Genomic DNA, 70,070 nt, shown 5'->3' on the forward strand with positions numbered 1-70,070 from the left:
CCCAAGAGAGGAACATTTATTAATTGTATGATAATAGGAGGCTTCGGTTATACAAAAGAAAGACTGATCAAGAGCCTCCTAAAATAGGTAATATAAAATGCCAAGGAATCGTTTTAACAAGAGCTGTAAAGATTAGGAAGAGAGAACACTAGAAAACTTTTCTGAGGATCATAAACTAGAGACTTGAATAAATGGAGACATACACTTGCAAAAAGTAGTGGCTAAGTGCTCAGACTGCAGTTACAGGGACCTGCTGTGCTTATAAACTTCTCACTTGTAAAAATAAGGATACTCGAGCTGGACGCAGTAGCTCATGGCTTCAATCCTAGCACTTTGGGAGGCTGAGGTGGGTGGATCACTTGAGCTCAGGAGTTTGAGACCTCCTGGGCTCAACAGATCCTCTCACCTCAGCCTCCTCCCGAGTAGCTGGGACTGTAGGCACACACAACCATGCCTGGCTAATTTTTGTACTTTTTATAGAGACAGGGGTCTCACTATGTTGCCCAGGCTGGTCTCAAACTCCTGGACACAAGCAATCCTCCCGTCTTAGCCTCCCAAAGTGCTAGGATTACAGGCATTATCCAACACTGCTAAGTTATAACACCATCAATTTAAGATAATACCAGTTTCAGAAATGTTAAAGATTTTTAAAAATGCATCTTAGAATTGATGAAATACATATGTACATATAAATCATATATGCATAGAAAAAGAGCAGACTATATCATACCAAAATAGCAACATTGGCTATCTCTAGGTAACATAATTATGGATAACTTATCTTCTTTTTTTGTGATTCTCTGTGCATCTGAAATTTTGCACATTGATAATGTGATATTTGGATCATTAGGAAAAATAATATATTCCCCATCCCACCTCTTTCAACCCTTCTCCCTCTCTCTTATTCTCCTCTCTATTCTCTTTATGTTCTTTGTCCACGTCCCAATCCAATGCCATGCTAAGCCAAATTGGAGCTTGAGGCAAAAGGAAAAATACAACCTCCTGGCTTTAAGGCAAGCAAACTCATCAGTCATATTTTCAAAACTAACTGTTTTGCTTATTTCATTTTGAATTGTAAGACTGCCACGTTTGACAATTTCCCTTGACCAAGTGACGATCTTAAATAAATTATAATTAACTAAGGCTGAGGCCGGGCGCGGTGGCTCACGCCTGTAATCCCAGCACTTTGGGAGGCCGAGGTGGGCAGATCACGAGGTCAGGAGTTCAAGACCAGCCTGGCCAATATGGTGAAACCCCGTCTCTACTAAAAATACAAAAATTGGCTGGGTGTGGTGGCACACACCTGCAATCCCAGCTACTCGGGAGGCTGAGGCACGAGAATCGCTTGAACCTGGGAGGTGGAGGTTACAGTGAGCCGAGATCGTGCCACTGCACTCCAGCCTGGGCGACAGAGTGAGACTCCATCTCAAAAAAAAAAAAAAAAATTAACTAAGGCCGAAGTAAAATCATAATAAATTCCATTTTGGAATAAATAAAATATTTAAAGTAATGCTGTGAGTTTTAATACACCTATGTTTCAAGTTTTCAATGTTTTTTCAACTACTTTAATGCTCTAGGAAAAAATAACCATTCAAAAAATACAGAAAAATATGTATGAGGGTACATATTTTTCTTTTTTCCTTAGGCTTCAATATGGCTTAGGAGGAAACTATCCTTTTTTTTTTTTTAAATAAAGATGGGGTCTCACTATGTTGCCCAAGCTGGTCTTAAACTCCTGCGCTCAAGTGATCCTCTTGCCTCAGCCTCCCAAAGTGCTGGGATTACAGACATGAGCCACCACGCCCAGCTGATTCTTTATTTTAAATTGTTGATACTTTGTCCATCACTGATTTTTTGCATTAATTTTGATATTTTTTAAATATTGCATTAAAGTATTATTTATCTTGGTTACTGAGTTTTTGGATGCTCCCTTGAATTTTGCACTCAAGAGAAGTGCCCTCGCTCGCCTTACCCTAGTCCTAGCCCTGCTCCTTCATAGTCGTTTTCACATCAGGCTCCCCTGACAAACTATGGGTGTCTGGATGAGAGAGACGTGACTTATTATCCTTGTATCTCCACACCTGACCTAGCATAGAGGCTAACACATGGAGCACTTTAACAGCATTTTATTGAAGGGAGGAATGGAGGAAGGAAAGAAGGAAAACAGCTAATATGATCGTGACTAACATCCGAATTTCAACTGACTGCTTATTGTGTACCAGATGCTGGGTTAAGCACTTTGCTTATTTAATCTAACAACCCAATCATAAAAATAACATATCCATTTTACAGATGAGGAAACTGAGGCACACAGAAATGGGTGAATTGTAGCACACGAGTGATTATGGCAGAACTAGGAGCAGCTCTGCTTGGGTTCCCTAAAACATTTCTCGCTTTGACTGTTTCTCCCCTGGGCATGGGAACGAGATGAGGAATAAGTGTGAATATGGAGGAAAGAAGTAGAGCAGCAGATGTAATTTAGAAGACCAAACTCTCACACTTTCACGTGTTATCTCACTTGAGCTTCATTAACAACCCTGGGTATCATTAACTGCACTTCACAGATAAGAAACAAAGAGGTAGGGAGGGAGTGGGAGACTCCGTTGTTTCCCTCAGAGTAGAGGAGAGGGGTGAGACGAGAGGTAGTGATAGGACAGAGGGAGGCTGACCAGCTGGTCTCCCTTCTAACCTCCTTGGTAAGTTCTTGGCATCCCTTGCACACTCCCCTAGCTACGTGGAGCCAGCACCTCCCCCTGAAGGGCAGGTCTCCCTCACTCTGCCCCACCAGAGGTGGGTACCCCCTCACCAGGGACCGTGTGGAAGGAAGAGACTAGATAAAGGCCAGGGCTGGTGTCAACGGCCTCACAGAGCTGCCCTTGTCACGCTTCCACTGTTCTGCTCCCCTCCAGGTTTCCTGCCTTACGGCAGAGAACCCCCTTGACGCACGCTCATGTGAAAAGTGAAACTCAGAACACCCAAAACCCGAATCTAAAACAGCCAAGAAATAAAAATAAGATTGTGAGAAAAAAAAAAAAAGAAATTCACAGGACTTCCTGAGAAGGGGTCATCCTGGGTCTTTGCAGCTAACAGAATCTAGACATGTCCTGCAGAAGCGCTTATGGGAACTTTCAGTCATGAATATGCATGGGACCTTGGATCCAAGGTTTCTGGAGATAGAGACGATGTCTACAGAGGTGGGAAATGGAGCTTTCACTGTATACATTTTCATAGTGCCTGACTTCTTACCATGTGCATATATAACTTTCTCATTTTTATTTTCCATTTCATTTATGTATAACTTTTTCATTTACAGAAACCCGTTTTTTTTTTTATTTTTCAGAGACATGGTCTTGCTGTGTTGCCCAGACTGGAATGTAGCATTGCAGTCATAGCTCACTGCAGCCTCTAACTCCTAGGCTCAAGCAATCCTCCCACCTCAGCCTCCGAAGTAACTGGGACCACAGGCACATGCCAACACTCCCAGCTAATTTTATTTTCACTTTTTCACTATCATATATGTTTTTTAAACTTTTAGGTTCAGGAGTACATGTCCAGGTTTGTTACATGGGTAAATTGCATGTTGCAACGGTTTGGTGTACAGATGATTTTGTCATCCAGGTAATAAGCATAATACCCGACAGGTAGTTTTTTGATCCTCTCCCTCTTCCCACCCTCCACCCTCAAGTGGGCCCCCACTTGATACAAATACAACAAAGTGTCTGTTGTATTTTTATTTTTTGTAAAGACAGGGTCTTGCTGTGTCAGGTTGAACTCAAACTCCTGGCTTCAAGCGATCTCCCACCTCAGCCTCCCAAAGTGCTGGGATTACAGGCATGAGCCACCACTCCCAGCCTAAAAAACCATTTTTCAAAAGTTGCCTGTACCAGCGGAGGCAGAAGTTGCAGTCACTATTCTGTGGTGGCTCATCTGCAAACCTTCCTGGCGTGGTGGAGAGGAAGCCTGCACCGTCCTTCCTGTTAGGAGAGAACAGCTCAGTGCATGACACATTAGGGGTGGGTCACACATCCTGCGGACTCATGAACCTCCAAATTAGGCAGCTAATTATTCTGAGGATTCCAAGTCATATTTAAAATCAGCATCAGCTGAAGCAAAATCAGATGAGTAATTTGCTTCCGGAATGCGAAACCCACAACACAGACTGCTGCTACTTCTTGGGAAGCTGGGCCCGGCCCTCTCAGGAGCACCAAGCTGGGGGTAATGGCCATGACCCTGTCCTGGGAAGGAATAGGGGCCATTCACCTCAGGTTAGGTTGGGTCCTGACTAAGGTGCAAGACTCAGGTCAGGATCACACAACCCCTGAGGGTCACAGGGCAGAGGTGGAGGAAGGACAGAGCAAAGACGGTAGGTCCGACCTGTACAGGCAGTGTTCAGCCCCAAGAAGAGAGACGTGAGGGGCAGCATCCCACAGTCTTCCACAGGAAGTGCCCCTCATTCTGAGAAAGACAGCTGTCAAGTAAGGCACATGACAAGAATAGAAGCAGCTGGGGCAGTGAGGTGGAATCAGAGTCCAGAGGGTCTACAGAGGGGCTAAGGGATGCCCAAGGAAGCTCTGTAGAAAGTCTCTCCAGGAGCTTAAAGCCCACGGCCTGGAATGTGAAAGGAAGGGAGTTGGTGGAAGGCTGCTTAGAGTTAGGGGAGTTGGGCACCATGCCAAGAGTGAGCGGATGTCCCCCTTTCTACTCCTGGGAGAATGTCCATCCTTCCCGTCACTCTGATCATGTGAAGCTGGGCAACTCTTCTTCTCCACACTCTGCTGGCCTTCTCCCCTGACTCCATCAAAGAACATCTCCCCTTCTGAATAGATCAACCCTACCTTGGAGTCTCAGGTTAGAAAAAAGATTACTTTCTTCATTCACCTGTTAACACCTGGATGGCTTCCGTGCCTTTCCCAGTGCATGTCAGAACTGTCTTCTTGCTAGGATCTATTCACTCATGCTCCTGCTTCCAGGTCTTAGGGTCTTAGAAATACAAATTCACGGCTGGACTCGGTGGCTCATGCCTCTAATCCCAGCATTTTGCGAGGCTGAGGCAACAGGATGGCTTGAGCCCAGGAGTTTGAAACCAGCCTGGGCAATATGGCGAAACTCCCTCTCTACAAAAAATAAAAAAGTTAGCCGGGCATGGTGGCATGCATCTGAGGAGGCTGAAGCAGAACAGCTTGAGTCTGGGAGGTCAAGGCTGCAGTGAGCCGTGATAGCTCCACTGCACTCCAGCCTGGGCAGCAGAGCAAGAAAAGAAAAGAAAGAGAGAAAGAAAGAAAGAAAAAGAAGGAAAGAAAGAGAAAGAAGGAAAGAGAGAGAAAGAAAGGAGAGACAGAAAGAAAGAAAAAGAAAAGAAAAAAGGAGGGAGGCTGGGGAGCAGAAAGAGACCCTGAGGAAGAAAAGAGAAAGAAAGACAAATTTATTTAAATATCAAAACAAAAGAGAAACTGAACTAGTGGTAGAAGTTTCTACCATAGAAAGTTTTCAAATTATTGGCTATTTGGAGTCATGCGCGCTCCTTCTCTGTTGCTAAGGCCCCAAAAGATTGCAGCACACGAGGCAGCGCCGGGGAGGACCAGTGAGCGGCGCGGGCCCTGGCGGGGTAATTCGGAACAGCCGCTTAGGAGGCGGGTTTACCAGGATTCTCATTCCAGCCCTGCCACTAATTGTTCAGGGTTCTCAAGGTCGAGCATGCACAAGAATCACTCGGAGGGCTTTTAAAACACAAATCGCCGGGCCCAACCCGAGTTTCGGAATATGTAGGGCCCATTTCTTTTCTATTTTTTTTTTTTTGATACGGAATCTCGCTCTGTCGCCAGGCTGGAGTGCAGTGGTGTGATCTCAGCTCACTGCAACCTCCCCCTCCCGAGTTCAAGCAATTCTCCCGCCTCAGCCTCCCCAGTAGCTGGAATTACAGGCGCCCGCCACTACGCCCGCTAATTTCTTCTATTTTTAGTAGAGACGGGGTTTCACCATGTTGGCCAGGCTGGTCTCGAATTCCTAACCTTGTGATCCGCCCGCCTCGGCCTCCCAAAGTGCTGGGATTACAGGCGTGAGCCTCCGCGCCCGGCCAAAATTTCTAAGAAGTTCTCAGGTGATTCTGACTGGCGCTGCTGGTGGGGGATCCCACTTTGAGAAACACCCTCTGCTGTGTGAGCAGCTGCCTCCCCGGTACATTCGGAATAATCATAGTAGGTTTCAAGTTTGCTGGGGCTGGGATTCAGCTGATACCTGGCACCTGGAGCCCTTGACACAGTTCATGGCGCACGGAATACGAGCTCTTGTTGGATGGAGCACAAATGAGAAGCAAACCTGGGGCAGGACCCCGGGGCCCATGGCTGCCCCGCCGCGTTTTCCCCTCCCGGGCAGGCCTCTGGGCTCCGAGCGCTCCAGGCGGGCGCGCAGCACATTCCGGTTCCACGCACCCGCCGCCCGCGGCTCTGCTAATGCCCGTCGTCTTCGGGGTGACTAGGACCCTCCAATCTTTTTCCGCGCTGAAAGCCTGGCCGCAAAGACCGCACCCCCGGGGCGGGCTGAGACGCAGAGAAGCCGGGGCGCCCCTTTGCCGGTCCGCCCGGAGTTCCCGGGCCCGCAGCAGGCTGGGGACACGGCGGGACCCGCTGCACCTGGCCCGGGAGGGGCGGGGCCGGCGCGTTAGTGTAGCTAAGGGAGGTCCCGCCCCGGCCCCACCCTCCTGGCCGTCCGGTGGGGAAACCCGGGAGCGGCCCCGCGGCGCGGCTGCGGCTCTGCCTCGGCGCGACAGGTAAGCGGCAAAAGGAGCCCGCGACCCTCTCCCCGGGAGGGCCCCCCTCAGCTCCCCCACTGCTCGGACTTCCCTCCCGCGGAGCTCGCTTCTGCCGAGTCCTCGCTCTCACCTCCTCCTCCGCCAGCCTTCGCCTCTTCCTCTTCCTCCTCACCACCCCCGACAGTAAAATGAAGGGGCTGGGCCAGGCTGGTCCCTCCTGCCTTCGCTCTCTGCTGGTCGCGGTGGCTTGTAGCTCCTCCCTCGGTAGGACCCCCCTCCACCTTGGCGCTTACGAGATGAATGAGGAGCCCAGACCTCTGGAACTTGGAGGGGTGAGAGGGGGACAAGCCAGAGCCAGGGCTCCACACCCTCTTCCCCTCACCCACCCATGCCCTGCATTCCTTCTGTGCCCCGTCTCCCCAGATCGGGCCACCCCGTGTGCTCTGGTACGGCAACTCTTCCAGAGAGGTTTCCTCCTGCCCTGCCACGTTGCGCCTGAGCAGAAGGGGACAGGGAGGAGAAGCCTCGCTGGTGGAGGTCGGTCTGAGCCCTGCTTGAATTCCCTCCCGAGCCTGGGGGCTTTTGGGGGTAGGGAGGGATCTGCCTCCTGCTGTGGGGAAATGGAATCTGTTGGGTGTTCATGACTGTGACTGTCACCGACTTCCCTATTTCCTCAGTTGTTCAGATTCCCAGGCTGACAAAAAGGAGAAACAGCTTTTACTTGCACCCAGGGCCAATCATCGCAGACCCAGACCTCTGCAGAGGGTAGGATGGGGCTCTTCTGTGTATGGGGGTGGAGGGTGGTCAGTTTGCCAGCAAAGCTTACAACAGACCCCTTCTAGCAGCGGACAATCCATTGTAGCATTCTCAGAAAGGGTGTTAACTCTGCTCTGAGCTTGCCCCCAGGCCCACACACACACAATTTACAGGCACTGGGTGAGGTTCATAGTTCTGGACACACCAAAGAGCCTCGAGGACTTTTGCGCCTTCTACCAGAGATGTATGTGCACCACACAGGCCCTATTCTCCGCTCCAGACAGATGAGCTGTCTCCCTTCCCATCAAAGGAAAGGTTAAGAAGGATGAGACAGGGAAATTCATGTGATGATGAAAACCAGGTCAGGTGAGGGGTTTGAAATATGCTTTGGTTCCGGCCACATGTGGTGGCTCATGCCTGTAATCCCAGCACTTTGGGAGGCTGAGGCTGGTGGATCATCTGAGGTCAGGAGTCCGAGACCAGCCTGGCCAACATGGAAAAACCCCATCTCCACAAAAAATACAAAAAAATTAGCCGGGCATGGTGGCAGGCACCTGTAATTCCAGCTACTTGAGAGGCTGAGGCAGGAGAATTGCTTGAACCTGGGAGGCAGAGGTTGCACTGAGCCGAGATCGCACCATTGCATTCCAGCCTGGGCAATAAGAGCAAAACTCTGTCAAAAAAAAAAAAAAAAAAAGAAAGAAAAGAAAAGAAAGGAAAAGAAAATAAAAGAAAAAAAGAAAGAAAGGAAAGAAAGATGTTTTGATTCCAATTGCCTAGCAGGAGCCAGTAGCATTGCAGGCATTTCCCTAGCTCCAGTTCCTTGATGGTGCCATGCACTTTAGGAACCCAGAGGTAATCAGAGAAAGCTGCTTCCGGGGGCACCAGGGCAGAGAGCAGGACAGGACCCTCAAAAGAAAGGGAAGTGTGCAGGAGACTGGGCTGCTCAAGATGACCTCACCTCAGTAATGCTGCCCACAGTCCTACAGTGGGCGGAACAGCTGACTCCTACCCGTAGCAGCGTGGAAGAGCTCAGGGCAGAGAAGGGGAGACCCTGATGTGTGTCAGGTGCCCTGTGAGGTCAGAAACATATTTGCCCAAGTTCAGCTGGAAGAAGTGGGGACAGGAAATATGAGCATGAACTTAGTCCATGCAACCAGTGCCTCAAACAGACCTCAGGACCAGGGGGGCCCTCTAACCCTAGGGCTGAGGGCCTCTCAGTGCAGGGAGGCAGTGAGTATCATGGAGGCAGGCAGCTGACTCAGCCCTGTCACTAACTTCGATATATAATCTTAGCCAAAACACATAAACACTCCCTGGGTGGGGAGCAAATGAGAAGGTGTATATGAAGTGTTTTGGCAAAGCTCCAAGCACCAGTCAAATGCAAGACAATGTGATGTCACAGTTAAGAGAGTGGGCTTTGGAGATACATAGGCCTGAATGCAAATTCTGCCTCTGCCACATTTCTAGCTGTGTGACCTTGGTCAAGTTACTTGACCTTCCTGTGCTTCAGTTTCCTTCTGTGTAAAACAGAGAAGATTTGATTTGGTAAGCAGTAATATTTAAAATGGTGATGGTATTCTTCTTAACATTTTCTGGCTCCCACGGATGTGTTCCGACATCTCCAGCCCTGGAAGTGATGCTGAAGACCAGGCTGGGTGTGTCCATGCCGTAGCTTGGGTAAACTCAGTTCTTTACACAGCCCTCTGCCCCTTTCTGGGAAAGCCCAAATGTTCATTCTCATTTGATAGGGACGAGAGTGAGGATTTGAATAAGCAGGAGGTTAAGTGCAGGGCAGTGCCTGTCTCTGTGTCGAGCTCAATGCTGTAATTGTGCTGTGTAAAAGGCCTATGTGGTGAACAAGGGTGAGCTCACTCCAGGGAGGAGAAGGACTGTTAGAAGTCTTTTGTGGCACCTGACAGCCCTGTGGGGTCAGCTTATTCTCTTGTACCCTGAACAACCTGGTCCTAAGGCCTAGGTAGAGATTTGAAGGAAGAAAGCAACCCAGTCCTCAGCTCTGCACATAATAGAGAATGAAGAACAGACTAGCAAAATAGCATTGCCATACATCTCAAGGCAGAGGGGTGCAACAGGGATTGGAAGGCCAGGATTGGCCAGGAAGAACATTCTGGAGACAGAAGTTTGGGGACCAAGACTCAAGGATTGGGAAGGAGAAGGAAACAGGATCTAGGTGGTCTAGCGTCTGGGCCTGCTGGTTCTCCCTTCTCCATGATATTTAGTGGGGAAGTCCCACATAAGGAAAGCACGGGTATTAGAGAAACTTGGGAACAAATAACACCTAGAAACTGAGGCAGCAAGATGCACCTTAGTCTAGGAAGCCTTCTTGAAAGAGGGGAGTCTCTGGTAAGAATTTGAAAGAGAAGAAATATGGCTTGCTTGGCAAGAATATAAGGGAAAGGCTTTGAGGAAGAAAAGATAGCCAGTGAGTGCCAAGCATCTGGTTGGGCTTGAGGGTGAGCAGCAAACAGGAAGCAACCCGGCCAGCCCCTCTGTGTTTCTGCCACAGTCAAACAGTGCTCAAGGAATATGAATATGGCTGTCCTGATTGTGAAGGAGAGAGAGGGGCCCGAGGCAAAGGAGGCTGGCAGGCAGCTCCTGCTGATCCTCCAGATGCTGGTTGATAAAGGCGCAATTTCAAATGAAGGTTTTGAAAGCAGAAAGGACGGTGAGGAACCAGGAGGCAGGGAATGAATCAGCAGGACTTGGGAGCAGGTGTGGGGTGAACCTGAAATTGAGACAGGATTAAAAAGGACCTGTCTGAGAGTGGGACAGGGGCTGGCTTGTTTCACAGACTTCAGTGCTTCTGGCAGCAATGGGGAAATTGGGAAGGCTGACTAGCGGAGGAGGCTGGGCACAGACCCTGAGCCCAGGGGATGGTACACTGAGTAGCCAGTGGCCCCGGGTGAAAGTTCTGCAGCCAAGAGCAGACTGGGGGATGAGGAGAGAAGAAAAATTCAGTTCTAGTCTCTCCCATTAACCCCCCTTCCCAATTTGAAGACTGGCCCAAGAGGCCTTCGGGAATACCCCTCCTGTCTTCCACCCTTCTCATCACTTCCCTGTCCCTTCTCTGTCCTTTCCCCCAACTGCCCCCCTTAAGCCCAGTCTGGTTGTCACCAAGGCTTCTAGGTGATGAGAGAATCCCACCTCATCTCCACCTGGAACCCTCCCTCCACTTCTGCACTCCTAGGGATGAACCGTTGCACACTCCTGCCCCACCTGGCAGGGCCTACAGGGTCTCCAGTGAAAAACCTGTGAACTGTTGAACCTCCTGTTTGGTGGCATATTATTTTGATTTTTGGTGACTTTTTCTTGGAATAAGTCAACAAATATTAACCAAGTGCCTACCACATGCCAAGCGCTGCTCCAGGTATACAGTGGTGAGCAAAGTTGTGTTGAGTTTTTCAATAGAAAATCCATGTTTGGGTAATTTAAGCTTAAAATATCATGCAAACAGGCTGGGCGCATTGGCTCACACCTGTAATCCTAGTACTTTGGGAGGCCGAGGCTGACAGATACTTGAGGTCAGGAGTTCAAGACTAGCCTGGCCAACATGGCGAAACACTGTCTCTACTAAAACAATACAAAAATTAGCCGGACGTGGTGGCCGACGCCTGTAATCTCAGCTACTTGGGAGGCTGAGGGATAAGAATCGCTTGAACCCAGGAGTCAGAGGTTGCAGTGAGCCGAGATCCCGCCACTGCACTCCAGTATGGGCAACAGAGTGAGACTCCATCTCAAAAAAAAAATTATGCAAACATAAAATGAACCTTGATATGTTGGGGGAACTTGATAGACTAGCTACAGAAATAATTTTCAGTGTATCTTCCTGGGAAAATAAGCCACAGTATTGCAGCTTGAGTCTTGGGGAAAAGCTGAAGTGTCTTGAAGGTGTAATTATGGGGAAAAATAAAAACCTCCCACATTCTGTGATCAAAAGGGTCAGGGGTGGGAGGAGGGCTTTGGAGGAGATAATTTGCTCTTCTGTTCACAGTATGAGTACAGAGGACTTGAGATGAGTGCTGTGTTTAATGGAGAGAAAGTGCTTATGAGGAAGAAAGAACGGTCATTTGGGCCAAACAGCCTCTCAGCCCCATTTCCCCCAGCAGTAGTGTGAAATTAACCTGCCCCCTCCCCAATATGTCTAGCTCCACACACCTGTGCCCCTGGTAAGAGTGGTGACAGTTATCACTTTCCAAAGAAACTTGTAATTGAGCCCTCCTCTGAGTAACTTGAGCAAATATCCCTGTGGTAAGGACTGCTTGCTTCCTGCTGCCACGTCTAAGGAGGTGACCAGCTCAGCTGATAAACAGAAAGAAACATTGTTACAAAGAGGCCACCTGGCCAGCTAGGGTGTGTTCTGGATGGCTGACTCTGACATTCACAAAAGCTAAGGCTGCGTGGGACTTCCAGTTTCCAGTTTCTGCATCTTTAAAGCATTTGTATCCTTGAGTGGGAGGAGGGCAAATGCCAGGAAGGGGATCAAAGGGTGGAGTGGGGGAGGCTCGGGGAGGACAGGCCTGGTCCCCAAATTCCCTACTCAACCTCCAAGGGTACGAGTGTGGTAAACAGAGTAGTAGTCTAGGAGTTGGGAGATCGGGTTCTGCTCCTGAGAGCCACTAGCTGTGTGTTGCTAGAGAAGTCACCTAACCACTCTGGCCTCGCTGTTGATAAAATGAGGGTGTTAGACTCACAGACAGACCTAGTGAAAACAGCAAGCTAATGTGTAATGGCAGAATATCCTGTAAGTCAAGTATTTCTTGCAGTAAGTGCATTCAGAACATCATTTAGTGAAGCCAGTGCTCCACATTTAACCCCTCCAGCATCATCTCATTTAACAAGAGTTTGTTGGACTAGCCAGGCCTGATGGCACGCACCTCTGTAGTTCCAGCTACTCAGGAGGCTGAGATAGGAGGATTGCTTGAGCCTGGGAGGTCGAGGCTGCAGAAAGCTGTGTTCCTGCTACTACACTTCAGCCTGGGTGACAGAGTGAGACCCTGTCTCCAAGAGAAAAAAAAAAAAAAAAGTTTATGGAACACCCGCTACGTGTAAAACTTGTGCTAGACTTTGTAGGTGATAAAAAGCTGAAAACAGCATGGCCTCTCTGGTCCAGGAGTCCATAAACGCATGGCGGGCTGTGATGAGACTGGAGTACAAATAAAAATCGGGTGCTAAGGGGGCAAAGCAGGGAAGAGATGAATTCTGCTGGGAGATCTGAGAAGGCTTTTTGGAGGGAGGCTAGAATATAAACTGCAGGGTTTAGACTGTGTCACTGGCTTTCAAACTTCTATGACTTGACCAAAGTGAGAAATATACTTTATAGCAAGACCTGGTACCTGTGTATATGTGACAGAGCATCCCAAAAATCTTAGGGCAGTTTTATAATTTAATCATATTACAAGCATAAATTCTACAAACCATAAAAACTATCATTTGAAAATTGAATCATTTAAACTTCTTTTGTCTTTAGTTGTACAAATTTTGAATAACAAATTTATCATTTTAATTTTGTATCAGGCAGTGTGTATCTTTAACAGACTGAAACAAACATTAAAATAAAAGTTTACTTTTCAGGCTGGACATGATGGCTCACACCTGCAATCCCAGCACTTTGGGAGGTCAAGGCAGGAGGATTGCTTCAGCCTAGGAGTTGAAGACCAGCCTGGGCAGCATAGTGAGACCCCCACCTCTACCAAAAAATAAAAATTAGCCAGTCATGGTGACACACACCTATGGTCCCATCTACTCCAGAGGCTGAGGTAGGAGGATCCTTTGAGCCCAGGAGGTCAAGGCTGCAGTGAGCTGAGATTGCGCCACTGCACTCCAGCTTAAGGAACAGAATGAGACCCTGTCTCCAAAAAAAAAGAAAGAAAAAACAAATACTTGCCTGTGTTACATGTGATATGTGATGCACTTTGATATTTTCTTTTTCATTCTATTCTGGGTTTTTTAAATTTATTTATTTTTATTTTTTGAGACAGGGTCTCGCTCTATTGCCTAGGTTGTAGTGCAGCAGCATGATCATAACTAACTATAGCCTCAACCTCCTGGGCTCAAACAATCCTCCGGCATCAGCCTCCCAAGTAGCTGAGATTACAGGCGTATGCCACCACACCCAGCTAACTGGTCTCTTTTTGCTAATTGGTCTTTTTTTTGAGACAGAGTCTTGCTCTGTCACCCAGGCTGGAGGACGGTGGTCCTATTTCTGCTCACTGCACCCTCCAGCTCCCTCCTAGGTTCAATCAATTCTCCTGCCTCAGTTTCCTGAGTAGTTGGGATTACAGGCACCTGCCACCATGCCTGGCTAATTTTTGTATTTTTAGTAGAGATGAGGTTTCACCATGTTGGCCAGGTTGGTCTTGAACTCCTGGCCTAATGTGATCTGCCCACCTTGGCCTCCCAAAGTGCTGGGATTTCAGGTGTGAGCCACTATGCCTGGTCCTAACTGGTCTTTTAAAGAAATTTTTGAATGCTGATTTGCAACACTCTGAATTTATTTTATAATATCACGGTGGATTGTAATCAGCAGTTTGATACAAGCTGGGCTGGGTAAAGCCTCAGTTCCTTACACCAATGAGAGAAGGTAAGTTTGTGTTCTGGCTGGTGGGGCCAGGGAAGCAAATCCCATTTGTTCAATCTAGGCAGGCTTTTCAGAGAGGATTTCTGGCATCATCTCTGGATCAAAGCCAAGGATGGTCTGAGGAGTTGCAGGCCCAAGGGAACCTGGAGGAAAAAGACTTGGGAAAACATGCTGAGCCACAGCGAGAGGGAAATGAGTGGATGGGGGCTGCGGGCACACTTGCCAGGAAAGCAGGAGGCCAGGTGTGGGAGCCCAGAGGTGAGGGAGATACACAAGACTCCAGGGGCAGATCTCGTGAAGCTCTCTGTACTTGAAAGAATAGCAAAGAATAGCAGCTATTCTTTCTCCAAGGCTGGCGGAGGGGCGACCTCCAGGACCTTGCTAACCACACTTCTGGGAATCATCTCCTACACCGGGAGCAAAAATCCTTAACCCCAAAGTCCTGTGGCTTGCACTAGATTGTGTGTCTCTTCTAAGGGACTCTTTCCTGTTGCCCTCATGCTAAGCAAACAAACTAGAGAACGAGTGCCTCACCACCAAGGCTAATCCCAGGTGTCTCATTTCGGTTCAGGATGTGGTTAGTCCCTTGAGGAACTGCAGGTTTGAGAGAGAAAGCTTCAGGCAGCCAGATGGGATTGAGAGATTAGATGACTAGGAAGAGCTCAATTTAACCCTAGATTTCTTTCTCCAGGGAAAATAAAAGAAGCAAAAACAGACCCTGCTGTGAGGGACCACCAGGCAGTGCCAGGATGAAAGAGTTGGAGTAACCTAGGTGACTCTGAGTGAATCGGGCAGGAAGCCTTCCTGGAGGGGGTGAGTCTTGAGCACTGGCAACGGCTAGTAACTACAATCTTACCACGCCTTTGTTTCTAACTGTGCTCCCTGTTTCTTGCTGGAGTGGGAAGGTAGATGGAAAGTAGCGGGGAGGCCGGGCGCGGTGGCTCACGCCTGTAATCCCAGCACTTTGGGAGGCCGAGGCGGGTGGATCACGAGGTCAGGAGATCGAGACCATCCTGGCTAAATATGGTGAAACCCCATCTCTACTAAAAATACAAAAAATCAGTCGGGCATGGTGGCAGGCGCCTGTAGTCCCAGCTACTCGGGAGGCTGAGGCAGGGGAATGGCGTGAACCCAGGGGGCCGTGCTTGCAGTGAGCCGAGATTGCGCCACTGCACTCCAGCCTGGGAGACAGAGCAAGACTCCGTCTCAAAAAAAAAAAAAAAAGAAAGTAGCGGGGAAGATGCAGCCTGCAGGACGGTTCAAAGCTGTCATGGCAAATACTCCCCCATTCTGCAGGCCTCTGTGTGGGCTTAGCCGGGACAGTTCCAGAACTGATGAGGTGTCTAGCTCAAGCGAATCCCCTTGTGCTAGCCCCAGCATAGCTCAACCTCTGTGACAAGAAACTCCTGCTACACCGAATCCCCATTTCTTCCCCGAAGCCTTCCTCAAGCCCACAGGGAACTCTACCTCTCTCAGCTTAGCACTTACTGTCTATACTATTCTGCTTTAATTTTATTCATTTTTGAATAACTAATATAGTCAGGGTTCAAAGTACAAAAGAGTATTCAGTGAAAGGTCCTTTTCCTGCTCCTGAATCTCCCCTGCTCAGGTGCTTCCTTCACCTGGTCAGTGCTATCAGTTCTCGTTCTCCAATAAGATTTTCAAATCCCTTGGGGAAAGGAATTGAGCCTTTGTGTCCCTCTGTGTACCAGACAAGGTAAACTGTCCCACCCCATCACCCAAGGGGGTCTTCCTAGCACCACACCCTCCCTCTTCCATCCACACTGCTATTAACTCTCCTTGGTCAGACTCCAAATGGGTCATCCAGCTGCCAAGCAGGTCCCTTTCCAAGATACCCTCCACCACTGTCAGATTGTTCTTCCTGTAATGCTGGGCTCCCAGCTTAACGCTTTATGACTCCCCATGCCTTGGGTCAAGGGCAAATGCTCCTCAGCATGATGAACAAGGCCCTCAGGACTTGGTTCAGCCACCTCTGTAGGCCCAATTTCTGCTACTCCTGCCATACCAGACTGCTTACAGTTCTGTGACTGGCTCTTCCGTCTCCCACCTCTAGACCATTGCAGGTACTGTGCCTTCTGCCTGAACTGTGCTCACCTCGCCTCGCTGACTCCTACTCGCCGGTTAGTGCTCGGCCCAACTTTCTGCCCCCGTGAGATTTCTTCACAGATGTTGCCCTCCCCCATTTGCTGAGTTTCCTGCATGCCATCTCCTTCAGCACTCAAGGGTACCTCTTTGATTCTGCTTCTCACAGGGTAATCGCTGTTTAAAATCTGATGCCTCCAATTGACTGTAGGATCCTTGAGGGCTGGCCTTGCACTTCTCTGTGTCCCCCGCCTCTTGCAGAGTACTACTGGTAGAGGCAGTTATTCAGTAAATACTGGTGGAATAAACAAATCTCTCCTATCTCCTAGACAATAGTTAATACAAAATAGATGCTCAAAGAGATTTCTTTTGTTTGATTTTTGACAGTGCTGCTGAATCTGATGTTATAAAAGAAGCCACATTTCTACCCCAGTCCAGAGTGAATCCAGCTCCCCACTTGCAATCACGATGGCCACATACCCCCAAGGTCTCAGACACCAGGCCTCTCCACAGGCAGGAGCTTGTGTGTTTAAACAATAGCATTAAATAGTACAACCAGAGTTATTTTTAAGCAAAACATGCAGGGAGTAATGAACGTGGCTTCGGCCAAGGGCCAGGTGCTTGAGGATAACTGCTGGGAAGTGAAGCAGGGATTTATTATAATAATAGAAATAGTTGATACCATTTATTGAGGGCTTAGTATGACAGGTGCTCTGCCAAACATTTTACCTACATTATCTGATTTAATCCTCCCCACAACCCTGTGAGTTAGGTATTAGTTGCCCCCACTTTATGGATGAGGAAATTGAGGCTTAGAGGGATTAAGCAAATCACCCAAGGGTCACACAGCTGCTAATGATCAAAACTAACACTTTGTGGGAACTTACCATGTGCAGAGACTGCTAAGCTTTGTCCATGAATTTTGCAGGGAAGGAACATAATCCTTATAACAACCCTAGGAGGTAGGTGCTACTACTAGAAGAGGAAGAACTGGAATTTGTGCCCAGGTCCCTTGCCACTGATGTCTAGTGCTTAACCAGTGAGCTTATGTGTCCAGAACTCTGCACAGAAAGTTCTGCAAGCATTCATCCTCTAGGGCATGGATCCACATGCCTGGGGGTAGAGCCTGGTGAATGCCCATGCCCAGCCCTGCCAGGAATGTCTTGTCATGAAATCTTAGGTTTCTGTTAAATTCTTTTTTATTAAATATGAGTAGATTACAGATAACTTTTATTTATTTATTTTTAGAGACAGAATCTCTCTCTCGCCCATGCTGAAGAGCAGTGATGCGATTATAGCTCACTGCAGCCTTAACCTGCTGGGCTCCAGCAGTCCTCCTGCTTCAGCCTCCCAAACAGCTAGGACTACAGGTGTGCACCACTATGCCTCGCTAATGTTTAAAATTTTTTATTGGGATGGGCTCTCAATACATTGAGCAGACTGGTCTTGAACTCCTGGGCCCAAGCGATCCTCCCACCTCAGCCTCCCAAAGTGCTGGAATTACACCATGCTCGGCCAAGAAATATTTATAAAATACATATAGGGTATAAAGAATTACAGTCCACCAGCAGCCACCATCCACTTCCAGAAAAAAACACTTTGAAGTCCCCCGTTACCCATCTCTAATCCTGTACCATTTTCTTCATCTTCAGAAACTGGTTATATCATTTCTTTAGCTTTCTTTTTATCATGGGGGGACGGAGTCTTGCTCTGTTGCCCAGGCTGGAGTGCAGTGGCATGATCCCAGCCTACTGCAACCTCTGCCTCCCGGGTTCAAGTGATTCTCCTGCCTCGGCCTCCCAAGTAGCTGGGATTACAGGCATGCGCTACCACGCCCAGCTAATTTTTGTATTTTTAGTAGAGACAGGGTTTCACCATGTTGGCCAGGCTAGTCTTTAGCTTTCTTTATAGCTTTATCACATATTTGTATTCATGAACAAGACATTGTTTAATTTAGCATGTTTTTACATTTTCTATAAGTGGAATCATACTGTACATATCCTTTCGTCACTTGCTTTTTTCACCCAACAACACATCCACATTGTTGCGTGGAGAAGTGGTTCATTCTTGGTCATCACTGTGGAGCACTGCATGGTATGGGTATTTTGCACTGTATTTATTCATTCTGCTGGCGGACTTCAAGGTTTTACCAGTGAAATGCAATTATGAAAGTGAGATGTTGCCGTTTAAGTCAGTGCTGGCTTAAATGTTCTTGCACATGCCTCTTGGTTTGCATGTACCAGAGTTTGTCTGGGGTATAAAATGAGGAGTGGAATTGCTGGCTCAGGCTGTGTTCATTTTAAGTTTTTCTTGATAATACCAAGTTGTTTCCCAAAGCTACAATGATTAAATCTCATGAGTTTAACGATTAAATCTCATGTAGTGTTTCAGTGTTCCAGTGACTCTGGATCCATGCATATTAGGATCTTAGGGCAGGAAAGAAACACTGCCTCCAGTCTCCTCATTTTATGGATGCAGGAAATGTAGATACAGAAAAGTTGTGGCCAATAATGTGATGCCACCACTCAGCAACAGAGCCTGGCCTCGAACCCGAAGCACCCGACTCCCTCCTTGCCCTGTGTTGGCTCACTTCTCTCTCTCGTCCCCTCCTTTCTCAGGCTGAGGCCCCAGCTTGTGGCCACCACAACGTATCAAGCTATTTCCAGGGTTGGGTTCAGGACTCAGAGCTGACGCAGCTGGGGTCCCCCTTGGTTCTGGAGGATGAGGCTCCTCCGCAGACGCCACATGCCCCTGCGCCTGGCCATGGTGGGCTGCGCCTTTGTGCTCTTCCTCTTCCTCCTGCATAGGGACGTGAGCAGCAGGGAGGAGGCCACAGAGAAGCCGTGGCTGAAGTCCCTGGTGAGCCGGAAGGATCACGTCCTGGACCTCATGCTGGAGGCCATGAACAACCTTAGAGATTCAATGCCCAAGCTCCAAATCAGGGCTCCAGAAGCCCAGCAGACTCTGTTCTCCATAAACCAGTCCTGCCTCCCTGGGTTCTATACCCCAGCTGAACTGAAGCCCTTCTGGGAACGGCCACCACAGGACCCCAATGCCCCTGGGGCAGATGGAAAAGCATTTCAGAAGAGCAAGTGGACCCCCCTGGAGACCCGGGAAAAGGAAGAAGGCTATAAGAAGCACTGCTTCAATGCCTTTGCCAGCGACCGGATCTCCCTGCAGAGGTCCCTGGGGCCAGACACCCGACCACCTGAGTAAGTAGCACCCAGAGTCCTTGTAGGGAGACCAGGGCTTTGCTAAAGGCATGGCTAGTATGGCCAGGGCCGTAGATCAAGGGCCAGAGAAAGAGTTGAAGGGAATTTTATAATATGGGCAAGGATCTCCTCTGTACCTCACTTCTTTCCCAGAACAACTGTGCTGATCCCAGGGGTTGTGATTCAAGGGTATTATGGTCAGGCCAGAGGCCCAGGGAGACCTGTGAGAGTGAAATGCAATTATGAAAGTGAGATGATGTGGAAGAAGGAACTCAGCCTGGCACCAGGACCTGGCACAGGGTGACTGGGGCGACCTGATACCAAGCTGTGGTTTCAGTAGCTTTCTCCTCTACTGAGGCCTGCCCCAGAGACTGTGGGACTCTAATGCTGAGCTGTTTGGGGAGGGGGCATTTCTTAACAGCAGCCCTGGTGGTTAGGAATATCCTCACACCTGGTTTCCTCCAGTGAAGGCCCACAAGGCCACGAATTGATTCCAACCTTTATTTGAAGTTGTTTATAGCCTCAATCTTGCACAATGAGATATCACTTAGATCTTTGAGTGGCAGAGCCCTCCCTCTAATGCCCCCATGGCTGCATTCCCATGATCCTCAAGTTAAAGACAGTGTGTCTTCCCCACTTAGCCTTTGTCTTTTCCAGCTCAAGTGTTATACCCTATTTGGCCTTTTCTCAAATGGCAGCCCTCATCCCCAGATTTCATGAGTCTTTAGGGCTGTGAACCTGAGGTTCTTGAGACTTGAGCCAAGTATGATAGCCCTAGAACAAGGGGCCACTTGAAGCTATCAGGAATTCCTCAGCAGAGAAGGGCACGGGGGCCCGGTGCAGTGGCTCATGCCTATAATCCCAGCACTATGGGAGGCTGAGGTGGACGGATCACTTGAGGCCAGGAGTTTGAGACGAGCCTGGCCAACATGGTGAAAGCCTGTCTCTACTAAAAATACAAAAAAATTAGCCCAGCATGGTAGTGGGTGCCTGTAATCCCATCTACTCAGGAGGCTGAAGGACAAGAATCGCTTGAACCTGGGAGGTGGAAGGTTGCAGGGAGCTAAGATCACACCACTGCACTCCAGCCTGAGTGACAGAGCAAGACTCTGTCTCAAAAAAAAGAGAGAGAGAAGAGCACTGGGTGTGACAGCAGCCAGTGGAGGAAGCCAGGGAATCTCTCTGGAGGGTCCCCAAGAAATCCTCTGACCAGCAGAGGAGGTCAAGGAAAGGGTGTGAGGTCACATGATTCCTTAAGATCCAAGATTCACACATTCCCACCCCCACCCTGAGATGGAGTGTCAGGAAGGTAGCAGCGTGGCCAAGTGCCACAGAGTGGCTGGAGTGGATGAAGATGGAAGAAAGGTCACAGGAAATTGCCTGTTTGTGATAGTGGTGTCAGATCACAGGGAGTTAATGAGAAAATGGATTAGAGAGGAACTGTACGCTGCAAAGGGAAGAGACTTTTCTTCTCATTGAGTATGGAAATCATAGTCACTTTTCTCAGATGTCAAATTTGGCCTTTATTACCTACCCCTCTGGGACCTCTGGATTGGATTACATTTTATGCAGTTCACATATTACGGAGGAAGAGAGCCAGCCCTGGGAACTCCTAGCCTGAGAGCAGACAGCAGATGAAAGAAGGGGGTGGAGGAGCCTCAGCATCACAGCTGGGGCACTGAGCCAGCTCTGTGGGGATGGATTTTGGAGTGGTTTGGCTAGAACCTGTGCAGAGGCTCAGGGTGGGTGGCAGATACCGGGGGAGACAGGAACAGGGAACAGCTGTTCCCACCTGCTACAGAGAATGTAGGCTGTGGTTCAGAGGAGTGGAGGATGGTCTGGGGGAGTCTCTGGACGGGGTCCTCCCCACACCTGGCACTCCCAGGGACCAGGAGAACTTTGTCCGTACTTTCATACTTCCAGGTGTGTGGACCAGAAGTTCCGGCGCTGCCCCGCACTGGCCACCACCAGCGTCATCATTGTGTTCCACAACGAGGCCTGGTCCACACTGCTGCGAACAGTGTACAGCGTCCTACACACCACCCCTGCCATCTTGCTCAAGGAGATCATACTGGTGGATGATGCCAGCACGGAGGGTGAGGCTGGAGGGGCCCAGAGGAGGGGGCCGGGGTCTCCCCTGGGCACTCAAAGGAGGAGGGCATGTCCTTTCAAGGGAGCAGGCACCACCTCAGAGCCTGTTGCCTGGCATCACAGCTCATCTTAAAGGCCAGGAGCAGGAAGAAGTCAGGTAGGGGCAGGTAGACCATGCTTCCTTCATGCCTCAGCCAAAGAGCTCCAAGAGCTTTTCAGCTCTGGCTTCAAGACTCCCTGAATGCTGCCAAGGCCAACCCTAACTCAGAAATGCTGGAAGAGCCAGGGCAGAGGGTAGGGACAGGCCATCGCCTCTGTTTCCTACCCACTGGGCCACTCTTCTGCTCTTGAAGACTCCCCAACCAGCCCTTTTTGTCATAGCTGTTGATAGATAAGTGGGGTTGCTCATCAGACTTCCAGCCTTCAATTCCACAAACATCTACTCAGTACTGTGTGCCTGGCTCTGACCCAGGCAGAGGGGATGCCATGACAAAGGAGACAGACCCTGCCCTGAAAATACTAAAAACTCCCATAGGTCAGAAGCCTCTTTTTTTTTTTCCTTTTTTTTTGGAGATGGAGTTTCGCTCTTATTGCCCAGGCTGGAGTACAATGGTGCGATCTCAGCTCACCACAACCTCCACCTCCCGGGTTCAAGTGAATCTCCTGCCTCAGCCTCCCGAGTAGCTGGGATTACAGGCATGCGCCACCACACCCAACTAATTTTGTATTTTTAATAGAGATGGGGTTTCTCCATGTTGGTCAGGTTGGTCTCGAACTCCTGAACTCAAGTAATCTGCCTGCCTCAGCCTCCCAAAGTGCTGGGATTACAGGCATGAGCCACCGTGCCCGGCCAGAAGCCTCTTACAACACTAGCCACAGTGCTGTGGCAGTGATGCACCTGTAACAGGTGTGAAAGGGCATGGACTGCAGAGTCCAACACCCAGGAATTCAAATCCCAGCTCTGATCTTTCCTAGCTCTGTGATCTTGGACAAGCATTTGGCCTCCCTGAACCTGTTTCCTCTTCAAAAAATGGGGGCAGACCGGGCACAGTGGCTCAAGCCTGTAATTTCAGCACTTTGGGAGGCTGAAGCGGACAGATCACTTGAGGTCAGGAGTTTGAGACCAGCCTGGCCAACATGGTGAAACCCCATCTCTACACAAAATAAAAAAATAATTAGCTGGGTGTGGTAGTGTGCGCTTGTAGTCCCAGCTACTCGGGAGGCTGAGGCACAAGAATCACCTGAACCCAGGAGGCGTAGGCTGCAGTGAGCCAAGATGGCACCACTGCTTTTCCGCCTGAGAGACGGAGTGAGACTCCATCTCAAAAAACAAAACAAAACAAAAGGACTGGGCGTGGTGGCTCACGCCTGTAATCCTAGCACTCTGGGAGGCCGAGGCGGGCAGATTGCATAAGGTCAGGAGTTCGAGACAGCCTGGCCAATATGGTGAAACCCCGTGTCTACTAAAAATACAAAAATCAGCCAGGCATGGCAGCACATGCCTGTAGTCCCAACCACTCGGGAGGCTGAGGCAGGAGAATCGCTTGAACCCAGGAGCTGGAGGTCGCAGTGAGCCGAGATCGTGTTACTGCACTCCAGCCTGGGCTACAGAGCGAGACTCCGTCTCAAAAAAAAAAAAAAAAGCAGTTGAGTCCCTTACATGGTGGGTGAGGGATCTGAGATAGGTCATAAATGAGCTTCAGGTGCCACAGAGTGGCTGGCATCAAGTAAGAGTGTCACAACCATGCATTCCATTTTATTCAGGGTACAGGAACAATGCACCATGGAGTATGTAGCCAGGAGGTGCCATTTCTGCCTGGCGTAGCTAGGGCTGGTCTGCAGTGGAGGCCAGATTGGAGCTGGGCCTTAAAGGATGAGTGTCTAAGAGAGAAGAGTGGATGAAGGGCATTCCCACAAGAGAATGGCATAAGCACAGTCCTAAAGATGTGAATGTGTTTGTTAAAGAGATCTGGTGTGGCTGAAGCTTAGGTTTGTTTAGGAAATGAGACTTAAAAGATGTTAAATTGGCCAGGGACAGGGGCTCACCCCTGTAATCCCAGCACTTAGGGAGGCTGAGGCGGGTGGATCACTTGAGCCCAGGAGTTCAAGACAGCCTGGGCAACATGTCAAGACCTTGTCTATAAAAATTACAAAAATTAGCCTGGCATGGTGGCATGTGCCTGTATTCCCAGCTACTCGGGAGGCTGAGACAGAGCATGACCCTGTCTCAAAAAAAAAAATGTTGAATTGACATTCATGTCATGCTAAAAGCATTTATTTCGAAAGTAAGAAGGAGTCGTTGAAAGTGTTTCATCTGGATTGTGACCTCATTTCAGAAAGATGGCAGCTTTGGAGGAGGATAATCGGCAGGAAGAGAGGCAGAGGACTCACAGTCTGGAGAGGAAGTTCTTACACTCACTTGAGAGTAGGAGATGATGGGGCCAGAACTAGGAAAGGCTGTGGGACTGAGGCACCTTTAGGCTGAGAGTCTCCACAAGCTTAGCCCTCCTCGCAGGAGGCGTGTGGTGTCTGGGGCTCTCCCAGGTTGACCTCCTGTGCTCAAACTCCCAATAGTGAGGACAGGAACTGACTCCACATTTCCCAGTGTAAGCGCTGGGGCCACTCCAGTAGAGCTGCTTCCTGTCCTTGTCCTCCCCCAGCCTCCCTCCTTCCTCTAGGTTAGGGGTGATGCTGAAAAGAGGACTAGGGCTGTGGAAGGAAGGGCTGAGTGTGAGCCCTGTTGAGTTCATTTCTTCAGGAAGCTCACATCTTCCCACGGAAGACAGATACTTGGCAGCACTTATAAAGCAAGGCCAGACCAGCCTGGGCAACATAACTCAATCCCATCTCTACAAAAATAAAAAATTAGCAGGCATGGTGGTATTTGCCTGTGGTCCCAGCTACTTGGGAGGCTGAGGTGGGAGGATCACTTGAGCCCAGGAAGTTGAGGCTGCAGTGAGCTGTGATTGCACCATTGCACTCCAGCATGGATGACAGAGTGAGACCTTGTCTCTAAAAAAGATACAAATAAAGTAAAATAGGCCAAGCACAGTAGCTCATGCCTGTAATCCCAGAACTTTGGGAGGCCGTGGCAGGAGGATTGCTTGAGACCAGGAGTTCAAGACCAGCCTGGGCAATGTAGCAAGACCCCGTCTCTATAAAAAAATAGAAAAGTTAGCTGGGCACGATGGCATGTGCCTGTGGTTCCAGCTACTTGGAGGGCTGAGGTAGAAGGATTGCTTGAGCCCAGCAGGTTGAGACTGCAGTGAGCCTTGACTGTACCACTGTACTCCAGCCTAGGCAACAGAGTGAGACCCAGTCTCTAAAAAAAAAAAAATACATAAATCAGGCAAGCAAGTATCAGGGATGCAATGACAGGGTCTGGTGGACAAGGAATGTATAGATTAGGCTTCTGGAAAGGGAAGGGTGAAGAGTTTGGCAGAGATGGGAGGAGCTTGGCAGTGATCTCTAGGGAATCTTTGTAGCAATGGAAAGGTTGTATGGAATGGAAGCAAGCATATTAGCAGTCCTTCCTCTCAAACTGGGTTCTTTCGTTATCTTTCTCTTCCTAACCCTATGCTACCCATCCTTCGGAAGCTCTTTCACCTGAATCCCTTGTACTGGAGTGTATTAGTCCATTCTCACACTGCTATAAGGACATACCCAAGACTGGGTCATTTATAAAGGAAAGAGGTTTAATTAACTCACAGTTCTGCAGGGCTAGGGAGACCTCAGGAAACCTATAATCGTGGCAGAAGGGAAAGCAAACATGTCCTTCTTCATGAGGTGTCAGGAGAGAGAAGAATGACAGCCGAGCAAAAGGGGAAGCCCCTCATAAAACCATCAGATCTCATGAGAACTTACTATCACAAGGATAGCATGGTGGAAACTGCCCCATGATTCAATTGTCTCCCACTGGGTCCCTTCCACCACATGTGGGGATTATGGGACCTACAATTCAAGATGAGATTTGGGTGAGGACACAGCCGAACCATATCATTTCACCACTAACCCCTCCCAAATCTCATGTCCTCACATTTCAAAACACAATCATGCCTTTCCAACAGTCCCCGCAAAGTCTTAGCTCATTCCAGCATTAATCTAAAAGTCCAAGTCCAAACTCCCGTCTGAGACAAGGCAAGTGCCTTCCCCTATGAGCCTGTAAAATCAAAAGCAAGTTAGTCACTTCCTAGATACAATGGAGGTACAGGCATTGCATTTGAAATGGGAGAAATTAGCCAAAACAAAGGGGCTACAGGCCCCATGCAAGTCGAAAATCCAACAGGGCATTCATTAAGCCTTAAAGTTCCAAAGTGATCTCCTTTGACTTCGTGTCTCACATCCAGGTCACGCGGATGCAAGAGGTGGGCTCCTGTAGCCTTCAACATGGGGGTTCTAAACTGTTAACTTTTCACCCTAAATTTTGTGACTCCATGAGCTGCAAGTGCCCAAGTAGGCAACTCCTCTGACTAGCTAGACAAGTGACATAATGCCAGGCTGGCACAGGCAGCATCTAACAGGCAGAGTAGCCTGCGTTCAGTAGGGCAGAGTTGGCAGTAGCCCCAGTATCTCCTCCAGAGCGCCTGCCCCTAGCAGGCCACCATACACATGTTCACCTTATCTCTGGCTGTCCTGGACTCTCTTCTAAGGCCAATTCTCTCCTAAGGCCAATTCCAGCATCTCTAAATCATCTGCATAGTCAGGACGCACTGGCTCACACCTGTAATCCCAGCACTTTGGGAGGCTAAGGTGGGAAAGTCACTTGAGCCCAGGAGTTCAAGACCATCCTGGGCAACATAGTAAGACTCTGTCTCTACAAAAAAATAAAAAATTAGCTGGGCATGGTGGTATGTGCCTGTAGTCCCAGCTACTCGAGAGGCTGAGGTGGGAGGCTCACCTGAACTCAGGAGGTCAAGGTTGCAGTGAGCCCTGGTCATGCCACTGTACTCAGCATGGGTGACAGAGCGACACCCTGTCTCAAAAACAAAAACAAAACAATCACCTGCCTGAAAAACCTAAGCTAGTCATTCTTATTTTTCTGGGTCCTGGCATCATTTCAGAATCTGTTAAAATCCCTAGTATAGTGCACCACTTCCTACAATAATATGCAAAACCCACATTTTTGCATTTAATTCCAGGGAATTTGTGGACCCTATGATAAACAACCCTACCCAGAGGGCTTTCAGACGCTAGAGATACTTTAAGCAACATTCAGTTCAGTGAGGAAAGGAGAAAAAAAACCTCAGATCCATGGTCAGAAATCTCTGCCGTCCACAGTGGGATAAAATTTCCTACGTGTTTGACTGTTTGATCAGATTAACCAGCTCTCATTACACACACAGACAAACAGGACTGTGTCTCTGCCGAAATACAATGTCCCTGCTCTCTGTCCTCCACTCCAGGCACCCAACAGCAGCCCTGTGAGAGTGAGTCTAAGGGCATTTGATACTGTGGGGGAGGAGACCCCGTGCTGAGCTCGGGGGCTTTTTCTTCCCCACCTCTGAGTCAGAACCAGGGCATAGACCTCATTCCTGAGTGGCTAGGTCAGCAGCCAGTGTTCCCTCCCTGTCTGGCACACTCCACCAGCTTAACTAAATTAGAGGGAAAAAAAAGAATGCAGGGCAATGGGTTAGTGAGTGAGTAATTAGGGAGCTCTTTTCACCCGAGTAGCCAGGAAAGACTACTCTTAGTACTCTCTACAAAGGGAGCAGCCAACACAGAGGCCTGAGGCTTGACTTGTTAATGAGGCAGAAAGAAGACAGTGTGGCTAAAACACAGTAAGCCAGGGAGCAGAAAGAGTGCTGTAAGGAGCCAGGCCCGTGGCTCACGCCTGTAATTCCAGCACTTTGAGAGGCCGAGGCAGGTGAATCACTTGAGGTCAGGAGTTTGAGACCAGCCTGGCCAACATGGTGAAACCCTGTCTCTACTAAAAATACAAAAATCAGCCAGGCATGGTGGCGGGCACCTGTAATTCCAGCTACTCAGGAGGCTGAGGCAGGAGAATCGCTTGAACCCAGGAGGCAGAGGTTGCAGTGAGCTGAGATCGCACCATTGCACTCCAGCCTGGGCAACAAGAGCAAAACTCCATCTCAAAAAAAAAATAATAATAATAATAATAATAATTTTTTAAAAGGCTAGCGGGACCAAATTATGAGACCTCTGTAAGCCATGGGCAGTGTTTGGATTTTTCATGTGTGTATGTAGTAAAACGCACATGACATAAAATGTATCATCTTCACTGTTTAAGTCCACAGTTTATTGATTTTAAATGCATTCACATTATTGTGCAACCATCACCACTACCCATCTCCAGAACTTTTTTTTTTCCTTTTTTAATGAGATGTGGTCTCACCATGTTGACCAGGCTGGTCTCGAACTCCCAGCCTCCCAAAGTGCTAGGATTACAGGCGTGAGTCACCACACCCAGCCAAGAACTTATTTTTTGTCATCCCAGACTGAAACTCTGTACCTATTAAACATGAATTCTCCACGCTAACCTCCCTGAAACCCCTGGCAACCACCATTCTACTTTCTGTCTCTATGAATTTGATTATCATAAGTGGAATCATACAGTATTTGTCCTTTTGTGACTGGCTTATTTCACTTAGCATAATGCCTTCAAGATTCATCCATGTTGTAACATCTGTCAGAATTTACTTTATTTATTTATTTATTTTTTTTGAGACGGAGTTTCGTTCCTGTTGCCCAGGCTGGAGTGCAATGGCGCGATCTTGGCTCACCACAACCTCCACCTCCTGGGTTCAAGTGATTCTCCTGCCTCAGCCTCCCGAGTAGTTGGGATTACAGCCATGTGCTGGCTAATTTTGAATTTTTAGTAGAGATGGGGTTTCTCCATGTTGGTCAGGCTGGTCTCGAACTCCTGACCTCAGGTGATCCACCCACCTTGGCCTCCCAAAGTGCTGAGATTACAGGCGTGAGCCACCAGGAGCCACCAAGCCCGGCCCAGAATTTACTTTTTAAGGCTGAATAATATTCTATTGTATGTATATGCCACATTTTGTTTGTCTGTTCATTTGCTGATGGACACTGAGGCTGTTTCCGCCTTTGGCTATCATGACTAATGCTGTGAATATTGGTGTGCAAATATCCAAGTCCCTGCTTTCAGTTCTTCAGGGTATATGCCCAAAAGTGGAATTGCTGGATCATATGGTAATTCTAGCTTTAGTTTTTTTTAAGGAACCATCGTACCTTTCCACAAGGAAACATCATGGATTTGTTTTTAAGTACAATTTGAAGCCGCTGTAGTGACATGATCTGATTTATGATTTTTAGAGAGAATTTTACTTCTCACAGTAGCTGCCATGTCAAGAATAGATTGAGGAGAGTGGTATAGAAGGCAGAAAAGCAGTTCAGACATGATTGCAGGAGTGACTATGGGGATGAGAGAGAGAGAGCTGGCAGTACCTGCAGATGTGCTGATTGTGGAAGCGGACAGCAGGGGGGAATCTAGCATGACTCCCAGGTTAGAGCAGCTGGAGGGATGCTGGCACCATGTACTGACATGAGGGAGACTGGGGGGCAGATTTGCAGGGGAAATTCAGAGCTCGTTTTGGGCATATGTTGAATTTTCCATTTTGTTCCACAACCAAGTGAAGATGGCAAGGTCAGGAAGGAAGCCCTGCGAGCCATCTGCATGACATTTCAGATCATGGAACTGAGTGCGGTGCCTGTGTTGGCGTCCCAGGGGTCTTGTGGACTTGAGTTGTGAGGATTGAAGCTGGTTAGGGTGGTGGGGTGTTGAACCTAAGTTGGAACTTAGGTGAACATGTCACTGCGGGGACATGAGTGTGTGGCTGGGCTCACTGGTGCAGCCACGCCCAGCTCCAGTCTCCTCAGTTCTGGGTCTGTGCAGTAGGTCTGGGGGTGGGACAGGTGGAGTATCACGAGGGGCATCGCTTAGGGGAGTTGTCCCCCCAGAAGGGCTTGAGGCCAGAGACTGGGAGCCTCTCGGGCTGAGAATCCCTGGGTCTGGCCTTGCCAGACTGGAAGGCAGGCGTGGGAGAAGGACTTTGTAGTGCTCGGGGCCCCCCTGAGGTTCACAGCTCAGTGCTTCACTGTCTCTCACCACAAAACCCACTTCCTATGATGTTTTGTCCCTGGGTTATCTCCACTACCGTGAACTTCCTGTGCACAGAGCTGGGCAAGCTCTCGGGGAAACAGCAGCCATGCTGAGAAGCCTGGGCTTCCTCCCTCCTTCCTGTCAGGGCCAGCACCCGGCGCTGCAGGTGCACTATGAGTCTCAAAGGGCAGGACCCAGACCAGGCCCCTCCCTGCCCAGAACAGCATCTGGCACCTGGCAGCACATTGGCAGATGTTTGTGTAGTGAGTGCTGGGCTGAGGCTACTGCATGAGGCTGATTTTGATTCCTGAGGTCTTGGCCCCCAGAGATAAGAGGCCTCATTCTTGGAGTTAAGTAAGATACAGCCCCCTCCTCAGATGACTGCCTGAAGAATACATTCATAAATGAGCACCATGTCAGAATCACCATCTGTCCAGTAGGATCAAAGAAGGAAAAAGCAGGCAGGACGTGGTGGCTCACGCCTGTAATTCCAACTCTTTGGGAAGCCGAGGCGGGCAGATCACTTGAGGTCAGGAATTCGAGACCAGCCTGGTCAACATGGTGAAGCCCCATCTCCACAGAAAATACAAAAAATTAGCGGGCCGTGGTGGCGGGTGCCTATAATCTCAGCTACTTAGGAGGCTGAAGCAGGATAACTTCTTGAACTCAGGAGGTGGAGGTTGTGGTGAGTCGAGATCTCACCACTGCACTCCAGCCTGGGCGACAGAGTAAGACTCTGTCTCCAAAAAAAGAAAAAAAAAGAAGGAAACAGCTGAAATTCCAAATTATAGAGACTTTCCTTCTCCTAGGCGGCACTCTCCAGGGCAGGGACTAAAGAACAGCCTCAACAAACCCCTTTCTCTCCCTTTCCCTCCTGGGATCTCACGTACAGGGAAATGGCAAGGCCTTGGGCGACTGCGAGAGGAAGCAGAGACCGCCTTGAAACTCGGGTGCATTAAGTCCTTGGCCTTCTCATCTTAATCTGCTCCAGAATTTAAAAATTAAAAAAAGCTGGGCGTGGTGGCTCACGCCTGTAATCCCAGCACTTTGGGAGGCCAAGGCAGGCGGATCACGAGGTCAGGAGATCGAGACCATCCTGGCTAACACAGTGAAACCCTGTCTCTACTAAAAATACAAAAAATTAGCTGGGCGTGGTGGCGGGCGCCTGTAGTCCCAGCTATTCGGGAGGCTGAGGCAGGAGAATGGCATGAACCTGGGAGGCGGAGCCTGCAGTGAGCCGAGATTGCGCCACTGCACTCCAGCCTGGGCGACAGAGCCAGACTCCGCCTCAAAAAAAAAAAAAAAGCCCGTGGCCTCACTTCCCCTGGAGGAAGAAGGTGAGCAGTCCTCACATGCAGACCTGCTGGGATCTGCTGCTTGCTGCCCTTTGTGCTTCTGCCACCCTGGGTTAGTCACTTTGAGTCTTACTTTTCCCATCTATAAACACTGGGGACAATACTCCCTGTTTCATAGAGTCATTAACTCTCATAGAGAAGATTAAATAAAGAAGTTACCATGAAGACACCTACCTCACCCACACCGGCACACACTCCAGCTCAGTGCTGGGTTATCGTGTGCGTGTGTGCGTGTGTGCGTGCATTTGTGGGAGATCAATTGCATGCAGCCCCTTAAGCTGCTTAATTTCAGGACCTGCCATTTGTAGAATGCTGCCTTCAGAGCAAGGCCCAAGCTCTGGGCTGATCCCACAGTCCAAAAGGAAAAGGACACAGAATTGTCACATCTGTCCCCCACGTCTGAAACTGCAGCCAACTCCATTCTGCACAGAACAGAACCGTGGCAGAGATAAACCAAAATGGCAGTTAGTAAAACATAGTAAGGTTTGGAATTCGGTATGTTTCGAGATGGACTGCTTCAGAATAGAGCTATTCTTGGTTTGTTTTTTGTTTTGAGACAAGTCTTGCTCTGTCACTCAGGTTGGAGTGCAATGGCATGATCTCAGCTCACTGCAACCTCCACCTCCTGGGTTCAAGCAGTTCTCCTGCCTCAGCCTCCCATGTAGCTGGGTTTACAGGTGTGCGCCACCACACCCAGCTAACTTTTGTTTGTTTGTTTTTGTTTTTTTTCTGAGACGGAGTTTCGCTCTTGTTGCCCAGGCTGGAGTGCAATGGCGCAATCTCGGCTCACTGCAACCTCTGCCTCCCAGGTTCAAACGACTCACCTGCCTCAGCCTCCTGAATAGCTGGGATTACAGGCATGTGCCACCATGCCCAGCTAATTTTGTTTTTTCAGTAGAGACAGAGTTTCTCCATGTTGGTCAGGCTGGTCTCAAACTCCCGACCTCAAGTGATCCACCTGCCTCGGCCTCCCAAAGTGCTGGGATTACAGCCGTGAGCCAGCATGCCCGGCCTAATTTTTGTATTTTTAATAGCAGCAGGGTCTCGCCATGTTGGCTAGCTGGTCTCTAATTCCTTGGCTCAAGTGATCCGTCTGCCTTGGCCTCCCAAAGTGCTGGGATTACAGGAGTAAGCCACCGTGCCCAGCCAGAATAGAGCTATTGTTAATGCTCTGAGGATTTCAGACTAAATTACAGGGCCATGAACTAAACTCTTCTTTGAAAGGAGCTGGAGGTCTCAGTAGAGACATCTTCCCTCCAAAAAGCTTTCCCTGCTCCTCAAATCCAGGAGATTTGGCCCTTCTTTGGGACCCACACCCCAGCACTACCTCTGTTAGATCACGGATCACCTGCCCTGGAATCGCCTGTTTCCTGGTCAACCTTGCTTCTGGGTGGTTTGTTCCTTGGGACAAATGGTCAAGCCAGCTGGGCTTGCCACTGTGCCTTGTCCATGGTAGGTGCTTGGTGCAAGTATTTTCTTAATATAATTAAAAAGCTGCTAGGCATGTTTTCACCTTAAAGAATTCTATCTGCAGAGGAGGTTACAAAGGGGATTAGAGTCAGATGTCCTGCTGCTGATCCAGCAAGCAAGGAGTCACCATTTGTGTATGCCCACCCATCGACGTTACTGTGAAGAACCTGGGAGTCAGGGAATCCTAGACACTGGAAAACAACCATGCAATGGAGATGTGGAATCGCAGCTCTGGAAGATGGTGGCTGAGAGGGTGGAGAAACTGAGGGAGGCATCTGAGAGCCTCTGTCAGAATTTGGTACTTGGGCCAGGCGTGGTGGCTCATGCCTGTAATCCCAGAACTTTGGGAGGCCAAGGCGGGTGAATCAGTTGAGGCCAGGAGTACAAGACCAGCCTGGCCAATATGGTGAAACGCTGTCTCTACTAAAAACATAAAAATTAGCCAGGCGTGGTTGCACGCACCTGTAGTCCTAGCTACTCGGGAGGCTGAGGCAGGAGAATCACTTGAGCCCAGGAGGTGGAGGTTGCAGTGAGCCAAGATCACGCCATTGCACTCCAGCCTGGGTGACAGAGTGAGACTCCATCTCAACAACAACAACAAAGTTTGTACTTGATTATGTGACCACAGAAACACAACTCTGAGGTGCTGTCCCTGACATTAGAGAGGGTGCCCAGCCAGGCATAGGATCTAGCACCACAGAGCCAGAGCCCTGGTGAGGCAGGTTTGACCACAGACAGGGCTTCTTTCTTTCCTCTCCCCATCTTCCCTGTTAACCTCCTTCCCCAGCTCTGGCTTCTGTGGAATGGCTCAGTGCAGCAGGTGTTGGGGGTTTAAAATTCAGACCTGCTAGAGGCCTAAGAGCCCCTAGCTTGGTGCCCACAGGGGATTGGGTATACAACAAAGTGGTGGACTGGCCATAATGACACCGTCCCTTCCAGAGCACCTAAAGGAGAAGCTGGAGCAGTACGTGAAGCAGCTGCAGGTGGTGAGAGTGGTGCGGCAGGAGGAGCGGAAGGGGCTGATCACCGCCCGGCTGCTGGGGGCCAGCGTGGCACAGGCAGAGGTGCTCACGTTCCTGGATGCCCACTGTGAGTACCAGGGCACCGGCCTGGGCGTAACCTGGAGGCTCCCTCCCTGCTAGAATGAGCCAGGGCTACAGCCTCACCAAGGCCCCTTCCTGTTCTCTGTTCCGGGAGTGAAGGAGGCTTGGGACCCATTCCGGCTGCCTCTACCCCTTTCTCACCCCAATCCCAAGGATGTTTCATCAAGAGGACAAACATCCCTAAAACAACTGGTGACCCCAAAACCACTAGAAGTGTGCTCTGGGGCCCCAGACACTCATCCCTCCCTGTACTCCCCATCTGCACCTTGCTCTGAGCTTGGCCCCTCAGAGAGGCCTCCTGTTATGACTGAGAACTGGCTTGTTTGGGGCTTTCTTCTAGGGCAACATGGAGCCAGGAAGGCCTCCTCCTTGCCCAAAACCAAAACACCTCCCCACTGTTGTGGAGGATGAAATATTTTCCCTAGGAGTGGTGAGATATATTAGGGGAAGCTCTAGACTTGGAGTCAGAATTCTTGGTTTGCATTCTGACCCTGCCCCACTAACAGCCTCAGTTTCCTCATTTGTAAAATAAGAATGAGGACACTAACTTTACTGAACAGAACTATTACTCTGAGGGCCGAATGAAGTAATACATGCAGAAGCTCGCTGAAAATCTCAAGGAGCTAGACAAATGAAAGAGATTATTCTTCTAGAATTAGGGCTGAAATTTGACATGCAGATGCCCCTGGGAGGGGGAACACCCTCTTCTGAAATCCACACGTGGGCCCGGAGGGCTGAGCCAATGGATCAGCTGGAACCCCTGAAGATACCATCCAGGGCCTCCCTGTGCTTTGGGGTCATCTGAGTTGACCATGTTACTCCCCTGAGACCTCCGTTCTCCCTGCCAAAGCTGTCTCTGCCTTTGGGGGTAGAGGGGTGGTAGAAGGGTTTTAGGAAATTCTGTGTGCTCCCTGCAGCTGTGGGGCTTGCTGCCTGTAACTCAAGAGTAGGTGGACCGTCTCTTATCCTCCTGGGCGTTCCCCCCAGGATGCAGCTTGGGCTCCGCTGTGGGCAGGACCCTGACTGCTGCCTCCTGGTTGAGGCCTGCAGGTGAGTGCTTCCACGGCTGGCTGGAGCCCCTCTTGGCTCGAATCGCTGAGGACAAGACAGTGGTGGTGAGCCCAGACATCGTCACCATCGACCTTAATACTTTTGAGTTCGCCAAGCCTGTCCAGAGGGGCAGAGTCCATAGCCGAGGCAACTTTGACTGGAGCCTGACCTTCGGCTGGGAAACACTTCCTCCACATGAGAAGCAGAGGCGCAAGGATGAGACCTACCCCATCAAGTAAGGACCGCAGCCTGGTGAGCCCCCAACCTGGCCCCAGCCCTACCCAGTCCCAGGAACCTGTGCCGTCTCACATCAACATTTGTTAGGTGCTCTATCAAGCACTTGACATATTGTGTTTAATCGTCACTCCCTATGAAGCAGGTACAGTGATTATCCTGGTTTGCAGGTGAGAATACTAAGGCTTACAGTGATAAACACTGACCTAAGATCACGCAGCTAGCAACAGTGGGGCAAGGACACCCTTCCCGGCCTGTCTGGCCCTAACCGTGGCACTGCACTGCCTCACACCATGACAGTTTGCTCTTATTCACCACTTACCATGTGCCAGGCACTGAACTACGGGCTATACAGTCTTTAGTTTATTCCTCCCTACACATAAAAGGAGTGGCCCATGCTTGCAGATGGGGCAAGAGATGTGATGGAGGCCATTGTGGAATAGTCACTGTAATAAGAGGGAGTGGTGTGTGCCCCCAGGTGACTGTCTTTGAAAAGACTGAGAATATACGAAAAGAAAATAGACACATTTTCTGCAGCGTGAAGTTTGTAGCAGTTGCCCTGAACTTCTTTGGTGAAGGGCCAGATGATAAATATTTTGGGCTTTGCCAGCCACATATAGTTTGCTGCATATTCTTTGTCTTATTTTGTATTTTTTTTACAAACATTAAAAAATGTAAAAACAATTTTCTGCCCCAGTGGCTTCTAAAAACAGGCAGCCAGATTTTGCCCACAGGCTCTTGTGTGCCAGCCCCTGGGCTGCAGGGTAGAGAGTTGGAAGTCAACCCACTGTTTAATGCCCACTGGGCTCACCTTCCCCTCTTATACTCACCCCATCCTCCCCTCTCCAGGCTGCCTGTTGGTGTTATTGGAGACTGTAAGTTTATTTTAACAGTTGTCTCAGACAAACCAAGTTGAGGAGTGACTTTTAGTATAGCCTGTGGTTTGGGATTATTTGTGTCACTGTTATCTTAGACTGGCCAGTATACTTAAGGCTCAACTGAATATACATCCAGGACGGAGGGAAGCAGAGGTTGGAGATACAGTAGCCAGAGGTAAGAGGGAAGGTTTGAAAGGAGGAAAGGATTAGTGCTTCTTCCTCTCCACATGTCCAGAATCCTAAAAAATGCTGTCCATGCCAGGCATAGTGGCCCACACCTGTAATCCCAGCTAGATAAGAGGCTGAGGTGGATCAGATGGATTGCTTGAGCCCAGGAGTTTAAGAACAGCCTGGGCAGCATAGCAAGACCCCATCTCTTAAAAAAGAAAAAGAAAAGAAAAGAAAAAAAAGAAACCTGCTCAGAGTACCGGTAGAAAGGAACTCAGGTGAATGCCACAGGGAGAAATCCCACGGATCCTGAACAGCCAGCTGCTCTGTCTCCATTAGAAGGAGAGAGGGAAAGGAAAAGCCAAAAGAAAGAAAAGAAATTGTAACTTTCCACTGACCTGATGCTTGTTTCACAGCTGCCTTTTGTTTGGTGTACACAGCAACAGATCCCCACCCCCACCCCCATGCCAGTGACCAGGCACACAGCAGCACAGTCAGAAAGAGGGCACCTGGCCCCCACCCATCACTGACGTCGCAGGCTTCAATGTCCAAGGGCCATACAACTGGAAGACAAAGCTCCAGTGTTTGAGGAATGAATGTGCTCCTTGGCCCACATGCCCCGGTAGCATGCATGGCTTGCCTAGCCTCTTCACTTAGCACCCCCACCCCAGGAGGATTGCTGACAGTCCCCTCCCGGCCTCCCATCTCAAGCCAACCAGAGCCTAAGAGGAGAGGCAGAGGACCTGGGGGATCCTAGGGGTAGGCCAGGACATACGGGGTGTTTACTAGAGGTTGCCTGTGATTGTGAATTTACAGTGAAGCTTCCCATGCAGGGTTTGTTCTCATGGCTAATCCATCCGTGACTTCTCGGTCTGGAAGACCTCTCAAAGGGCCTGTGGCGGAGGAAGCAGGTTGGCCTCCAAGCGCTCCTCTGCAGTTCCAGCACTCTCTGAGCCTCTCAGGGTGCTACTTGGACTAGTTTAAGACCCCTGGGAGAGGCCAGAGCCTCTTCCAAAGTGATAGGAAGCCAGCCTGAGCATGAGGGTTTCCCAACTGAAATTCCTTCCAGAAAGTGGCTGCAGGAGCCAACTTTGGGGAGACAAGAGCAACCACAGGGCAACACCAGGGTCACTTTCCTGTGTAGTCACCTTGATGGATCAGCTGAATGAACAGTGATTGGGCCCCAGCTGTGTGTAAGGCACCTGGATAGGTTCTGGGGTTACAGGGGTTTCCATATCTTTCTGCTTGGTTGTACCACATGAAGCCACCCACTGAGGGCAGCAAAGGCCTAGCCATGCCAGGCTGGCCCACACAGAAGCCAACAGCTGATGATTGTGCTCCTGCCCTGTCTCCCCTGCCCCCATCCCAGCATTCCATCTCGCTTATACTTCCCCGGGTCCGCTTGGATACCCTAATGCTTAGCCCAGTCCCTCTTAGAAGCAACCTGGTATCTAAATTCTAGGAATTAGATGTTTTTGTCAATTTATCTTATCTTGAGTCCACACCTCCCTGTCTGTGCCTGAAAGCCAGAATCTTTTTATAACCTTCTAAATGTTCCCTATAGCCCAAATTGAGCTTGATCTCACCTGACTTTCCACCGTTTCCAGGAGCACCTCTTATCAGCTTTCTCTGTTAAAAGCAACTGGCAACTTCTCCCCAAATCTACAGTTTCTCAAGCAGTGTAAATCACCAGGGCTAGGCACCTACTAAAACTGTGGCTTAATAGTCCCTGAAGGGCAGGGCCCCTGAAACAGAATGGAGTCAGCCCAGCTGATAATATTCATTCATTCATTCATTCATGGTTTGAATCCTTCCTATTTTCAAAAACAATTTCACACAGCTTCTGAAAGTTGAGTATCTCCTAGGCTCCAGGCACTTTGCTGCCAAAAAGTAACTAATGGTAGCTTTAACCTCTGTGACTAGATTGAGCTCTGGGGGAATAGGATCTGTCTTTCTCCGTTCTGTGTGTCCATCATGTAGCACGGGCCCTGGTGGCCAGTGTTACGTGCATCCTAGGTTGAACAAATGAATGAATGCCTTTTAAAGGATAATTACATATTTCCTTGACCTGGTCCTAGAAGGGGAAGAGGACATAGTAAAAGCTAAATGATGAGTGAGTTAGTGGATGAGGGGCTGCACGTCCTGAGAAAGAGGAAAGGAGGGGGAAGTAGGTTAGGAAGGGAGTCCACGAACAGCTTTCCCTGCCAGGCTCCGCTCCTCCTCTCCCAGAAGATGCACACGCTTCTCCCTCTGTCTCTCCAGATCCCCGACGTTTGCTGGTGGCCTCTTCTCCATCTCCAAGTCCTACTTTGAGCACATCGGTACCTATGATAATCAGATGGAGATCTGGGGAGGGGAGAACGTGGAAATGTCCTTCCGGGTGAGAGTGAAGAGGGCTTTGGGGGGAACCACAACATCCCAGGGGACAGCTTGAGAAACATCTCTCAGGCAGAGGTGGCATCAGGGACATCCCATCTGGAACTGAACTAGAAAGGGTGGCTATTTCCCAATGTGGCTCTGCCTCTTTTCTGCTTCCCCTGTCTATGGCAGTAGGGCTTGGGCAATCAGCTTGGACAGCTCAAAACAAACTACTGGGCAAAACTTCTCAGAGGGAAGGAATAATAGGGGTAATGAGGACTGGACATCTGGTGACTGCGGACTCTTGTGCGATGTCTGTGGGAAAGGGTTAGGGTGAAGATAGAAACAGGTTAGTATGTTCACAATTAGGGCTAGAAAAAAAAAAAACAGATCAGTAACCAGTCATCATCCTTTTTCTGGAAAAATCAGGCTCCCCTTCCCAGTTCAAAGGACACATGCCCTGGTAACCTTTGAAGTTTCCCTACCTATGCTCAATAAGCCCTTCATAACAGTCAGAGAAGATGGTGGCCCCAACTCTGGTGGACCCCAGAACTCTGAGAGATTCCAGGAATTAGGCAAATCAGAATTAGGTCAGGAAGAAAGGATCACCTCTCCATGAAACCCACACAAATCTCCATGCCATGGAAAAGTAATTCGTAAGTAGATGAGCTCATTTATGAAGTCACCTCTCACGGTGCCTGATGCGTATTAAGCACATAATTGATGCCTGCTGTTACTATAACGATGATGTATTTCTGTTGCTGCCACACTAAAATGAGTAACAACATACTTTCTCACCTAAAACCCAAGAGAAGAAACCAGTGGGAGGGATGTCTTCAGTCAGCCCACCAGCATAGAAAAGGGTCACCTGCCAGTCACCCCAACTCCCAGCGGCCCAATCCTAGGCTCCTCCTTGAGCCTCTGACCTCTGTTCACCCTCCTAGGCAGCCAGTGTGCTAAGGGCCCAGGTGACTACCACTAGCCACCTAGCAGCCAACTATCCTTGCTATTAACAGACTGATGCTCTGGTTTTTATCACCTGGGCGAGCTGATAAACTCACATTTCCAGGTCAAAAAGCCAAGTAATCAGAGCTCAGAGTAGGTATACAGGCACAGGTAACAAAAATTAACCAGCAGGCTTTTCCCTAAAGTGGGCCCTGGTAAACACAGGACGCTGCAGTCTCCCTGTGCTTAAGTCAGAGTGAACCAACATCAGAAAGCCTGGGATTGTGTAGTCATGGTCTAGGAAGAAGCCTAGTCAGTATCCTTTTTTCCAGGGAGAGACAGCAGCATTTGCCCAAGTCCTTGGACCTGGGGTCTGGTGCCCTGGAATAGAATAGAGCTGCTTATGGGGAGACTGTCTCACCTAGCCCACTGAAGGCCTCGTCCTGTCTCCTCTTACATCAGGTGTGGCAGTGTGGGGGCCAGCTGGAGATCATCCCCTGCTCTGTCGTAGGCCACGTGTTCCGGACCAAGAGCCCCCACACCTTCCCCAAGGGCACTAGTGTCATTGCTCGCAATCAAGTGCGCCTGGCGGAGGTCTGGATGGACAGCTACAAGAAGATTTTCTATAGGAGAAATCTGCAGGCAGCAAAGATGGCCCAAGAGGTGAGAGGAAATGGTTCTCGGAGAGGTTTAGATGAAGAGAAGTACGGCCCCCAGACCCTGTTCATGGGCCTAATGGCTGGGACCCACCTCATCTCTACCACCTGGCGCCTCCCTTCACCCTCAGGGCCCTGTGAGCTAGAGCCCAGGAGAAGGCCACAAGGCACGTAGGTTTCGAAAGCTAGAGAATGTTGTCCCTACGCATAGAGTCTCTGCATCCCTTCACAGGGGAAGGGAGGGAAAGGAGATTTGGGGGAAGAGCCTCTTACAGGAGGAATGGCTCTGAGAGCCTCGGCATTGGGGAGTGGGACATGATTGTCTGGGGAGTCACAGGAGATGGACCGATAAGCAGGGGACTCCAAAGCTAAGGCGGGGTGTTTGCGATTGGATGTGAGGCTGGGCCAGTAGCTTTAACAGGTCCTGAGTGGGAATGAACATGAGAGACAGTAGCCCCAGGTGCTCCATGCTATCTGCAGTACTTCAGCCCAGACAGGAAGGTCAAAGACTGGTGGAACTGGCTGGGTGTGGTGGCTCACGCCTGTAATTCCAGCACTTTGGGATGCCGAGGCGGGCGGATCACCTAACGTCAGGGGTATGAGACCACCCTGGCCAACATGGTGAAACCCCATCTCTACTAAAAATAAAAAATTAATCGGGCGTGGTGGTGCGCGACTGTAGTCCAAGCTACTCAGGAGGCTGAGGCAGGTGAATCACTTGAGCCGAGGAGGGGAAGGTTGCAGTGAGCCGAGATTGCGCCACTGCACTCCAGCCTGGGCAACAGAGTGAGACTCCCTCTTAAAAAAAAAAAAAAAAAAAAAACTGGTGGAACTGATCCTTAGGAGGCTGGCTTGGTTGACAGAAATCCTTTGGTGACATTTCGGAACGACTGCAGCTGAGGGAACAACTGCACTGTCACAACTTTTCCTGGTACCTGCACAATGTCTACCCAGAGATGTTTGTTCCTGACCTGACGCCCACCTTCTATGGTGCCGTAAGTCTTGAGAACCAACCTGCCTGCCCATCACCACAGCACCCCTTGGAGAAGTTCAAGACCACTGACCCCACAGATGGATGACTAACAAGAATTAACTTTTACCCTGCACCCTCCTTTATCCAAGAGGAGGACTGAGAGGCCACGTTGGGGCTTCTAGAGATAGCAAAAAACCTTATAAAGGGCAAAACAACCCACAAGCAGTGGTCCTGAAACATTAGCATGCATCAGAATCACCAGGAAGGCATGGTAAAATGCTAGGGCCCATCCCCAGAGTTCCTGATTCAGAAGGACTCGGGGGAGATCTGAAAACTTGCATTTCTCATGAGTCTCCAGGTGATGCTGATGGTCCAGGGCTCACATATGAGAACCACTGATTATAAGGAAACTCCCACGGCTGAGGGCTTCTTCCAGGGACCTGGCGTCCTGGGAGGTTCCCTGCCTGCCCCACAGAGGGGTTCAGTCCTGCCCTTTCCAGCCTCTAGGGCTCTGCAGCTCACTTTGCTGTTAGCTCCAGGCATGTGGGTTAGCGCACAGAGGAGAGAAATGGGGGAAATCCAGCCATGCAAATGTGTTGCAGTTGACTGGAATTTGTTCCAGTGGGGCCCCATATCACACATGAGGAACCTCCTGACTGTGCCATCCTGCTTCCCCTCTCTGCTCACCCTTCTGCAGATCAAGAACCTCGGCACCAACCAATGCCTGGATGTGGGTGAGAACAACCGCGGGGGGAAGCCCCTCATCATGTACTCCTGCCACGGCCTTGGCGGCAACCAGGTATGCAGCCCACCCAACTCTGGAGCATCTCCTCTCCTCACCGGCTCCTTTTCTCCACCCTAAAGAGTCCTTTCCTGAGGACTGGGAGGGAGGAGATACCATCCCTGCCCTCAGGAAGCTTCCAGTCGGAGAAGAAGGCATAACACACACAAGGTCTGAATAAGGGACATCCGGAGAGAACGAGGCATTGGTGCTGGGTGTGAGAAGGGGATAGGAGGGAGGGTTGTTCATCAGAGGAGGCTTGAGGAGGCTAGCTGCTGGGGGATATTTAGAGGTGAGGGTGGAAAATTTTCGAGCACATCCCATCACCTACACTCAACTTCTATCATCAATGCATCCTCTGCCCAGAAGCTACCACTCTGATCCTACCACTTTGCAGTGACCCCAAAACTAGGTGCCCAGCACTAGTAAGTGAGAGGCACTGAAAACAGAGCTGGAGCGGGGAAAGGAGTGGTGTAGGCCACTAAACAAGCCCACTGGCATATGCAGGTGAAGACAGTCATTCTAGAGCAGTTTCCTATACCACTGGCCTGCAAGATGATTTCCGGTGGTGCACTGGAGAACATTTTTTATTTTAATAGTAATGTATTAGCAAAAATAGAACAAGCATATCACATGATTTCACGGATGTTACTTAAAATGAGGCTAAGTTAAATTTAATTTTAATCTAATTTAAAGGAAATGTGATTAAGCACAGTGGCTCACACCTGTAATCCCAGCACTTTGGGAGGGTGAGGCAGGTGGATCACATGAGCCTAGGTGTTTGAGACCTGTCTGGGCAACATAGCAAGACACCCCATTTCTATAAAAAATTTTTAAAAAATTAGCCGAGTGTAGTGCCACACGCCTGCAGTCTCAGCTACTCAGGAAGCGGACATGGAGGATTGCTTGAACAAAGGAATTCAAGGTGGCAGTGAGCTATGATCATGCCGCCACACTCTAGCTTAAGCAACAGAGCAAGACCCTGCCTCAAAAAAAAAAAAAAAAAAAAAGAGAGAAAGAAAATATACTGGTCGGGCACAGTGGCTCACACCTGTAATCCCAGCACTTTGGGAGGCCAAGGTGGGAGGATCACTTGAGCTCAGGAGTTTGAGACCAGCTTGAGCAACATAACAAGACCCCATCTCATAAAAAAGAATTAAATATATATATACATATAATTCCAGTATAACCCTGATATGGTAACAATCCTGAAGGCAGCACATAAATGAGTAAAGTCTTGGCATGGCCTCACATTCACTCTCCTCCCCAGGAGACCATGCATGGTTGACAGCTCGGGGCAGGTGGCTTTGGAAGGCTGGGGGCGAACTCTCCACCTGCTTCTCTTGTCTTGATTTCCAGTACTTTGAGTACACAACTCAGAGGGACCTTCGCCACAACATCGCAAAGCAGCTGTGTCTACATGTCAGCAAGGGTGCTCTGGGCCTTAGGAGCTGTCACTTCACTGGCAAGAATAGCCAGGTCCCCAAGGACGAGGAATGGGAATTGGCCCAGGTGAGTCAGTGTCCAGAAAGCTCAGAATCAAGAACTTGAGGCCAGGTGCAGTGGCTCACGCCTGTAATCCCAGCACTTAGAGAGGCCGAGGTGGGCGGATCACAAGGTCAGGAGTTTGAGACCACCTGGCCAACATGGTGAAACCCCATCCCTACTAATAATACAAAAATTAGCTGGACATGGTGTTCGGCACCTGTAATCCCAGCTACTCAGGAAGCTGAGGCAGGAAAATTGCCTGAACCCGGGAGGCGGAGGTTGCAGTGAGCTGAGATCGTGCCATTGCACTCCAGCGCCTGGATGACAGAGCAAGACTCCATCTTGGGAAAAATAAAAAATAAAAAAAGAACTTGAGGCCACATCGGCCCCTCTATATTTTCTTCATTTTCTTCCTGAGACGCCATGGGGTGGAGTAGAGCAATGTAGAAGGTAGGTGAGTGTGGGCGTGGCCACAGGCAGGGTTCTTGAGGCTTAAGGGTATTTGGTGATGACAGATGTAAAAATGGGGTGAGAGGTTATGGTTCGTGGCTAGCTCTGCCATGGTTGAAGCATTTTTAGGCTGAACCCAATTAGAAGAAGGTGAAGAGTCATTTATAGTTCTTGCTTGTCCTCTGTGTCCTAGGCTCAAAGCTAGGCATTCACATACCTGGGTCCAGTTAATCTTTCAGAGGCTCTTTCCAAGCAGGAATAGTCACTGTTTCTACAGATGAGCTGGAGCCGGAGGAAGCCCAGCATGTCTGTGACTGGCCCAAGACCCACCACTAGTAAATGGCAGGCCTGGGATTTAGCCCCAGATGGGTCTGACTTGAAAGCACGGGCTCTTTCCATTACACCACACTGCTCCAGGATATGCCCTGTAACCGCCACCATGCTGAGCTCAAGCCAGCACCCCGAGTGAGCCTCCCTACCCCACCCCAGCTTAGGAAAGAGGAATCTAAGCTGGAGGCTGCAGGGAAGGAGGCAGTCTAAACATAATCCAAGGCAGAAAATTGGAGGTGGAGCAGTGGCCCTGGGTCTTTGAGCCTGGCCATCTGGGGGTGGGGGAGGCCCTGAAAGCATTTTTCTCTCAGCCCATGGTCTTGTCTTTCACTATTTCATCCACTCACCCTGAAGCTGGGGATGGGGATTTGGCACCAGATAGAGGTGGGAACTCAGGAATGTGTCTCATGAGAAGGCAGGAAAGGAATGGGGAAGTGTCTTCTTTATGCCTCGTGGGGTTCCCTTGGCTTTTATCAATTGTACCCCAACGCATTGTCCCCGGTAGCACTGTGAGAGGTCTGTGGCCCAGATTGACCTTTTGCTTTGTCATCTTTTAGGATCAGCTCATCAGGAACTCAGGATCTGGTACCTGCCTGACATCCCAGGACAAAAAGCCAGCCATGGCCCCCTGCAATCCCAATGACCCCCATCAGTTGTGGCTCTTTGTCTAGGACCCAGATCATCCCCAGAGAGAGCCCCACAAGCTCCTCAGGGAACAGCATTGCTGATGTCTGGGAACCTGATCACCAGCTTCTCTGGAGGCCGTAAAGATGGATTTCTAAACCCACTGGGTGGCAAAGGCAGGACCTTCCTACTCCTTGCAGCAACATTGGGCCCATTTTCTTTCCTTCACACTGACGGAAGAGACCATTAGGACATATATTTAGCCTAGCGTTTTCCTGTTCTAGAAACAGTGGCTTCCAAAGTAGGGAAGGCAGCTGGGGGAGGGTTCAGAGCAGCAATGCTGAGCTCAAGAAAAGTACTTCAGGCTGGGCACAGTGGCTCATGCCTGAAATCCTAGCACTTTGGGAAGACAAGGTGGGAGAATGGCTTGAGCCCAAGAGTTCAAGACCAGCCTGAGCAACATAGTGAGGAGCCCATCTCTACGCCCACCCCCCCCCCCGCAAAAAAAAAAATGCTGGGCATGGTGGCTTACGCCTGTAGTCACAGCTACTCAGAAGGCTGAGGTGGGAGGATTGCTTGTTCCCCGGAGGTTGAAGCTACAGTGAGCCTTGATTGTGTCACTGCACTCCAGCCTGGGCAACAGGTGAGACTCTGTCTCAAAAAAAAAAAACAAAAAAGAAGAAGAAAAGTACTTCTACAGCCATATCCTAATTCCTTGATCATCCAAAGTACCTGCAGAGTCCAGTGAAATGATATATTCTGGCCGGGCACAGTGGCTCACACCTGTAATCCTAGCACTTTGGGAGGCCAAGGCAGGTGGATCACCTGAGGTCAGAAGTTTGAGACCAGCCTGGACTACATGATGAAACTCCATCTCTACTAAAAGTACAAAAATTAGCTGGGCATGATGACACGCACCTGCAGTCCCAGCTACTTGGGAGGCTGAGGCAGGAGAATCACTTGAACCCGGGAGGCAGAGGTTGCAGTGAGCCAAGACGGCACCATTGCACCCCAGCCTGAGCAACAAGAGCGAAACTCCATCTCAGGGAAAAAAAAAAAAAAAAGTATATTCTAACAGACGGATCAGAGGTCTAAGAGATCCTCCCTTGCTATTACCCAAAGTCTGTAGAACTGTTTACAGACATCTCCCTGACAGGTGTCCTTTATCTTACTTTATCTGCACAATAATCCTGTGAGAAAGACAGGACACAAACCACTGTGCCCATTTTACTGATACGAAAACTGAGACGCAGGTAAAGGGGCTTGTCTGTAGTCCCTTAGCTAGCAGATGGCTGGAGCCAAGACTGAGGCTCGTTCTTCAATGCTGAGCCAGGGCTCCTTCCACTGCACCACAAGAACACTAGACTGCTTGCCACCAGCCTTCTCGTTCCCTGTTCCTCCATTCTGATCATTTCTAGCTGGCTGGCCTCCACAGAGCATAGGAAAACAGCCAAGGCCAGGCACGGTGGCTCATGCCTGTAATCTCAACACTCTGGGTGGCCGAGCGGGGGGGATAACCTGAGGTCAGGAATTCGAGACCAGCCTGGCCAACATAGTAAAACTCCATCTCTACTAAAAATATAAAAATTAGCCAGGCCTGGTGGCACACACCTGTAATCCCAGCTACTCGAGAGGCTGAGGCAGGAGAATTGCTTAAATCTGGGAGGTGGAGGTTGCAGTGAGCCAAGATCGCGCCACTGCACGCCAGCCTAGGCAACAAGAGCGAAACTCCATCTCCAAAAAAAAGAAAGGAAAAACAGGGCCAGGTAGCCGTTGTGGAGAGAGCACATTTAGGAATCCTGGGATGTTAGTGTTAAAAGAAAGCTCCTGGAGCCAAGTGATTTTCAAGTTTATCCCAGAACCCTTTTTTCTAAGCCCCATACAAAAGGTAGATTTAAAAAAAACAAAGTAGCATGAGTGAAATTGAGAGAGGGACAGGCAATGCCTTCCAGCCCCTAACTTCTAATGGTCTGGAAGCACAACGTGAAAATCACGTAGCCCAACCCTATCATTTTCATATTATGAAACTGAGTCCAGGTAAGTGAATCTGTCCAAGGTCACCCAGCAAGGTATCAGTAGCCCTGAGGGTAAGGACTCTAAGGCTCGGGAGGGTCCTGGAAAGCCTGAGGCGGCAGGAAGAGTGTGCAGGATTGAGTGTGTCTGGAAGGCTGATCCACTGCTGGGCCCACATCAAGCCCCCATGGGGAGCAGAGCCAACTGCACATGGCTCTTTTGCCGGAAGAAGAGCATGGCTGTGCAGAGGACTACAATTTCATCTGGGAAGGCTTCTTTTGACTGTGAGTAGCAGGATGTCACCAGATGAGGGTGCTATGGGACCACAGCTGTCTCTTGTTCCCATGCAACTCAACCCTGCAGGAGGCCTCCTACATTCCTGAGAGCCTTCTGGACCCTACAGAGGAGACATTCTGGGGTAGGCCAGCCAAAAGGAAAGGAGAGAGTGGCCAGGGTACGACCTGGAGTAGGGAAGGGAAAAAGTTCCCGGAAAGAAGAGAATTGGATGAGAGGTCTCAGTGGAAATGAAGGTTTTCTGGCATTGGTCAAGGAAACGCGCGTTGTGTTCCCTTTCCTGCGTTGTCCCTTAGCTGAATCAGTTGATTTGGACTATGAAGAACCACACACATCTGAAAAGTTGTTACAGCCACTGTCTCGTGCTCCCAAACGCTCTCTGGCCCTAAATCTAGCCTGTGTATTGTGTCAAGCACGTGGAGACGTGAGACGTGAAACGAGGTCCTGTCCCCACGGAACTCACATGCTAAATGTAAGCAAATCATGGCAAGCCTGGAGATGCTCCAAGAGGTGCTGGATGAGTTAGAAGGAGCAATTCCTTCCACTTAGGGAATCAGGTAAGGCCTCACAAAGATGGCAATGTTTGACCTAAGACCTCGGAAGATGAGTCCTCAGATGGGAAGGGCTCAATAAGCAGAGTTGTCACACAGGCAGCAGCCTGGCAGGAGCAAAGCCACAGAGGACATGTGGCCCCAGTGGGTCTGAGAAACCCAGAGGACATTGGGGTGAGGGAGTGATGGGTGTAGAAGCTGGAAGATCAGAGTTACATCATGAATTTCAGGGGCCCTAGGCACTTTAGCCTTCACGGGGCTCTTGCTCCATTCAAAAAGAAATTAATGTTATGACTATGTTGGTATAAAGATGAATGTTATCCAGGCTGATTGTATTTACTTTATTTCTTCTGGTTTTTAAAAGAAGCTAAAACATTTCTATGGGCCCTAGGCACTGCACCTGCTGTGCCTACTGGGTAACTCAGCCCCGTAAAAGAGTGGGTTGGGGCCCAATTGAGAGAGGCTTTGGTAGGTCCAGTAAGCCACAGGGAGTCATGGAGCCTAACCCTAGCCTAATTCTTGGTTGCACTAAATATCCAAACGTGGATCCCAGTATCCCTCATACTGTCTATGGTATCACCCAACAGCTCCCCAGCCCAATCGTATGATGTAGCCCAAACATGTAGCCCAACCAAGGTGCTCAGCTGTGTCAAGAAGGTTCCACCTGCCCCCAAATAGCACAGCACTTCCCAGGCGCAGTCAGCCAAGAGTTACTCCCAGGGAGTGGGAGATGCAGCAGGAGGGAGACACAGGCTGTGTCTAGAGAGTAGGTCTGGGTTCAGGGATGAGGGGAGGACTAGGGAAGGGAGGTGGTGGAGAAGAGGGAGAAGGCACTGACGGGAATGGTGGGAAGGCTCAAGAAACTAGCTTTGGCCGGGCACCAATGGCTGACAACTGTAATCCCAGCACTTTGAGAAGCCGAGGCGGGCAGATCACTTGAGGTCAGGAGTTCAAGACCAGCCTGGCCAACATGGCGAAACCCAGTCTCTACTAAAAATACAAAAGTTAGCCAGATGTGGTGGCAGGCATCTGTAATCCCAGCTACTCGGGAGGCTGAGGCACAAGAATCGCTTCAGCCTGGGAGGCAGAGGTTGCGTTCCAGCCTGGGTGACCGAGTGAGGCTCTGTCTCAAAAAAACAAACAAACAAGAAACTAGCTTCTTCATGGCATTTTCCTTAGTCAAGCCTGGTCTGGCCCTAACAACACCAGTATTCTTCCTTAAAACCCACCCCTCTGACCACTCTCAGCTAACCTAAGGCCCCTACCTCTTAAAACCCTGCTGCTAGCTCTGTGCTACTATCTCCTGGCTCTAGGAGTCTCTCACTCTAGCATTAAAGAGCTAGGCTTCTCTGGGGATCTGTTTCCCACATGAAGAGTATTGGGGCCATTGCCACAAATAGCTAGATGTCCCAGAATTTATTCTTATTTTTAATTACCAAAGTAATACTGTGCCAGCCTGGCCAACATATCGAAACCCCATCTTTACTAAAAATACAAAAATTAGCTGGGCGTGGTGGTGGGCACCTGTAATCCCAGCTACTCGCGAGGTTGAGGCAGGAGAATCGCTTGAACCTGGGAGGTAGAGGTTGCAGTGAGCCAAGATTGTGCCATTGCACTTCAGCCTGGGCAACAGAGAGAGACTCCGTTTTTTTTTTTTTTTTTTTTTTTTTAAAGTAATACTATGGAAAAAAGTCAAGTGATCTAGAAAGGTGAGGTTTAAAAAAGTGAAATTTGCTACTTGGGAGGCTCAGGTGGGAGGATCGCTGGAGCCCAGAAAGTCAAGGCTGCAGTAAGTTGTGATCGCGCCACTGCACACCAGCCTGGGTGACAGAGAGACTCTGTCTCAAAAAAATAATAAAGCTGTATAGTATTCCATAGCAGGGTTAAACCCAATTTATTCAGTCTTCCTCTACTGATGAATACTTAGCTTTTTTCCAATTTTGCAACAAGCTTTGTGACAAACTATACTATAACCCACAACCTTGAACATTTATTTTTCTGCCTGTTTTTTTGTTTTGTTTTGTTTTGTTTTGAGACTGGGTCTTGTTCTGTCACCCAGGCTAGAGTGCAGTGACACAATCATGGCTCGCTGCAGCCTCGACCTCCCATGCTCAAGGGATCCTCCCACCTCAGCCTCCCGCGTAGCTGGGACTACAGGCATGTGCCGCCATGTTTTTTTCACGTTTTGTAGAGACAAGGTCTCATTATGTTGCCCAGGCTGATAAACTTCTGGCCTCAAGCAGTCCTCCCGCCTTGGCTTCCCAAGTTGCTGAGATTACAAACATGAACCACCATGCCCGACCAGTGTTTATCTCAAAAGAATTCATTCCTAGAATTGGTATGCAATGTCAGAAGAAATACAATGCCTCGGCCGGATGCAGTGGCTCAAGCCTGTAATCCCAGCACTTTGGGAGGCCGAGGCGGGCGGATCACGAGGTCAGGAAATCGAGACCATCCTGGCTAACACGGTGAAACCCCGTCTCTACTAAAAAATACAAAAAATTAGCCGGGCGAGGTGGCGGGCGCCTGTAGTCCCAGCTACGCGGGAGGCTGAGGCAGGAGAATGGCGTGAACCCGGGAGGTGGAGCCTGCAGTGAGCCGAGATCGCGCCACTGCACTCCAGCCTGGGTGAAAGAGCGAGACTCCGTCTCGAAAAAAAAAAAAAGAAATGCAATGCCTCAAAATTTAAGTCATTGTCTGGCTGGGTGGGTGGCTCACGCCTGCAATCCCAGTACTTTGGAAGGCTGAGGTGGGTGAATCACTTGAGCTCAGGAGTTTGAGACTAGCTTGGGCAACATGGTGAAACCTCATCTCTACAAAAAATACAAAAATTAGCTGGGCATGGTGGCCGGCACCTGTAGTCCAGCTACTTGAGGGGCTGAGGTGAGAGGATCGCTTGAGCCCAGAAGACGGAGGTTGCAGTGAGTTGAGATCATGCCACTGCACTCTAGCATGGGCAACAGAATGAGACCCTGTCTTAAAAAAAGAAAAAATTTAAGCCATTGTCTGTGCCTAACCCTAAGACTAAGAATTTTTTTTTTTTTTTTTTTTTTGAGATGGAGTCTTTTTCTGTTGCCCAGGCTGGAGTGCAGTGGCACAATCTCGGCTCACTGCAACCTCCACCTCCAGGGTTCAAGCAATTCTCCCTGCCACAGCTTCCCAAGGAGCTGATATTATAGCTCGCAAGTACAGGGATTACACCACCACACCCGGCTAATTTTTGTATTTTCAGTAGAGATGGGATTTCGCCATGTTGGCCAGGCTGGTCTGGAACTCCTGACCTCAGGTGATCCGGGCCTGCTGTGATGTCAAGAGGTAACCTTCAGGAGGCCCTCAAGCCTCCTCTTGGACTCCTCATCCTGGGGCTAGGGGCCAGAGGAAGCAGGGAAGCCAGAGGAGAATGACAAAAGAGGCCTCGGTTTCCCTAGCGCAGCTCACCCCTCTTCCCTGAGGTCCACTTTGTGCCAGAATGCTGGAGGGCAGGCTGGAGAGCAAGCTCTTCAGGTTATCTGAGCATCAATGTGCAACTCCTCTAAACAGCTCAAGACCCTGAAAAGGTGACTGTGCAGATTCCTTCAAAGAGCATTTTCCAGGGCTCTCCCACCCCTGCAGCCATGAAGCTTGGATTCTGGAGTGTTTAGGCAACAAAAGCCCTGGGTAGGCAGCTGATGGTCCTGCTTCTGTCTAGGTTCCTGGCTTCTCCCTGCCTAATTCCAAACTCCATGCGTTGCTACCATGACTGCTGCACCCACAGTCCTCTGCTCTGGAGCCTGCAGTGGCTCTGATCATTTTGTGGCCAACCCAAGGGTCCTCTGCCCACCTCAAGACACATTGCAACTCTTTTCTCTCTCTTTTTATTTATTTATTTATTTATTTATTTTGAGACAGAGTCTTGCTCTGTCTCCAGGCTGGAGTGCAGCAACCTCCGCCTCCCGGGTTCAAGCGATTCTCCTGCCTCAGCCTCCCGAGTAGCTGGGACTACAGAAGCGCGCCACCATGCCCAGCTAATTTTTGTATTTTTACTTGTTTTGTTTGTTTGTTTGTTTGTTTGTTTGTTTTGAGATGGAGTCTCGCTCTGTCGCCCAGGTTGGAGTGCAGTGGCGCGATCTCGGCTCACTGCAAGCTCCGCCTCCCGGGCTCATGCCATTCTCCTACCTGTGCCTCCCGAGTAGCTGGGACTACAGGCGCCTGCCACCACGCCCGGCTAATTTTTTGTATTTTTTTAGTAGAGACGGGGTTTCACCGTGGTCTCGATCTCCTGACCTCGTGATCCGCCCGCCTTGGCCTCCCAAAGTGCTGGAATTACAGGCGTGAGCCACCGCGCCCGGCCAATTTTTGTATTTTTAGTAGAGACGGGGGTTTCACCATGTTGGCCAGGATGGTCTCGATCTCTTTTTTTTTTTTTTTTTTTTTTTTTTTTTTTTTTTTTTTTTTTTTTTTGGTCTCGATCTCTTGACCTTGTGATCTGCCCGCCTCAGCCTCCCAAAGTGCTGGGATTACAGGCGTAAGCCATCGTGCCCGGCCGCAACTCCTTTCTCTTTCCTCTACGAACTGTGATGGACAAAGCCTTTCATCTCCTGCAGGAACCTCGGCTCTTACCCTTGTTCTCCCTCTGCCCTCCACCCTCCATCTACCCTCATAGCCCTCAGACTGTCTTCACATCCCAAGGATCCCCTCCTCTACCCTGCCCCAGATTCTCCTCTGGGAGCCCCTTCTTGGCTCTCCATCTCAGAGGGCCCAAGCCTGTTTCTCAGTACTTTCCTCCCCCAGAATTCTCTCCACTGCATCTACTTGGCTTTTGTGTCTGCATTTACACCTATGCCGGCATCCTGGGGGCACGTGCCATCTCCCTCTTCGGGCAGAGAGAGTTGCTGTGTCTTCCCTGCCCTTGCTAACCACTCCCCGCTCTTCCACTATCCCCCTGGCCTCCAGCTGCTGGTGCACGGGGCAAGTCTCTGCATTTATGGTGCCACTGAGGACAATGAGAGAGTGATGGATGACGAGGGGTGCTCCCTTAGGGAAAAACCAGCCCTGGTTCTCCATCTTATTTCTGAAAAAGAGTTTGCTGGATGCTTTTCAATTAAAAGCAGATGACTAATTCAGCTCTGACCTTGTTCTGTCTTCGAATAACAGATACATTAGTTTACATGAAAAGAAATATTTTCATTTGTATTTCCATGTCACCTGTGATTTTCCCTGCCTTGCACCCTCAGCCCTGCCAGTTGGCAAGAAGATGGTCAGCAAAGCTGCTGCTAAGAGGAGTATAAAGAGGGCTTGGTCCAAGCAGGAAGGCAGTGGTCTACTCCATCGGCAACATGCTGCGCTTCCTGGTGTTCGCAACCCTGGTCCTTTATGGTAAGTGGATCATGTGGCCTGAGGTCTATAGGGAGGGGGACTTGGGCAGGAGAGTCAGCAAATTTTCCCTAAGTCCAGGCCAGCACCCTGTCCCAGGGCAGGTGGGACGCTCTGCCTGCAGAGCGTCCTTTACTCTCCTGGAGGCAAAGATAGAAAAGGTCAGGGCCACTGGCTATTCGGCCCCTCTCGGTGGCAGGTCCCTGGGCCACAAAGCAGAGAGAAGCCCCATCTGGTAGTGGGGTGGGTCCCTGGGCTTCCCCACCACCCCCATTGACAGGAGGACTTCCTCAGCAGGTGCCTGGCTGGGGTGTGCACTGCAGGCCCTGAACTCTGGAGAATCTTGCCAAAGCATTAGGGGGCTGGTGGGGGTCAAAGAGTGGGGGGTGTCTCTTCAGGCCAAAAGGTGATCTTGAGCAAAGAGGAGACCACAAGGAGCCTCTGGGGCCTAGCCTGGTGGTTTTAGAGAGGTCCTTCATAGCATGCTGGAGTTCTGGGAACACCTGGGGGAAACAGAAGGCACCCAGGCACCCCTGTTGTCAAAAGGGCTCAGAGAACTCACAGCTGGGCCCCTCATTCGTTAGAGAGGAACTGTGAATTTGCAGACAAGGCTAACATTCCTCAAAGCACAATCGCCACCCCCCACCCCTACCCCTGGCTGACCCCATGCTTAGTCATCACTCACTTTTCTTCTGCCCCACAAAGGACACAGCACCCAGGACTTTCCGGAAACCAACGCCCGCGTAGTCGGAGGGACTGAGGCCGGGAGGAATTCCTGGCCCTCTCAGGTGGGTGTTCCTTCCCAGCCCCAGACTTCCACCCAAATAAGAGCTCAGTGCATGACATAAGGTATCATGTGTGTTTGTGCATGTCCCTATCAACAAGCAGCTCTCCAAATGTCTAGGTTCTCGATTTTAAAGATGGATGGGATCAGGCTTAGGTGGTTTTCTAAATGCAAAAGGCTTGGAGGAGGGGATTTATACACCAACCACAGTCCCTCTTCAAGCCACACACCCAAACACGAGATACATTTATATTCCCAGCGACAGCACTTGTGCCATGCAAGAAAGACTGGGTGCCAGACACGCACCTTGGACTCCATATACCTTGAAACTCACACACACACCACTCCACACTGTGTGTGTCACAATGCTTGCACGCATGCATGCGCACGCGCGCACACACACACGTACAGCATGCTGCTTAGTTGGCTAGAGTTTCCACTTTCCTAACAGGGCAGCTGGGCCCTGATTTAAGTGATCTAAATATGTAAACCTGGCAAATTAACTGGTGAAGATCCACACTTTGAGAGGATATCACTGCAATCAGAGTTTTAGCTTATAAAAGTCTGAGCCCCAGTTTTCAGGAGTAGAGCTATTACATAATATGAGGTGCTAGAGGAAGACACATGAACTGATAAAGCAAACATCCTATTGGTATCTTTTTTTTTTTGAGATGGAGTTTCGCTCTCATTGCCCAGGCTAGAGGGCAATGGCATGATCTCGGCTCACTGCAACCTCTGCCTTCTGGGTTCAAGCAATTCTCCTGCATCAGCCTCCTGAGTAGCTGGGATTACAGGCGCCTGTCACCATGCCCAGCTAATTTTTGTATTTTTAGTAGTGACGGGGTTTCACCATGTTGGCCAGGCTGGTCTCAAACTCCTGACCTCAGGTGATCCGCCCACCTCAGCCTCCCAAAGTGCTGGGATTACAGGCGTGAGCCACCGCGCCTGGCCTCCCACTGGTATTTCTAAGTAGTCCCTGAAGTGGGGAGACAGGAGATGTCTTGAAAACACTGAAGGTACAGCTCTGGAGACCTAAGCCTGTTGGGCTTAGGTGATGGAGCAAATCTTTGCCTATAGTTCCTCTTTTTTGGGGGAGGAGAGGGGGCGATGGAGTCTCGCTCTGTCACCAGGCTGCAGTGCAGTGACGCTATCTCAGCTCACTGTAACCTCCACCTCCTGGGTTCAAGCGATTCTCCTGCCTCAGCCTCCTGAGTAGCTGGGACTACAGGTGCACGCCACCACGCCCAACTAATTTTTGCATTTTTAGTAGAGATGGGGTTTCACCATGTTGGCCAGGATGGTCTTGATCTCCTGACCTCGTGATCCACCCGCCTCGGCCTCCCAAAGTGCTGGGATCACAGGCGTGAGCCATGGTACCTGGCCTATAGTTCCTCTTTAAGGGAGAACAGAGGTAGAAGGAGTTGCAATGGGTTCTAGGTCCATTGCAACAACCTAGAGAGATAATGCCAAATACACTGTGTGCCTTTACTCCTCATCCATGTACACAGCAAACATCCCAAACGATGGAGCATCCCTTCCTGCTGACCCCAGAAGCATCCACACACCCCTTATCAATGCCACACTCCAGGTGGCCACTACCAACCAATCAGTAGCAATTGGCAGGTCAGATGAAACCTATTTGCTATCCCTAGCCCAGAAAGAGAATGTTTTGAAGGACAGCAGGACTTTAAGGAGGTGACATGTAGTTTGAGGCAAAGTCTTTTATATTTAATTATTTTTGATGTTGTAGAGGTGAGGTCTCACTATGTTGCCCAGGCTGGTCTCCAGCTCCTAGGCTCAACTGATCCTCCTGCCTCAGTCTTCCAAAGTGCTGGGATTACTGGCATGAGCCACTGCAACCGACCTGGGGCAAAACCATTTGAGAAACACCAACCTATCCCTTCTTTCTTTCCTCCCCATCTAGATTTCCCTCCAGTACCGGTCTGGAGGTTCCTGGTATCACACCTGTGGAGGGACCCTCATCAGACAGAACTGGGTGATGACAGCTGCTCACTGCGTGGATTAGTAAGAAAAACAAAGACGAGCTTTCCTGGGCCCCTGGAAGGGGAAGGGGCTGACCCTTCTGAAGGATGATATAACTTTGCCCTCCCTGGACAGCACTTCAGGGACTGGGCAGTGGCCCCTTTCCTGTTCAGGGCCTGCAGGGAAGTAGTTTGGTAAAAGTACAAACTTTGGAGTCAGGGAGACTCAAATTCAAATCTTGCTCCACCAAATTCTAGCTAGGTAGCCTTGGGCAACTATGCCCCCATTCTCCTATCTCTAAAATGGGCTAAGAACATTTACTTTGTAGAAATGTTGTGAGGATTGAGTAAATATGTAAGTGCCTAGTCAACATCTGACTGATGACTATTTTTTGTTATTTGTCTTTGGCAATGGTTTTCACATTTGAGCATGTGTCAGAATCACCTGGAAGGCACAGATTGCTGGGCCCCACCCAGCAGAGTTTCTAATTTGGTAGGTCCAGGGTGAGGACTGATAATTTGCATTTCTAACAAGTTTCCAGGTGATGCTCACGCTGCGGCCCAGGAACCACGCTTTAAGAATGACTAGCCTAGAAGTCTATGCTTCCTTCAAAATCTTGGTGGCTGAGGCCATTATTTCATTTATGCGCACTACACCTCTCCCAGGTTACAAGATATTCAGCCTATGATGTTAAACCGAGAAAATGAAAGTGATGGTAGTTTTTTTCACTTCCACAAGTTAGTCAATTAGGGAATGAAAGAGCTTGTTACTTTCTCATTTTGGAGAGTCTTACATCCCTCCTCTGCCTAGACCAGATAAGATGGGCTCCTGTCCTAACATAAACAAAACCTGGGCGAGGTAGCTCACACCTGTAGTCCCAGCTACTAGGGAAGCTGCGGTGGGAGGATCACTTGAGCCTGGGAGTTTGAAGCCAGCCTGGGCAACACAGCAAAACCCCATCTCTAAAACAAAACAAAAAAAATTTCTTAAATAATAATAATAAAAAAAATGGTTTTTCAACTTTTCTCTAAGTGGGGTAAAGAGAAGGTTTGAGTCCCCTGGATGACTCAGGGCCTCCTTCTCTCACGCCAGCCAGATGACTTTCCGCGTGGTGGCTGGAGACCATAACCTGAGCCAGAATGATGGCACTGAGCAGTACGTGAGTGTGCAGAAGATCGTGGTGCATCCATACTGGAACAGCGATAACGTGGCTGCCGGGTAGGAGCAAGTCCAAGCTGGCCCTGGGCTGGGCGGTGAGGCCTGACTAGCCAACAACTGGCTGCCTTCACCTGCTCTTTCAGAGGGCTAGAGGGATTGCATGGCCTGAAACCTGGTCCATGGCCTGGCCTGGCCTTTAGTTAAGGAGCCCAGCTGAGCCTGAGAGAGGGCACCATGTCCTAGAGGGAACAATGAGCTGGCTCATTTGTCCAGGAGGACTTTGAGAATTTAGGTTCTGGGCCCAATACTTTGGGAAGCCAAGGCAGGTGGATCACCTGAGGTCAGGAGTTTGAGACCAGCCTGACCAATATGGTGAAACCCTGTCTCTACTGAAAATACGAAAAAAAAAAAAATTAGCCAGGCGTGGTGGCACGTGCCTGTAATCGCTTGATTACAGGAGAATCACTTGAACCCAGGAGGAAGAGGGTACAGTGAGCTGAGATCGCGCCACTGCACTCCAGCCTGGGTGACAGAGTGAAACTCTGTCTCATAAGAAAAAGAGAACTGAGGTTCTGGAGGGCTTAAGAATCTTTGAAGACCTTTAGGATTTTTTGGATCCAGGCTGGTTTGCACAGTGGATTACCTAAAGCCCCTTCTCTGCAGATTTTAATGTTCTGTTTCTATGGGGGGGGGGTTATCATTATTTACTATTCACATTATAGAATAGACTCCATCAGCAAAAGTAAATTTCCTAAAGTGAATCTTACACGGGAGAATTGCAAGTTAAGTTGTAAACTTCTGGAAAATAATTAAAATGGTGGTCAATTCTATAGCATGTGGAGGTGGGAGTGGGTTCAAGGAATTGGGATATTCTACTGAGCTTGTAGAGCCACTTAGCCTTTTACATTTTTCTTGTTTGAGAACTCTGCCACCAAGATCACCCCACTCTGCTCCTTTCAGATTCCCCCATTCTCCACTTCCCTGGGTTGCAAAGGTCAGAGCTAGGCTGCAATACCAATGTCCCACCAGCAGATGCTGCTCTTAAACATAGAATGTTTACACGTTAAATTGTAATTGCTCTGGTTTGAGGCTTAGCAAGTGAGCCCCATCCTTCTTCAAAGTTGTCGCTTTCCAATTCCACGGGGATACAAATGCTTAGAGAGGGCCAGTGTATATGCTGACCTCAGGGAAGAGCTGATCCCATGAGTGAGCAGTCTCCTTTTCTCCTGCAGCTATGACATCGCCCTGCTGCGCCTGGCCCAGAGCGTTACCCTCAATAGCTATGTCCAGCTGGGTGTTCTGCCCCAGGAGGGGGCCATCCTGGCTAACAACAGTCCCTGCTACATCACAGGCTGGGGCCAGACCAAGAGTAAGTTGCCTACATTGGCACAATCCACCGCGGGGATCTTGATTAGGTACCTGAGCTTCTAAGGCACCTTTTTCTGTAGTCCTAGGTGCTTATGGCCAGAGACCAGGAGCTAAAGGAACCATAGATACAATAACTGATGCATTATATCAAGCTAAGAATGGGCTGTGAAGTAGTTGACAGATTCATGGACTCTTAGAACAAAAAAAGACTTTATCAGAGAATTTTTTTTACCAGCCCCTCATTTTTAAAATTTATTTATTTATTTAGAGACAGGGTTTCGCTCTGTCACCCAGGCTGCAACCTCCACTTCCTGGGCTCAAGTGATCCTCCCACCTCAGCCTCCTGAGTAGCTGGGACTATAGGCATGTACCACCACACTCGGCTAATTTTTAAATTTTTTTGTAGAGATGGGATCTCACTATATTGCCTAGGCTGGCCTCGAACTCCTGAGCTTAAGAAATCCTCCCACCTCGGCATCCCAAAGTGCTGGGATTACAGGTATGTGCCACTGCACCCAGCCAGCCCTTCATTTTATACATGAGGAAATCAAGGTCCAAAGAAATTAAGGATCCTTAGCTAAGCATGGTGGCATGAGTCTGCAGTCCCAGGTACTCAGGAGGCTGAGGAAGGAGGATCGCTTAAGTCTGACCAACATGGAGAAACCCCATCTCTACTAAAAATACAAAATTAGCTGGGCATGGTGGTGCATGCCTGTAATCCCAGCTACTAGGCAGGCTGAGGCAGGAGAATCTCTTGAACCTGGGAGGCAGAGGTTGTGGTGAGCCGAGATTGCTCCATTGCACTCCAGCCTGGGCAACAAGAGTGCAACTCCATCTCAAAAAAAAAAAAAAAGAAATGGAAACAAGCATGCACAATCCCAGTTCTGCTCCATGGAGCTTGCAGGAGGAAACAGAACAGACAGATAAATCACCCACAAATAAGGCCATTCCATGGCGCAACTAAGTTATCCACGAGTGAAAAGAAGCAGGAGTGGGGTTGGTGGCTTGGAGCCTAGGTACAGTAAGCAAGGCTGCCTCCCTGAGGGAAGGGTCCTGTGCGGCCATATAAAGAGAGAAGACAGAGGATCCACCACATCAGGGAGAGAGGAGTTTGCCCTGAGTTCAGCTTTCCCGAGAATTTGGGAAGGTGTGGCAGGGGTGGAAGGTTTTTCCGCTGGACCACATCTGGAGCTGACTGCCAATGCTGTGTGTCTTGTTCAGCCAATGGGCAGCTGGCCCAGACCCTGCAGCAGGCTTACCTGCCCTCTGTGGACTACGCCATCTGCTCCAGCTCCTCCTACTGGGGCTCCACTGTGAAGAACACCATGGTGTGTGCTGGTGGAGATGGAGTTCGCTCCGGATGCCAGGTGAACACTTGCAGGGGGTCCCACCCCAGGTCCCGCCACTCTTTGCCTATCCCTCCACCCCTCTTCCTCGCCTCCCTATTCCACACTTACTCTTAGTCCTGCACAGACTCAATTTTCTACTCTGGCGTCTAAGTGAGAATGGTCCTGTGCGGGTAACACTACACATGCAGAAACTCGTAAGTTGAAAGGAACCTTAAAATTGATCTTGCTCGATGCCCTCACTTCAAAGTTCGTACGTGGCCCAACATTTGTATGTTGTTGTTGGTATATGTGTGTGTTCTTAGAATTTGTTACCTAGATTTTTTTTTGAGATGGAGTTTTGCTCTTGTTGCCCAGACTGGAGTGCAATGGGACGATAGCTCACTGCAACCTCTGCCTCCAGTCTCAAGCAATTCTCCTGCCTCAGCCTCCCAAGTAGTTGGGATTACAGGCATGTGCCACCACGCCTGCCTAATTTTTTGTATTTTTAGTAGAGACAGGGTTTCTCCATGTTGGTCAGGCTGATCTCGAACTCCCCACCTCAGGTGATCCACCCGCCCTGGCCTCCCAAAGTGCTGGGATTACAGGCGTGAGCCACCATGCCCAGCCAAATTTGTTACCTAGATTTTTTAATGGCAGCGATGGAGCTGAGCTTGGAGAGGTGGTTGTGATGGTGTATAAGCAGTACCCTGCCCCCTCTTACCTATCAGTCCAACTTCTCCTGCAGTTCCTCTACCACCATCCTTTACCCCAGTGATATTTCTGGCAGTATGTACAGGTGAGTTTGATAGGGGAAAGTGCACAAAATAATTTTATAATAGCTTATATATGACAAATATAACCTTCCTCTATTTTGACAAGATCAATCAGCCATAAACTATCTTACAGATTTCTCTTTTTAAGCTTTTTAAATTATTATTATTTTAATATAGAGATGGGGTCTTGCTTTGTGGCCCAGGCTGGTCTCAGACTCCAGGGCTCAAGTGATCCTCCCACCTCGGCCTCCCAAAGTGCTGGGAATACAGGTGTGAGCCACCATGCCCCACCCCAGATTTCTTTTTTTTCTTTTTTTTTTTTTTTTTTTTTTGAGACGGAGTCTTGCTCTGTCACCCAGGCTGGAGTGCAGTGGCGCGATCTCGGCTCACTGCAAGCTCCGCCTCCCGGGTTCACGCCATTCTCCTGCCTCAGCCTCTCCGAGTAGCTGGGACTACAGGCGCCCGCCACCACACCCGGCTAATTTTTTTGTATTTTTAGTAGAGACGGGGTTTCACCGTGGTCTCGATCTCCTGACCTCGTGATCCGCCCGCCTCGGCCTCCCAAAGTGCTGGGATTACAAGCGTGAGCCACCGCGCCCGGCCTCCCCCCAGATTTCTTAATGCAGTTTAACAACTGTTCATTAGATATCTACTATATGCCAGGCATTGTGCTAAGTGCTAAGGATACAAAGATGGATCAAACAGTGTCAAGTAAAGAAACTAGAGGCGCAGACATACAATAGAACATTGTAATACAATGTGGTTAAGTGTTAATAATCAGGATGTGCACAGATGATATGGAAGCCCAAGGGTAGGTACTTACCTCTACCTACTGGGGCCAGAAAAGAGCTGCCTTCCCCAAGAAAGTAGAATCTGTAGTGGGTCCTGAGGGGTAAATAGGAATAGGCCAGGCAAAAAGGAGAAAACACATTCAGAGGGAGGGAACGGCATGAATAAAGGCAGGGGGCCAAGAAACAACCTAGAGTACATAGAGAATTATGGGGCATTCCCTGAGGCTAGAGTAGAGCAGAGGCTAGAGGTCCACAATCCAAATCTAGCTCCCTGCTTGTTTTTATATGGCCCATGAGCTTAGAACAGTTATTACATTTATATATATATATATGTGTATGTGTGTGTGTGTATATATTCAGCTCACTGAAACCTCTGCCTCCCGGGTTCAAGCAATTCTTCTGCCTCAGCCTCCCGAGTAGCTGGGATTACAGGCACGCACCACCACATCCGCTAATTTTTGTATTTTTAGTAGAGACAGGATTTCACCATGTTGGCAAGGCTGGTCTCAAACTGGCTGGTCTCGGACTCCTGACCTCGTGATCCACCTGCCTCTGCCTCCCAAAGTGCTGGGATTACAGGCGTGAGCCACCGTGCCTGGCCATATATATATATTTATATATTTATTTATGAAGAGGAGTTTAAAACATATGGAAGATAGAAGTAGAAATTCCAAAATTCAAATAACAGAAATCCTGGAGAAATAAAAACAAAGAATGAAGAGGTAGAAATATTTGAAGAAACATGGGAGATATAGTTTTTTTTTTTTTTTTTTTGAGACAGGGTTTCATCTTTGCCAGATGATTCACTGTACCCTGACTCCTAGGCTCAAGTGATTTCCCGCCTCAGCCTCCCTAGTAGCTGGGACTACAGGCACACACCACCACACCCAGCTAATTTTTTGTATTTTTTGTAGAGACAGGGTTTCACCGTGTTGCCCAGGCTGGGATTATTACATTTATTAATGGTAAGGAAAAAAATCAGAATAATAATATGTCATGACACATGAAAAATATATAAAATGTCAGTGCCCATAAATAACATTTCATTGGAACACAGTCACAGTGTCACAGTTGCTCATTTACAAACTGTTTATGGCTGCTTTTTTTTTTTTTTTTTTTGAGACGGAGTCTTGCTCTGTCCCCCAGGCTAGAGTGCAGTGGCGTGATCTCGGCTCACTGCAAGCCCCGCCTCCCGGGTTCATGCCATTCTCCTGCCTCAGCCTCCGGAGTAGCTGGGACTACAGGAGCCCGCCAACACGCCCGGCTAATTTTTTTGTATTTTTAGTAGAGACGGGGTTTCACCGTGTTAGCCAGGATGGTCTCGATCTCCTGACCTCGTGATCCGCCCGCCTCGGCCTCCCAAAGTGCTGGGATTACAGGCTTGAGCCACCGCGCCCGGCCTTTTTTTTTTTTTTTTAAGAGACAAGGTCTTACTCTATCACTCAGGCTGGAGTGCAGTGGTACCATCTTGGCTCACTGCAGCCTCAACTTCCTGGACTCAAATGATCCTCCCACCTCAGCCTCCCAAGTAGCTAGGATCACAGGCACATGCCATCACACCCAGCTAATTTTGTTTTGTTTTTGGTAGTGACAAGGTGGTCTTGAACTCCTGGCCTCAAGCAATCCTCCTGCCTTGGCCTCCTAGAGTGCTGGGATTATAGGCGTGAGGCACCATGCCCAGCCTATGGCTGCTTTTGTACTACAACACAAAGTAGTTGCAACCAAGACTGTATGGCCTGCAAAGCCTGAAATATGTACTGTTTGGCCCTTAACAGAAGAGATTTGCTGACCCCTGGGCTAGAATAGAAGCTACTACCATACTAGGAAATGTCAGGAGGTAAGACTAGAGAGGCAAGCAAGAGCTGTACAACTCAGGGCTTCAAATGCCAGGCTTGGGGACATGAACCTTATCTCTTGGGCATTGGGAAGCCATCAAAGACTTCTAAACAGGAGACTAGCACAACCAGATTCACCTTTTAGAAGTGTTCTTTAGGCATGTTTCTGAAGAAGGCAAGAGAGGCAGGGAGATTGCCTAGAGGGCTATTGCAATGATCTAAGCAAGAAATTTGAGGGCCTGAATTAAGGCAGTGGTGATAGGAACCGGAGGAGAGAAGGAGGAGGATCTGGAACAACAGCCAAGCATCTGGTTTAAGTGATTTGGGGGAGGGCGTTGTTGCCCTGAGACAAGATTTACAGAGTTTGAGAGAGAAGATGAGTTTGGTTCTGGACAAGCTTTGCCTGAGATCCCAGTGGGACATTCAGGTAGAGCGACCGGTAAGAAATTTGGTGTTTTTTTGTGTTTTGTTTGAGACGGAGTCTCCCTCTCTCACCCAGGCTGGAGTGCAGTAGCGCGATCTCAGATCACCACCCCCCTCTGTCTCACGGGCTCAAGTGATTCTACTACCTCAGGTTCCTGAGTAGCTGGGATTACAGGCATGTGCCACAACACCCGGCTAATTTTTGTATTTTTAGTAGAGATGGGGTTTCCCCATGTTGGCCAGGCTAAGTCTCAAACTCCTGACCTCAGCCTCCCAAAGTGCTGGGATTACAGGCATGAGCCACCACGCCTGGCCAAGAAATTAGATAGAAAGAGTGGGGCCTGGGAGAAGACCTGAGCTAGAGATACCCACTGAGAACAAATCAGATCCCATCCCAGGGAAAAACTGTTCAATGAAAAAAGAGCAGTGGGTTGGGAAAGAACTGTCAGAACATAAATACTTGAGTGTTTCAGGGATAGGTGGAGGACAAAGAAACCACTAGGATCTAAGAAAGGAGAAGTAGATGTAAGATAAAAACCTGGCAATAAGGGTATTATGAAATCTCAGGAAGTACTTACAGATATCACATAATATACAAGTCACCCAGAAGCCGCAGTAGATAAGAGCTGAAAGTGGCCACTTTGGCAATTGAAACCTTGGCAAGAGCAGTTTCAGTGGAGTGGTGAGGGCAGAAGCTTGCCCGAAGGGTAAGGAATAAAGAGGCATTAAGAAATATAACCCGCTTCGGCCAGGCGCGGTGGCTCACGCTTGTAATCCCAGCACTTTGGGAGGCCGAGGCGGGCGGATCACGAGGTCAGGAGATCGAGACCACGGTGAAACCTCGTCTCTACCAAAAATACAAAAAATTAGCCGGGCGTGGTGGCGGGCGCCTGTAGTCCCAGCTACTCGGAGAGGCTGAGGCAGGAGAATGGCGTGAACCCGGGAGGCGGAGGTTGCAGTGAGCCGAGATCGCGCCACTGCACTCCAGCCTGGGCAAAAAAAAAAAAAAAAAAAAAAGAAATATAACCCGCTGGGTGTAGTGGCTCACGCCTGTAATCCCAAGATTTCGGCAGATTGAGGCAGGAGGATCACTTGAGCCCAGGAGTTAGAGACCAGCCTGGGAAATGTAGGGAGACTTCATCTCTACGAAAATTTTAAAAATTAGCTGGATGTGGTGGCGTGCACCTGTAACCCCAGCTACTTGGAAGGCTGAGGTGGGAAGATCACTTGAGCCGAGGAGTTCGAGGCTGCAGTGAGCTATGATTGCACCACTGCACTCCAGCCTGGACAACAGAGTGAGACCTTGTCTCAAAAGAAGACAAAAAAAAAAAAAGGAACAACAAAAAAAGTCTGGTAGCTTTAAGGACAGCAAGTCATGGAGGGAGTGGATCTTCTAAGAGAAGAAAATTAGCCGGGCGCGGTGGCTCACGCCTGTAATATCAGTGCTTTGGGAGGCCATGGCGGGCAGATCACAAGGTCAGGAGTTCAAGACCAGCCTGGCCAGCACGGTGAAACCCCGTCTCTACTAAAAATACAAAAAAGTAGCCAGGCATGGTGGCATGTGCCTGTAATCCTAGCCACTCAGGAGGCTGAGGCAGGAGAATTGCTCAAACCTAGGAGGCAGAGGTTGCAGTGAGCCGAGATAGCACCACTGCACTCTAGCCCGGGTGACAGAGTGAGACTCCGTCTCAAAAAAGAAAGGAGAAAAGAAAATTGAGTGCGTAAATAGGCAGAGAGGAAAGAATCCTGTAGAGTCAGAGAGAGGTAATAATAATAATGGATGGCACAAGATCCCACAGGAGAAGAAAGAGATGGAACTAAGAGCACAGGTGGAGCTGGCTCTGAACAGGAAGAGGGATACCAGATGCACATAGACATAGAAAAGCTTGCAGGATTTGGTAGCCAAACGTTGGCAGGTGTTCTACATTATTGCTTCTAGTTACTCATGAACTAGGAGTCAACTTGACTGCTGAAAATGAAGGGGAAAGGGTTGTATGGGTCTGGAATAGTTAGTGTGAATGGGAGGATAGTTCTCCAAGATGTTGCTGACTGGCTGTTTGGAGACCAGACTACCACCACATGAATACATGATTCACTCTGTTTTACTCAAAGACGGTTTCCTGCATGATTGGGGTAAAAGGACAGGATTGCAGATCAACTGCAAGGTCCAAACTAGATGGAGGAGAGAGAGAAGCTGGCAGGCTGGCTGAAACTATAAAATGAAAGGATTAGGCCAGGCGCGGTGGCTCATGCCTGTCATCCCAGCACTTTGAGAGGCCAAGGCAGGCAGATCACGAGGTCAGGATATTGAGACCATCCTAGCTAACACGGTGAAACCCCGTCTCTACTAAAAATACAAAATATTAGCCGGGCGTGGTGGCGGGCACCTGTAGTCCCAGCTATCGGGAGACTGAGGAAGGAGAATGGTGTGAACCGGGGAGGTGGAGCTTGCAGTGAGCTGAGATCGTGCCACTGGACTCCAGCCTGGGCAATAGAGCAAGACTCTGTCTAAAAGAAAAAAAAAGGATTAAAAAGTTTTTTGTGGCCGGGCGCAGTGGCTCACGCTTGTAATCCCAGCACTTTGGGAGGCCGAGGCGGGCGGATCACGAGGTCAAGAGATCGAGACCACAGTGAAAGCCCATCTCTACTAAAAATACAAAAAATTAGCCGGGTGTGGTGGCGGGCGCCTGTAGTCCCAGCTACTCGGAGAGGCTGAGGCAGGAGAATGGCGTGAACCCGGGAAGCGGAGCTTGCAGTGAGCAGAGATGGCGCCACTGCACTCCAGCCTGGGCGACAGAGCGAGACTCCGTCTCAAAAAAAAAAAAAAAAAAAAAAGTTTTTTGTGTGTGTAAGTACAAAGAACCATGGAAATAAAGTAGCCAATTCATCCTAGTTTGCCCTAGACTTTCCTGGTATTAACATTTAAAAGTCCTGTATCCCAGGGACTCTACATGGGAATAAGGGGAAAATAGGCTAATGCATAATGCGACCTCTTCTAGGCCCTCATCAGCCAGCTTCACCTATAACCTCCTAAGGTTTAACCTTTCTGAGTGAATACACGTGCCTGTGCTCTCCCATAAGCCCTGACCTCTAAAAAACGAGTACTTTTCTTCTGGCTGCCACTCCAAATTGACAATTCTCGGAGGCAATTGTGTCCCCAGGTCCCTCCCCACTGGAGTTTCTCAAATAGTGTGTCTTCTGGGCTTTCACAGTTCTGGGTCTCAACCCTTCTCCTCAGAGTGGACTCACTTAGAACCTCCCATTTCAATCAGCCCATCCCCACTGATTTCTTTTCCATCTCTTCTTTCTGCTCTAAAATCCTCAGCCACACCCTCCCTCTCTCCAGAGGCTTGGTCTCTTTTTGGGTCAATTAGCACAAGACAATAGTATTATATACAATTCATTTATCTATCATTCTTCTAGCCCCTGAAATACTCTCAAATCCCTAATAGAATTTAGGTGGAAGAGATTGTTTTGAGTACAATAATCTAAAGAAAACATTCTTTCCTAAATAGCAGTTAGGGTGGAGTACAGGTAGCTCCACTTTAAAATAATTACCCTTGGCTCATGCCTATAATCCCAGCACTTTGGGAGGCTGAGGTGGGAGGATCACTTAAACTCAGGAGTTAGAGATTAGCCTCAGCAACATAGGGAGACCCTGTCTCTGCAAAAACTTAAAAAATTAGCCAGGCGAGGTGGCGCACACTGTGGTCCCAGCTACTTGGGATACTGAAGTGGGAGGATTGCTTGAGCCCAGGAGATTGAAATTGCGGTGAGCTATGATCATACCACTGCACTCCAGCCTGGGCAGAGGCTCTGTCTTAAAACAAAACAAAACAAAACAAAACAAAACAAAACAAAAAAACAGTAGGGCTCAGTGGCTCATGTCTGTAATCCCAGCACTTTGGGAGGCCACAGTGGGTGGATCACCAGAGGTCAGGAGTTCAAGACCAGCCTGACCAACATAGCGAAACCCCATCTCTACTAAAAATACAAAATTATCCAGGCGTGGTGGTGCATGCCTGTAATCCCAGCTACTTGGGAGGCTGAGGCAGGAGAATTGCTTGAACCTGGGAGGCGGAAGTAGCAGTGAGCTGAGATCATGCCATTACACTCCAGCCTGGGCAACAAGAGTGAAACTCAGTCTCAAAAACAAACAAAAAAAATTAACGGGGAGTGGGGCTGCATGTCTGTAGTCCCAGCTACTCCGGCGGCTGAGGCAGGAGAATCACCTGAACCCGGGAGGTGGTGGTTGCAGTGAGCCGAAATGGCACTACTGCACTCCAGCCTGGGCGACAGAGCGAGACTCCGTCTCAAAACAAACACACACACAGAATTATCCGAATGTGAAATTTTGGTCTCTTTCCCTAGTTTTTTTTAAGTTTTACTTCTGTTTGTTTGTTTTTGAGACAGAGTCTTGCTCTGTCGCCCAGGCTGGAGTACAGTGGCATGATCTCAGCTCACTGCAACCTCCTCCTCCTGGGTTCTTGTGCCTCAGCCTCCTCAGTAGCTGGGATGACAGGCATGAGCCACCATACCTGGCTAATTTTTTTTGTATTTTTATATTTTTTGTATTTCGCTATGTTGGCCAGGCTGGTCTCAAACTCCAGGCCTCATGTGATTCACCCACCTCGGCTTCCCAAAGTGCTGGGATTACAGGTGTAAGCCACCACACCTAGCCCCAAGTTTTACTTTTTATTGAAGCTTAAATTGGCAAATAAGATTTGGGCTCAATAATAGAAAAGAATAGCTACTCTAGTTCTCCCACTCCATGGGAGGCCGCTTTCAACTCTTCAGCTGATTCTTCTGGGGTCTACCTCTATATCTTTAAAATTATATACTTACACTGCTATTTTTCAGTTCAGACATTATGGCAGATGTGATTCTATTTTTTATATACACATACCTGCCCTCCAAGCATGACATTTTCTGATCACCATCTCAACCTCTCAAAATATTTTGGTTAGATCAACATTCGGTATTTACTATGATTATATAAAATGCTATTTACAACAAAATCATGTAATATATTCTAGGTTTACTTTTCATTTGCTGCATAACTTTTTTTTTTTTTTTTAAGAGACAGGATCTTACCCTGTCACCCAGGCTGGAGTGCAGTAGCACAATCACAGCTCACTGCACAGCCTTGAATTTCTGGGCTCAAGAAATCCTCCCACCTCAGTCTCCTGAGTAGCCAGGACTACAGGCACATGCTACCACACTCAGCTGATGTTTTAAAATTTTTTAATAGAGATGGGGGTCTCGGTTTGTACCCCAGGCTGGTCTCAAACTCCTGGCTTTAGCTTGAGCAGTCCTCCTGCCTCAGCCTCCCAAAGTGCTGGGATTACAGTCATAAACCACCAAGGTCAGCCCTTGATGCACAACTTTTTCAATTTCTGTTAATAATTGTCTTTTTCATTTGCTTAATATAGTCAATTTTTCATTAATTCAACCCCACACACTCCACTAATTTGTTAAGTAACCTATATCATCTTCTCTTGACCTAGTGGTCTATGTGGATCTATTTGCATTCGTTGTGAGGGACACTTAATGGTGGGTTTTCCTGGAAACTCTAGACCTTTGATCCAGAAAATGTTGTTTATTTGTTGATTTCCTCCCACTCTATTTTTACTTTTCTCTTTCTAGAATTTCTATTATTCACATGTTTACCTCCTAAGCTGGTCCTCTTGTTTTCTCTATATCTTGTTTGTTCTACCTTATGTTCCAACTCTTCCAGTTGCTCATTTCTATATCTATCAAATTGGTAATTTCCAAAGGCTCTTTTTGCTGTCTGAATGTTGTTTAGTAGTATGCCATTCTTGTATCATGGATGCATATTAGTCATGTTTTTTGTTTGTTTGTTTGTTTTGAGACAGAGTCTCGCTCTGTCGCCCAGGCTGAAGTGCAGTAGTGCAATCTTGGCTCACTACAACCTCTGGCTCCTGGGATCAAGCAATTCTCCTGCCTCAGCCTCCTGAGTAGCTGGGATTACAGGCATGTACCACCACGCCCAGCTAATTTTTGTATTTTTAGTAGAGTTTTAGGGGTTTCACTGTGTTGGTCTAGTCTTGAACTCCTGACCTCAGGTGATCCACCCACCTCAGCCTCCCAAACTGCTGGGATTACAGGTGTGAGCCACCACGCCCAGCCTATTAGTTATGGTTTTATTGCTTGTTTTCTTCTCCCTGCATAGTCTTGGTTGCCTTCATTTTTTATTTAGCTCCTTGTTTCTTTGTTTCAATCTTTATTTTTATATGAGGCATTCTTCTTTTTTTTTTCTTTTTTTTTTTTTTTGAGACAGAGTCTCACTCTGTCGCCCAGGCTGGAGTCCAGTGGCGCGATCTCGGCTCACTGCAAGCTCCGCCTCCCGGGTTCACGCCATTCTCCTGCCTCAGCCTCCCGAGTAGCTGGGACTACAGGCACCTGCAACCAGCCCGGCTAATTTTTTTGTATTTTTAGTAGAGACGGGGTTTCACCATGTTAGCCAGGATGGTCTCGATCTCCTGACCTCGTGATCCACCCGCCTCAGCCTCCCAAAGTGCTGGGATTACAGGCACGAGCCACCGCGCCTGGTTAGAGACATTCTTTAGATGTTTAGTGATCCCTAACCATCTGCTTTTATTTCAGAGTGGGGGTGGTATTTTTACCCAGAGTGGGTGGGCTGATTGGTAGCTCTGAGCCTTAGATGGGGTTCATCAATAGTGGATTCCCTGTCAGGTGATCTAGCTAGGCCATTTTAGTGGAGGACCTCCAATGTCAGTATCTTTAGGTCTTTCCTCTTGGATTGTTCAGTTTTTCCAGAGAAGTATCTTCCCATTTTATGTGTGGCATTATGGACCTGGCATTCTGGAAGCTGAGTAAGAAGGGAGGCAAGATCATATTCCATAAACCCAGGTTCCCAATTGAGCACGTAACCTAATACATCACTTTCCGCTTCATTCCAGTTTAGTTTAGCATGTTTTGACT

General features: G+C 49.1%; 2 protein-coding genes across 5 annotated transcripts in view; both read left to right on the forward strand.

Moving 5' to 3' along the window:
• Window positions 1-6,521: 6,521 nt before the first annotated feature.
• Window positions 6,522-47,634, forward strand: GALNT6 (polypeptide N-acetylgalactosaminyltransferase 6). Of its 4 annotated transcripts, none has more exons than XM_058433743.1 (13): window positions 6,522-6,766; window positions 7,426-7,513; window positions 14,794-14,915; window positions 18,824-19,417; window positions 21,341-21,513; window positions 33,353-33,502; window positions 34,567-34,801; window positions 38,109-38,226; window positions 39,612-39,812; window positions 40,669-40,800; window positions 41,476-41,577; window positions 42,919-43,071; window positions 44,385-47,634. In XM_058433743.1, the coding sequence occupies exons 4-13, from the start codon at window positions 18,927-18,929 to the stop codon at window positions 44,496-44,498; spliced, it is 1,869 nt and encodes a 622-aa protein (XP_058289726.1). In that variant the 5' UTR covers window positions 6,522-6,766; window positions 7,426-7,513; window positions 14,794-14,915; window positions 18,824-18,926; the 3' UTR covers window positions 44,499-47,634. The 4 variants fall into 4 exon arrangements, with proteins under 4 accessions (XP_058289726.1, XP_031999321.1, XP_031999322.1 ...); XM_032143431.2 differs by lacking the exon at window positions 6,522-6,766 and adding an exon at window positions 6,984-7,012 and having other exon boundaries at window positions 44,385-45,496; XM_032143430.2 differs by lacking the exon at window positions 7,426-7,513 and having other exon boundaries at window positions 44,385-45,496.
• A 4,980-nt stretch (window positions 47,635-52,614) lies between these two features.
• The window catches only part of CELA1 (chymotrypsin like elastase 1), a 19,309-nt gene continuing 1,853 nt past the window's right edge, over window positions 52,615-70,070 (forward strand). The window contains exons 1-6 of the mRNA XM_032144025.1: window positions 52,615-52,664; window positions 53,367-53,449; window positions 55,370-55,470; window positions 56,521-56,646; window positions 57,819-57,955; window positions 59,176-59,321. Of these exons, the coding sequence (XP_031999916.1) occupies window positions 52,625-52,664; window positions 53,367-53,449; window positions 55,370-55,470; window positions 56,521-56,646; window positions 57,819-57,955; window positions 59,176-59,321 (633 nt within the window). The 5' untranslated portion in view covers window positions 52,615-52,624. The remainder of the gene's footprint in view (window positions 52,665-53,366; window positions 53,450-55,369; window positions 55,471-56,520; window positions 56,647-57,818; window positions 57,956-59,175; window positions 59,322-70,070) is intronic.

The sequence above is a fragment of the Hylobates moloch genome, unplaced genomic scaffold, assembly GCF_009828535.3.
Source record: "Hylobates moloch isolate HMO894 unplaced genomic scaffold, HMol_V3 SCAFFOLD_22, whole genome shotgun sequence".
NCBI classification, from domain to species: domain Eukaryota; kingdom Metazoa; phylum Chordata; class Mammalia; order Primates; family Hylobatidae; genus Hylobates; species Hylobates moloch.

Coding starts and splice junctions, on each gene's coding strand:
- GALNT6 (XM_058433743.1), top strand. CDS start 18,927: ATGAGGCTCCTCCGCAGACGCCACATGCCCCTGCGCCTGGCCATGGTG. Junction 21,514..33,352: donor GGATGATGCCAGCACGGAGG/GTGAGGCTGGAG, acceptor CGTCCCTTCCAG/AGCACCTAAAGGAGAAGCTG. Junction 33,503..34,566: donor CACGTTCCTGGATGCCCACT/GTGAGTACCAGG, acceptor TGAGGCCTGCAG/GTGAGTGCTTCCACGGCTGG.